We start from the raw sequence: 72,089 nt of genomic DNA, 5'->3' as shown, positions 1-72,089 counted from the left end.
AAAATATGTATTCACCACAGCCATGTCCATTCTTTTCACAAAATCCATTACCATCTGACCTTCTGCATTCCTTTGCTTAACACCATACCTACCCATCACTTCCTCATCCCCTCTGTTCCCTTCACCAACATGCCCATTGAAATCTGCTCCAATCACCAGTTTCTCACCCTTGGTTACAGTCATCACCACTTCATCCAACTCACTCCAGAATTTTTCTTTCTCATCCATCGCACACCCAACTTGTGGAGCATATGCACTAACAACATTCATCATTACACCATCAATTTCCATGGAGACAGCATCTGAAGGTGTAAAATTATTCTCTCTTCATACTTTAACATCCTGAACTTTTCTAATACAATTTTTTAGTAAACACTGTATTACCTTGTGTTCTCTGGCCCAAGAATTAAAACATACATTTAATGCACATCTGTTAGTGGCCATGTGATGGGGTTATTCCTTACAGGAATGTAAATTTTATCTTCTTTAGAGAATGCTAGTAGCATTACTAAGAAATGCACATTATATTGCTGTAAGCCTTTCATCATCTCATCAAGTTACTTCTTTAAATTAACAATTGCAGTCATAGCCCACCTTCTTCCATTCATCAGTAAGACCAACTGTGAACCTTTGACATTTAATCAGAATGTTATTAGCTAATGGAGTTGATTTGTGGGAACACCATGCTTCTGAAAACTCCATTAGTGAAAAGTGGTTCTGTGTAATTAATATTAAGTCATCTCCAAGCATTTTTTTGTAAATTATTAGCTAGGATAGTACTGACACAGGTTTCCCATATTAAAGCTCAATGCACACAGGCACATCAGAAAAAAAGACTAACATTTTTACATTAAAACATACCATACTAAGCATGAGTAACCTCTTTCTAATTGTATCTCCCCAGAACTTGGTTATTGTCTCCATTGTGAGCAATGTCAGTAGATTCCTGGCTACTGAGTCTGGAAACGTGGCAGGCTGGTAAGAGTTTGCCAGTATAATGATGATTAACAAAACATTCATATTTCTTAAATCACCTACATCTTGCAAGATATCAGTAGGATAGAAGAGATTAATTTGCCTGACCTGGTCTGCTCAAATTTTAACAGTAAGGATAACAGCAGTTAGTGGTCATGGCTAAAGATTTGTTCTCAGAGACTCTGAATTCATCTGTGATCAATGATCAAAGCTGGTTTCATTTTTTTCTGAAGACAAGAGTTGAATGTCCTGCCATGCACACAGTGTTAAGAGGCTTCTGAGGACACATGCGGTAGTCTTGCATATTTACTTACATTTCAGTATTAGCTTCTTTCATGTTTTAGACATTTTTTACACTTGGATTGTTTTCTTTTTTTTTTTTTTTACTTTGTACAGTGGGACTTGCATTTACATAACTGCTGCACTTGACTTTCTGACCTGTGTATGTGTTCCAGACTTCCTCAGCAGCCAATAATGACCTTTTGCTTATAAATACATATATATATGTGTGTATGTGTATATATATATATATATATATATATATATATATATATATATATATATATATATACATATATGTGTGTGTGTGTGTGTGTGTGGATTTACTACAGTAGTCAAATTCACACACTTTTGCACATGGTTTGTGGAATAACCGCAGAGCAACCAAATTTAAAACATTTTATTTCCTCTTCTGTGGAGACCAACCATAGCCCACCACACCCCTTACTAATTATGCATACTAACTCTGAGATTAAACACACTCCATAAGAAAACGGCATATTACCCAATCCCAGGGATTGTCTATCTCAAACACCTGTTGAGCAAAGAATGTCGATAAAACAGAGGTTGACCACAAGGAGTGATGCTTAATTTTAGAACTCCTATATAAATAATTAAAAAGGACTTTGTAATAGACAGAACATACAACAGCCGCAACCAGATTTGCAAAGATTTTTCCCAATATGCCTACAGCGGAAATATTGTTGTTTAACACTGTTTATAACCTCCCTTCCCCACATCTTGGAGGAATGTGTTTATCTGTTCCCTGTCACTTAAAAAGGCATTTCTGAGGTTGCTGCACATTGGATAAAAGCCTATTCTCTGATGCAGAGATGATGACTGGAAAGCTGTGTTTCATTTTCCTATCAGTGCAAGTTACAGTATTTTTTAAATCTAGCATCTGTCTTACTACTTAGCTATTGCATGGTCAATTGACATCATCAGTTATTCACCTGTTATATTACACACCTTTTATTGCAAAAAGGATGGTAGAACCATCCTTTACTGACCTGTAACTGAGTAGTGACCATTGAATTGTAAACATCATCTCTGATGTAAGACAGTACTTTTGAACATGGCTGCTTATTCAAGGATTTCACTTTTCCAAGCCTGCATCACCCTCTGAGTTTGGGGTGCAAGGTCTCTGGAGGTGCGGCTGTATTACTTATCCTACAAATCTGAATTTTCACTGAAAATTAGAATTGATCTTAATGTTTTGTTCTCATCATTTTTCTAATTACCTGTTAACAATGTAAGAAATGATGCCCATTTTTTTTAAATCTTTGTACTTTATGAATTCAATCAATTCACTACACAGTATTTGTTGTACAATTACCTTACGACATAGTTCCACTCTGTGATGTCCACCTTTGCCAGTAACTAAAGGGGCAACCCACAGATTAGACTAATGAGAGGAGTTCTATGAAAGTAACTTAATAATATTTATTTGATTAGTGTAATCTTACTAGTCCATATCTTCTGGATCTGATGTCGTCCTTCTCTTTCTGCTTCACATATGGGTCTCTGATCCAAACCTCAGATCCAGCTCGGCCACCTCCCACAGACTTGAACTTCCAGGTTCAAACTCCTCTCCTGCTCATAATTCACTACACCTAGCTCAACCTCCTCAGATCTATTTTGCTGCCGGTGCAACCAGATGTGATTTCCAGGCTCAATTAAGCATTATCCTTCTATCTTATTACTTTTGATATATTGCTTAGTATTTTTCTTCTCGGTGATCTTTAGTGACTCTTTCCTCCTCCTCTGTGTAGTTTTTGTAGTGCATTAGGGTTTCTCTCTCAAGAAAAAGTCTGTTTTGTAGCTTAGCTCTTGGCAGTTATTGGTTTATTGTGTTGTAGTGCGAGTCTTGTTGGTTCTGTCAGGATGGAGAAGCCTACCAGCTTTAAGAGGCTCTCTCAGTGCGAGCGGAAGATTTTGCACTCAGATGCCCATGACCATTGTGTCTATTGCCTAGGGCCAGTTCACCTCAATGCTCCTTGCCACATCTGTAAAGGTTTTAACCCTAGGACCTTGCAGGAGAGAAGAAACAAACTTATTTTGAAAGGCCTTTTGCTGGCTACTGCTGTTTCTCCAGGGGCTCAACCCCTCCCGCCAAACTTTCACTCTGCTCCGAAGCTAAGAAAAAGCATCCTAAGGAGCAGAGAGCTTCCTTGGAGCTGCCTGCCAAGGCCCCAAAGTTATCAGATCTGACTTTGTCGATTCCGAGGCCTCTGTTGGCTCTGTCAGATCCGATCAACCTAACTGTGCTGGGTGAGCCCTCCACTTCCACAGTGCCCTTGGATCCTAAGTCTATGGATCCGGGTAGCCCATATCAGGTCCATTGGTCTCTGGATCCACAGTCTTCGGGGAGATTTGTCACATCAGTATCTCCTACATTGCCAACAAAGATTTCCAAATGCCCAGACATCGGTAGCTGCTTCTAGGTCTTCTTGAAGCCTTTACCTGGTTGTGGACAGGATGGTTAGGTCCATTATCAAGGCCTAGAGTCAGATGGGGATTCTTCCTGTGTTGCCCCCTCTCTAATCCAAGCCTGCCCAGCCTTTTCTCCTTCTCTGATCCAACTATCTGTTTCAGAGCCCCAGGACAATAGTTTTCTGAGGGATTTGGGGTCAGATCAGAGGATATTTGCTTTCGCTACTCTGACAGTTGCCTTGACTGCCCCTGCTCCAAGGTGCTTGGATCAGAGTACATCCCGGATCTGGGATGTCATGGCCAGATCCAAGGGGGAAGGGTTGGCTCCAATGACCTTGAATCAGTCTCTCTCTCTCTGAGCTTTGGCCCTTGACAATGCTGGTCTGGTTCTGTTTGAGAGTTAGGGTTCTGGTGGGCTGCCTCCATCTTCCTTGGCACCTTCAGTTCCGGGGGAGCTTGGCACCATTCCTCCTGGGACCCTTGGCTTTTCAGGCATTGGAAAAGGTGTTCTCTGTTAGAAGTCTACTGGACCCTGTGACTGCTGCTACACCCTATGTTCCTCCTCTGGATCATGGTCTTGGATCTTCCTCTCTTGCCCAGGGTCAGCCTGTTTTGAAGGACTTCAAGCCTGCCCCACCTGAGGTACTCCCTTCCTCTTCCGAATCCTCCCCTTAATATCTCATGGAGGAGATTCCACAGAAGAGGACGTGCAAAAGGAGGCACATGGACTCCGCTATGGAGTCCCTCACCAAAGATACAGATTACGATGAAGGAGAGGGGTCCCCCAAGATGCCATCGGACAATGTCCCCTTTGCAGACATATTAGAGATTTTGAAGGTAAAAGATGGCTGGACTTCCAAAACCCCCTCTTTGGAGGAATCTGTATTCCTGGAGGCCTTTGGGATGGTACTGTCTACATCTTGGGTAGTTCCCCCAGCGGACGCTGTAGTTTACCTAGTCTCCATTCGGGCATGGAAGCTGCCGGACATGATAGAACCAGTCCTAAATGCCCAGATATACTCTCAGCCCCTGAGGACTGCACTTTCAGGAGTAAGGGAATTCCTGTTGACACTATGGTGGTGGAAACTGCTACCAAGAAGGAGCTCGCCCAGCAGAGTTCCACTGTCCATCCTCTGAACAGGGAGTCCAGAGTGATGGACAGGTTCAAGAAGAGCACTTTTTTGCTGGGAGCACTCTATTACTTGGCACATTTTACTCGCCTTCAGAGAGACTTGATCAAGGAACTCTCTGATTCTCTGGCGGAGTCTATGCTCAAGACAGAGTTTGATAAAATTGTCCCTAAGCTAGTCATTCTTACTTCTGTAGCAATCTCCTCCAAGAGGCTTATTTCACACTCAGCAGAGGGTTTTTCTAGAGCAGCTGGCACTGGCATCGTGATGCGCCGTCATGACTGGATGTGGCTTTGCGATTTCACAGAGCCCTTTAAGGTGTTTTTTGTCAACGCCCTCTTTGTTTCATTGCTGTTCGGACCATCTCTTAAGGATACCCTGACCCACTGTGAGCAAGAAGGCATGACCTTGTCTGCCATAGGGATTAAGTTTTCTGTCCACCAACGAACTTACTCTAGGAATCGGAGGGGTGCTAAGAAAACTTGGTTTCATAAGTCGCAAGGTTCCTTGCCTGACCAAAGTGGAGAGTCCTCCTCCAGAGGCAAAGGAGGAGGATATAGTGGTAGATGCCACCCTATAGGCAGAGGGGGCCTGCAGAATCAGAGCACTAGGGAATATTTTCCTGACAAGCCCTTTCAGCACTCCTGAAGCACTGTCCAATTGTTCCACTCTGGAGGCAGTCAGGGATCTTTTTCTGTACACTCAAGTGTCTGGGCCCAAATCACGTCAAATGCTTGGTTGTGAAAAGTCATATCAGGAGGCTACTACATTCCCTTTTCCCTTCCTCCTCCAAATGCATGAAAACCTCTCCCTGACATTCCACCCAGTCAGAGGGAGTTGGCAGTGGCTGAAACCGCCGCATTACTGCAAAAAAGAGTAATCCAAGAGGTCTTGACCGATCAGAAAGGGTCCAGAACTTACTCCCATTTCTTTTTGGTGCCAAAGAAAACAGGGGACCTATGGTCCATCTAGGACCTAAGCAGTGTCAATTTGTTCATGAAGAAGACCAAATTTGGGATGGTGACGGTACATTCCATACTCCTATTGCTGAGGAAGGAGATTGGATCTGCTCTGTAGACTTCAGTGATGCGTGATATCACATATAAATAGATAGGTGCTCCAAAAATCATCTGGACTTTCATTTGGGAGACAATCATTTGCAATTTTGATCCCTGCCCTTTGGTATCACCACAGCCCCCTGGGTACTCACCAAGTGCATGACAGAGGTTACAGTTCTTCTACGACTGCAAGGCTTTCAGGTATTCTGGTATCTGGATGATTGGCTCTTGACTGCCCCCACCCAGTGTCAACTGTTCCAGGCCAGGGATTTTCTCTACCAGCTGTCTCATTTTCTAGGCATCACTGTCAATGTGGACAAGTCACAACCAGTGCCAGTTCAGAACTTAGAGTTCATCGGGGTACATTTGAACACTTCTACTAAAATAGCTGCCTTGCCCCAATATCGCGGCAATACTTTGAAGTCCCAAGTTCAGGCTGTTCTGCTTTCTCTGTGTCATACAGCCAGACTGAGTCTGAGTTTTTAGCTCAGTGGCAGCTGTCATTCTTATGGTTCCACTGGCAAGGTACTATATGCACATTCTGCAATGGACACTGCCTGTTCAGTGGTCCATTCAATGTTATCCCCTATCTGCTCATATCAGGTTGACCAACATCTGCAGATCCCATCTAAGGTGGTGGATTCAGACAGATCTGACTATCTTTAGACCATTCATTCTCCTCTTTCCCTCAGCCACTGTGACCATGGATGCTTCCTATCTAGGGTGGGGGGGGGGCATTTCCAGGGGAAGATGGTCCAACGCATGTGGACCCAGACAGAGACTAGTCTGCATGACATCTTAGAGATGAGAGAGTTCTTCTGTTGTTGCAAGCCTTTCAGGATGTCCTCCCTCCAGGGACTATTGCGATTCACACTGACCACATGTCTTTTGTCTGGTACATCAACAAGCAAGGAGGAACCAGTTCATACCCTCTCTGTAGAGAGGCCATAAGGGTCTGGGAATGGGCGATCTCTTCAAACAGCTTTCTTGCAACACATGTACTAGGGAAATCCAGTGCGTTAGCAGACAGGCTCAGCAGGTTTATTCTGATGCCTCATGAGTTGTCCCTCAAACAATCAGTAGTGAAAGAGATATTTGACCGTGTGGTCTCCCCTGCTGTGACCTCTTTGCATCCTCTTACAACAAGAAATACAGGAGTTATTTCATTCTGATTCCCCTTCAGGGGCTCTCTGAGGGATGCTCTGGTCCACATTTGGCTCCCAAGACTCCTCTTTGACTATCCTCCTCTTCCTTTGATCCCAAGGTTTCTTCAGATAGCCAAATGGTTGAAGAACTCAGTAATCCTCATTGTCCCCTTCTGGCCCCACCAGGTGTGGTTCCCCTTCCTCTGATTTCATCTCAAACATCCTTCATGGATGCTGGAACCCAAACCGGACCTCCTTTCTCACCCAACATTAGGATGACCCTGATCTCTCATGTTCTCAAGCTGACCTCATGGTTTCTCCAGTTTCTTTAATTGCTAGAGGGCCCAGGTTTTCCTCTCCGGTCAAAGTTATTCTTTTGGCTTCTTAGAAACAATCTCTATAAAGAAGGTATACAAGAGTAAGTGGAAGAGGTTCTCCATTTGGGTGATCAACAATAATGTTGATCCTTTTTCAGCTCTGATTCCTTCTTTTTTGTCGTTTTTGGAATCTTTATATAAGCAAGGTTCTAGTTTTGCTACCATTAAACTTCAGTTAGCAGCCATTTCCAATTTTCATTCAGGATTGTATTCAGGATCTCTTACATCTACTAGGTTATGCAACGCCTTCATGAAAGGGGTTTTTCTTTTGTGGCCTCCTATTAAAGATCCTATGCCTCTGTTGGATTTCACTCTGGTTTTGCAAGCCTTAACCCAGAGGCCCTATGAGCCAGCTAAGGATTGTGACTTGAAGTTTTTGCCTTGGAAATCTGTTTTTCTTGTTGCAGTTACATCAGCAAAAATGGTTTCTGAGTTGCAAGCACTTTCTTCCAAGCATCCTTGCATCATTTTCCACTAGGGTGTCTCTCCACAATAATCCTTCTTTCATGCCGAAGGTGGATACATCTTCCAATATCAACCAATATATTCAATTACCGGTGTTCTTTCTTAATTATTCCTAATACAGGAGAATACCTTCTGCATTCCTTGGATGTTCACAGGCAGCTTAGGTTCTACCTCCGTAGGACTAAGCACTTCAGGAAGTCGGAGCAGTTATTTGTTTCCTTGTCCTCTAATTGTAGGGGTCAAGCTGTTTCCAAAGTAACATTTGCAAAGTGGATTACTAACTGTATTGCCTTCATTTATGAAAAGAATGGTCGGCAGTTGTCAGATCCTCCAAAAGCTCACTCGACAAAATCTATTGCTGTATCGGTTGCTTTTTTTCTTCTAGGATTCCCATTGATGACATTTGTGCTGCAGCCACTTAGTCTAACTCTCATACCTTTGTGTCCCACTATAAATTGGATGTTGTGTCCAGGAGCAGGATGTCCGGTATAGCCTTCATTGAGGCCACCCAAGAAATTATGTAGCTGGGGACTCTGACCTGTAGATGAGGCAGAATGAGGACAACATCAGATTTATTAGTTATGTGCTTACCATAACTTGGTATATTGTGTTGTCCTCTTCTCATTCTGCTTCACCTTCCTGCCCAACCATCCCCCTGCTATTGGATATGTTTCTAGAGTACCTAGATAGCCTTATTTGGAACCCTGGTTCCAGGTTGAGCTCCTGATTATCTTTCTGTTTTCCTTGGCTTTAGGGGCAGCAAACTCAATCTGAGGAGGGTGGGCTAGCTGTAGAGGATTATGGGTAGGGGAGGAGTTTGAACCTGGAAGTTTGTCTGTGGGAGGTGGCCAAGCCGGATCCGAAGTTCAGATCTGAGACCCATATGTGAAGCAGAATGAGAAGAGGACAACACAGATACCAAGTTATGGTAAGTACATAACTAATAATTTCTAGTCTATTTCAATATGTTTCCTATAATATCTTTAGCCTATTCAAATCTTACTAGTCTGTATCTTTTGGTTTCTACTTTATTTGAAGTCATTTTGTGCAATATGCAGGAACTCTGATGCTTAGAAATCTCCCAAGCATCCTCAATGCAAAGTGCTCCTGATACATATTAAAGCCAAGTATGTTTTAACTTAAGAGAATGTGCAGCCTAGGTTCAAAAAAGTGCAACCGAAGTACTACTTTTGATATGAAGACTACAGATTTTTTGTATTATTCTAATGATGGAACTTACTGTATTCACTAATATCTTGTGCTGTCCCTTTCCTGACCATGACAAAGGCACTTCCTGCTTCAGTTCAAAAATTTGTTAACTTTGTAGACTCTGATCACTTGGGGGGGGGGGGGCTCAAGTAACAGCTGTTTTGGATGGGGCTTGCAGATCTGGGAGGGTAGGAGGGGGCTACTTGACCTTGGTGTTTAATTTTTTGTTGTGAGGGATTGGCAGGTTGTAGGGAAATGGTCCTACAGGTTTTCCATTCTTGTATGGTTATGCATTGTAGGGTTTTAGGGAGCTGGTGCATACCATACACCATGGTTTATTCTTCCTGTGCCACTGAACATTGAGAGTGTTTAGAATCATTGTTTCAAGTATCACTGGAAAACAAAAGTATTTTTGTTGTTTGAGGGGAATGTTCTGTTTGGAAAGTCTTCTGTCATTGCAGAAATCTAGCTAGGGTTTTGACTGTGTATCTAACACATACCACCTTGATGATTGCAAAGCTATACTTTCATTTGCTGTTGGAAGCCAAGATATAGGTACTGAGTGCCACAGCATGGAGATTTCTTTGAACTATTCCCTAAATCTGCTGTTCTTTAGAAATGTACTGATGTATCTTCAATACTATTCATCTCTGTGAGGACAGACACCTTCTTGTGTGAATTCTTCCACTGTTGCTTAATATATTCTACCTTCTGAAGTAGAATCAGTTGGTACCCGTGTGGTAACTTTTGCTACCTTGCCTAAGTGCCTAACTTCCAGCTCCAGTCTGAATTATAGCGTAATATATGTGTACTGCTGCTAAAAAAATTGGTACTTACGTATTATCACAACCAGATTATTGCTGTTGCGAATTTCACTTCGTTGAATACAGACGACCGCATCAAACACTGCAAAGTGTTGTGCAAACTCATTATTGCTGGCAAAAAATCTCTGGACTACCTTCAGGCACATATAAAGATGAAACAATCATCTTCCTTTTTTGCATGCATTACAGATGCACGCTTGAATTGTCAGGGATGCTGTCTTAACTGATGAATGGAATATTTGAACCGTGAGGAATGAAGCCCTCACAGAAGGAAAACACAGACACAGGAACGATGTTTTGGGTAAAGTAATACTTTGTTGAAAGTGTGTGAACAGAATGGAAAACAACCATTGCAATGCGGAAGTTGAGGAATACTACTGCTGGTAAAATTTCAGGGTGGATGATGTTGATACCTGTTTATGGGTTCCTGATTAAACCGTACTAAGAGCAGTACGGAAAACATGTTACTGGCTGATGATGCCCTTCTTCCTGTCGTTACTGCCATGTTTGGACCTGAGACTATGTGTAAAAATTGTTAAAACTAAAAAAAAGTTATGCGTAACTCCTCTGTCTCTGCCTTTCTATGTGGGGGGGAAACTGGTGAGCAATTGCAGTGAGTAAGACAGCAGCCATGACAGCTGAAACGTGTATGCACTTTACTGCGAGCTACATGACATGCTGGCGGTAAAGTGCATACCTAAACAGCGATATTAACTTACTCATTTTTTGGGTGATAACCCTGCCTAAATAAACTGTCAGTGTGAAAGAAAACCCATAGTCTGATATTGTCATGCCATGAACAGTTACATTTCCACATTGGGAAACAACCGTTATTATCGCAAAAATCTGGTTGCGATAATACGTAAGTACCAAAAAATTTAACAAGTACAGTATGCTCAGTCTACCTCAGCCATCTTCTCATCATAAGGCAGTAAATATTATTAAATGGATTGCAATGATTTTTTAGTAGGACTAGCTGAGGACATTATGACATTTTCTGGCAGTTTAGTACATACCTCTCTGTTTCTGAACTCAGAAATCATAGCATTAGACTTTAATAATCATAACTGAATGAAAAGAAGGGAACTGTCTTTTTTAAAATAGAAAGTCATCAGATAGCAAACCCTGTATAACTAATGATGATGAATCTTTTTATTAGTTTAATTCACCTATTGTTTAGTTTGTGTTCTTAAACAAGTCAACTTTATGAAAAGAATTAACAAAGCTAGAAAGAGCAAGGCTAAATCTGAGGGCAAACGCATAATGCTACACCTAAATCATACAGTAGAAGTGGTATGGTTTAGGGTAGAAGATTAAGGTTATGAGATGCCAGTGAGTTTTCTTCCTATAGCCCTAGCTTAATTCTCTCAATTTCTGTTTAACTGTGTGACTATAAACAAATAAATTAACCAAAGAATAGTCCTAGGTAACCCCTGAAAAAGGAAAAACAAAGGCAGTTGTGCTTAGAAGGTTTTACTTGAGAAATAAACAAATTTAATAAATTCTGAATTCTAAGTAGCTGAGGGGTCCTTAAATATATGTTCCTCCCACAGCACTTCTGTTTCTTATCTTCACCTCAGACTGACCAGTTTATACCACCCCCTTGGACTGTGGCCACCAGCATGGGATCAGAGCTGCTGGACAATAAGTTCCACCATTAATAGAGAATGAGAGGAGATCAAAGCATCTGTTCTCACAGCAGGAATGTTATACCCTACTGCATATTCCCTGAGGAGCAGGATGTACAATAATACAGTGTGTCTACAGGAGTGCTCTCACGCATGATATACTATGCTTAGAATGCATGTATATGTGCATGGAGAAGCAGTGAGCACCTGAGGTATGTGTGGTCTGTGCCACTCCCTAGCCCTACTAGACTGTAGTACAGAGCTAAAGAACCAAATACCTACCAAGGTAGGTGAGCAGTCTGTTGGCTGTTGAAGATTACTCCCTTTCTGGCCTTCCATCTTTCCAGATTGTTAATCACTTCCAGGTTTCTGCATTGCAGGTGGACACTCTGCCCCTTTTGTAACAGGGTGACTTGAAAATGGATAAAATGTTGAAACAGGGGAGTAATAAAAATGAAGGAAATAAACAAGAGCACTGGATAACAATGTGACTTAGGAAGAAACTGTACAAATATATTGCTGTACATATTATGTAAAAGTGAAATATATACCCCACTCCTACTTGGAGTGATTTTATTGTAATGGCTTTTTTCAGAAATATAACAAGTACTTTATTATAATGTTGTTTTATGGCTGATGTACTTCTCATGTTTTGGTGCATGCCAAAATTCTGCTTTTTTTTTAATACTAAACTGTATTTTTAATACTATGTTTCTTCATCTGCATTACTGTATTATGATATTGCTAATAAATTACAATGTCTTTATGGAGTTTTTCTCCTCAGGACTCCATTGAAAATGGGCTCTTCACGGCCCAATGGACCATCCTGGTAAACAAATTGCAAATAAATAAAAATAAACAATAAAACATTGCTGCCTGATAACAGTACTTTCAGTGGTTTTAGTATCTCTTGGTAGTGCTTTATATTTTGAAACATACAATTATAGCAGTAGTCCTAGTAACGGGCAGTTTTTAGAGTAGATCTTCATACATTTTGTCAGTATCCTGCTCATCTTTTCATTTGCGCATACCCAGAAGCAGCAAACAAAGCTGCAATAAAAAGTGTACTGCTGGAAGTAAAAGCAGGGCAGCTAATTTACAATACCTCTTAATACATACATTGTGAAACAAAAGCTTGTTTTTATTATACTTCATTTCAGTTTTCTCTTTCTGTAATTAATTTCCATTATTTTTTGGAAACCCACTTTATGATTGCACTACTGCTTGACAAATAAAATTTCCATGAGACTCAGCTCCCTAGCAAAGCTGGCATTTCCATTGTACAGCATTGTCAGGGAACCATACATGTACTAAGTGCTTCTCTGGGTGCTTGCTCCTCCCCCCGCAGTACAACAGTAGATTTAATTGTATTAGTTTTGGGGGCTGGGAGGGGGAGCAACCCCCACATCATGAAGTGCAGGGGGAGCTTGTCCCTTAAAAAAACACTGAAAACAGTGGTTTTGTGAAGTTTTTTTACATTAGGTTGACTTTCTGGGGGTTGAGGCTCAGGGAATAGCCATTCATCCAGACATAGTGGAAAGCCAGTTTATTAACATAATTACGTATACTCTCTGAATTGTGTTGTTTGTTAATTAATGAACTTGTCTGCATCTTATAATTAAAGGCATCTGGAAAAGCTCATCCCTTTTCTATTTCAGGTGCTAGATTAAAATTTAAACTAGGTATTGTAAATAACAACTGAATGTTTGAGACAGCAGTGATGATTGTTATATTTCACTCCTGAGAATGACTGCTGCTGTACTTTGTACAAACTGTAAGGATCATGTTAAGATCGTGTTGTAGGACTCCAGGATTGACTTACTATGGAAACAGTGGAGTTAATTTGAAGGGTATACTATACTGAAGCAGAGATGCTGATTTGTAAGATGTGAATCACATTTAGAAGTACTTTATTTAGAAGTACTTTATTTAGAAGTGATTTTTGCCTCAAACTGTATTTTGTAACAAATACTGCATTGCTGAAAACTTGGAAGCTTGATAACAAAGCATTTGAACTACATTTGCATCCAGGGAAATGTACTTAAACTATATTGTAATTGCACTTATCTTACCATTTAAATCAGTTTTGTGTGTTGTTTGCTCTTTATCTGAAGTTAATGCTATTAATTTAAGGCATTTTTATAGTCCATGTTGTGTTTTGGTTTCTGTGCTGGGCCTAGGTGTTTTCTGAATTTGTCCTCTCACCCTCCCTATTCCTGTTGTGTGTTTATACTTGGAGGCTTTTGATCAGCCTGCACTACTGTATAACTGGCCTTGGAAGCTCCTCTCATAGGTTCATAGGTTGATACCAGGCTATCTGCCCTAGGGCATTTATAAGCCTATCCAGAGTGTGTTTGGCTTTCGCCACTCTTTTAGATTAGTTGACTGTGCCTCTGTATAGTAGGTCACAGAAGGTAGTCCTTTTAAGGTTAGTTTACTGTACCTCTGTCAAGCAGGGACACAGAAGAGATCCCAGGGGTAAACTTATGATCTCCCATCCACTCGTCAAGATTTCTCTTGAAGAGGGTCAGTGAGGGGCTCTGCCTAACATGGATTGGGATTTTGTTCCAGAGTGAGGGGAGCATCTGGGATATTAATTTGTCCCTCCAGCATGTCCTATTTATTTCTGTGCTTAGGTTCAAGTCCCTGGAGCGTGTAGCTCTAAGGGATTTGGATTTCCTGAGTTGAAGCATGTCCATTAATTCTGGGTTGGACATGGCTTTATACGTCAGACACAGATCGCCTCTGAGTAGGCGGTATGCAACTGAGTAGAGCTGGAGTTTCTTTAGCCGAACTGCGTAGGGCATTTGTTTGAGCCCCTTGATCCTCTTGGTGAGATACTTTTGGGGTCTTTCCAGTTGCTGAGGGTAAAGTACATCCCAAACGGGGCATTGTACTCAATTATGGGCCTGATAAGTGATGAGTAGAGGGGCACAATGACCTCTCTTGATCTAGATGTGAACCCTTTCGTGATAAGGGGGGCTATATAGAAGGTCTTTCTAACCAGTTTGGCAACGTGATTGTCAAAGGAGAGCTTGCTATCTACTTGGGTCCCCAAGTCCCTAATTACTTCTTCCATACTTAATGAATTACCACCTATGTGGTAATTTGTGGGCACTTTGTTTTTCCCAAAAAAATAAAAAAAAAAATCAGTTTACTAACTCTATCACTAGACCTAATAAAATCAGTCCTCCAGGATCTACTCTGGACTGGATCCTAGCTATCCACCCTAACAACATCTTAGACTCAGGCATCCTTCCTGACTCTATTAGTGACCACCTGCCTGCTTTCATCCACTGAGCAACCCATTCCTCCCCTCACCAGCACCAGTACATACATACACATAACCTTACAAACTTCAACCCTATAACCTTATTTAACATCCTCAAATAAACTAACTGGAACAGTCTAAAACCTCTTCCTCTAGACAACGTTGTTGATTACTTTAACTCAACTTTCCTAAATGCACTCAATTCCCAAGCCCCACCGTGAACTATAAGAGCTAAACCCAACTCCACCCCATGGTTAACTAAGGAAACCAAAAAACTTATGCAACAGAGATAAATGCTGGAAACTTTCTCAGCACAATAAACATCCTGAAACCCTTCTTAAATATAAGCAACTCTGCAACCTTACTAAAAGACATATCAGAAGCAAACAATCCCACTATATGAAACTCCAAGCCAACCACACCAAAAACCGCAAACAATTCTGGAACTCCATTAACTCACTCCTCAACCCAGGCACCAAAAACAACCCTTGCCCTCACACTACTAAGTCTGATCCAGAAATTGCCACTCTATTTAACTCCTTCTTTACTAACTCTATAGCTGAACTAAGTCCTTCCCGAATAACCCACCCACACAGGTTAGTCACTCTGCCGCAGCCTCTACACCCAACTCTCCCCCTATTTTCAAATTTAAACCTATTTCTACCTCCTACATAAAAAAACTTCTCAGCAAACTAAAACCATTCTCCAATGCCCCAGATAACATTCCATCTAACTTCTTAAAAGTTGCTGCAGATGGCATCGCCCTCCCCATTAGCATCCTATGAACATATCCATACAGGAATCTTATGTCCCCAAGCTGTGGCATGCTGCCTTTATACATCCTCTCCACAAAGGTGGTAAAAATAATAATACCTCAAACTTTCTCCCCATAGCCATCCTCTCCCCAATATCAAAAATATTGGAAAAATGCATTCACACTGAACTAGTGCATTTCCTAACCAAAAACCACCTTATCTCTCAAACCCAACATGGTTTCCGTCCTGGCCATAGCACTGTAACTGCTCTTCTCTCATTCCTAGATATAGTCAACCACGCCCGCGACTCTGGAAAAATAGTCTCTACAGTTCTATTAGATCTCTCCAAGGCTTTCGATACGATCTTCCATACTCATTTCCTAAGCCACCTTGCTAACCTTAACCTCTCACAATATCCTATCCTAGTTCTTAAGTTACCTATCTGACAGATCTCAAGCTGTAAAATGGAGGAAATGCACCTCAGACTTCCTTCCCACCCCTACTGGAGTTCCCCAAGGATCCATTCTTGGCCCGATGCTGTTTAACATCTTTAGCAATGATTTCCACTCTGCCATCCCAAATACTAAAATCGTACAATACGCAGATGACTCCACTTTAATCTGCTGTGCCACCAACCTCCCTGAACTTCAATCATACACTCAAACTGCCTTCTCCACCACTGGGAATGGGATGCTGCAAAACCACCTATCTCTAAATGCTAACAAATCAAAAATACTACTTTTCCCTCCCTCAAAATCCTCCCCTCTTGATAAAAATTCTTTCCAAATTAGAAATTCAATCATAGAAATTGTTCCCTGTGCCAAACTACTTGGGGTTACTATAGATGAACACCTAAAATTTGACATCCATATTCAACTAAACATCAAGAAAACACATCAAAAACTTGCGCTGCTGTACAGAAACATCCACTATCTCTCTCCCTCTACTAGACAAATCTTCGCCACTACCAACCTTCTTCCCTCTCTAATGTATGGTACTCCTCTACTAACTAACTTATCTGCATCCATCTCTTCCAAAATGGAAAGTTGTTATAATAAAATTTCAAAATTTGCCATAAAAGCCAAATACTCCTCCCACCATTGCATTGCCCTCCACTTACTAAACTGGCTAGAACTTCCCAACCATCTAGACTACCTCCAACTTACTACTGCCCATAGGCTATTATTTAACCCTACTAAATGTTCTGCACTATCTAACATCCTGGAAACCATACACCCCTAACAGGCCACTTAGATCTGCTCACCTAAACCTAATCACTGTCTACAAACCAAACCGCCCTGCAGGACAGCACCTCCTGTCCTTTTCCTTAGCCAAAAAATGGAATTCTCTCCCTCCTTCATTACGAACCACAGAAAACTTTGACAACTTCAAAACCCTAGTCCATTCCTACTTTTTCTCTAATTGGAAGTGCAATTGCACTTTCCCCACCTAGCCTTCTTCTCTCTCTACTCTAAATTGTATTTCCATACTACACCTATTCCTAACAACTTAGCTCCCCTGGAAATTACTCATTCTGCAGTGTTATCCTGTGTACATAATGTAAATATTGTAAATAGTTTGCTTTCCCTTTTCTCCCCTCCCTAACATTTGTACTTGTTCTGCCATACTTCCATAACAAGACTCATAGTCTATGTAACCATTCATGTCAACATATGACTCACATGCTATGTAACCGATGTACCACATCATGTCTCTGATTTATAATGTATCTGTATCCTTGAATCTTAATTTTAATTTGTTGTATCTTAATGTATCTGTATCTTTGAATCTTAATTTAATATGTTGTATCTCAGTGTTTACTTTGTAATGTGGAGCTTTTTTCCCCGGGCCTCCACTGAAAACGGGCTCTTGAGCCCAGTGGACCTCCCCGGTCATCAAACTGAAATAAATAAAATAAATAATACATGGTCAAGACGTATGAACAACATTCTGAAATGTCAGACTGTTTGCACTGAGATCATGGTACAGGTGGGATTGGAGAATTTGCCCTTTTTTCCACTGTAGTGCAATCCCGGAATTGATATATATAATTAGCGGGGTGTGGGATGCAGGCATAGTAGTTCTGTAGTTTTTAGTGTTCCACAACGTTGATCATCTGGGTTTGCCTGTATGCAGTTCGACATGACTGGAAGCTGATATTGTAAAGTAGGTCTGCAGCATTACCATTAAAGAAGCAAAAACTATGTTTCCTCTGTACAGTAAGTTCATAAGGTGGCATCTACAGTACAGTGCATATTCCTCAACTGTCCATGTTTTCACAGATTGTCCAGAATTTTGCCTAAAATTTCTGGTCTGTTCCTTATAAAATGTGTGGTCTTCTGGCAAATCACTGGGGATGGAAGCCACTAAATAATGGCACACATTTGAATTTCAGGCTTAATATCCTTCAGAAAATGCATGGTAACACAAATCCTGTTATTCTAGCAACTTTCTAAGTTTATAAGAAAAATATTTAAAACATGTCCCTATTTTTGGGCCTTTGTCCTTCCATTATGTTAGGCTTTGTCCAGACATCTTGCTCTAAAAAGTTGAGTGGTATGGTCATCCTTTCGAGGTAAAGTCATCGACAGAAGAAAGCTGTGAAAGGAAGGCTAACAAATACAGTGCAGAGCATATATCATCTGAATTCATTAATGCTTGTGGAATTCAGGTATGCTTGGAAAGGTAGGCTGTTGGAAAAAGTATGATGTTAGGGAACCGCAACTTGAAACTTATACAGTAATCAGAATAGCAAGCATACTAGGTGAACCAAGTCTTTATTGTTGTCATTTTATATGGTTCTATGTACATAACACACTGCTGCTGCTATTTCAACCATAACCCCACAAATAGTCTGTAATATACTGCTGGTGGTTTTGCTGTCCTGCCTCCAGACGGGAAAATTATGTACAGGATCCCTGCATTGTATGCACAACATACTTACTCATTTATTCTTAAGTTAGCTGCTTTATCCACTTCAGGGTAATGGGGAGCTAGAAACTATTGCAGTAACTTAATGGGCATAAGGAAGGCAAATTAATCCTGGATAAAATGTTAGTCTGTTTAAATTGCACACCTATAGGCAATTTGGAAGGTTGTGTGTTTGCCTTTGGCATGTATATGAGATATGAGAGGAAGCTACAATGCCCGCTGAATGCCAACACAGCTGCAGGGATGACAGACAGACTTGCATAGAACCCTAGTTGTTGAAATCACTGCATTATCCACTTGCATCACATACTATATTTTAAAAATCTTCTTCATGAAGTAAGTGTACATATAGAAGTGTAAAGTTTTCGGTCCCAGATTTCTACATCAGTCTTTTACATAGGAGCAGAGGGCCTGCATTATTTAATTTCATGGCTTACACTATTTTGGCTTCTTGTTATGATAGCAAATTTAATAAGTCACCCCCTCTACCTTCCTGTTCTACTTTATTTATATGAAATATTAAGAAACATATCTGTGTCTTTTCAGACTCCTGATTCCTGTTTTTCTTTGCACTCTTAGTGTATGCATTTGCACATAAGTGTTTATGTTCAACAATGCATTCGTAAGTTTCATATTTGTCAGGCTTTTTGGTCAGTTTCTAACCTGCAGTGAATTTCAAGTCTTTACCTCACAAGGCACAGTAGTCACACTTCACTCTGATCTAAGGTTAAAGATGATGTCTTGAGACCCTTTGTTTGGTACTGAGTTGTGAATCCAATAAACATTCTAGAAAGATAAAGTGCAGCTTCTGTTCTTTGATTAAGATTTTACATATAATCAAGAGATGATTGTGGTGGATCTATTGTTCAGAACTAGATATGTATTCACATCAAACGTAGGAAGTATTCCAAATAATATGTATGCATTTTCCAAAAGTTACATTAAGTTTCAGCTTTTCAGAAGTAGAAATTACAAATACATTAGCTTTGCTTTAAGTACTGACACTGAACATGTTAAATTCTCTTGCTACCCAAGTGCTTTGCATGAAGTGACAAAGTACGCAATTACTACTACTTTTTCCTAGTTTGGTCTTATTGCCCAGTTCCAACATAAATATTCAGGATTACCTTAGTTTATAGGTCTGAGGGAATTGTGGGATGAAAATTTTGTTTTGTCAGTACATCCGCAATCCGATACACCTCTAGCTCTGATTTTGTATATAGCAATGTTCATGCTTCAAAGGGCTTCAGAGACCCACCCTGCAAACCATTGACCTCCTCTGGAACACACCTCTGGCGGAAATATCCTGTCATGGGATAGTTCTGAAGGTAAAGAAGGGAAGGTGTTCATCAGGAAAAGCTCAGCAATGGCTTGTTTCTGAAGATTGCTGTTTTTAAAGGTACTGGGTTCAGAAATTGTAGCTTATGGGAAGCACATACTTGATGACTTTGACATGAATATGGTGAGCTACTATGAAATTGAAACTAAAAAGGCAGAAAAAGTTATGGTGTGATCATTCTGCCAGTGTTTGGAGAGCATGTCTTGGCATTTGAATAATCTTCAGTATGTTACATAGAAACATGGCTTGGCTGCTGAAATATTGCTCTTTGAGTGCTGCAGATCTGACAGTAACTTTGTTTTTCTTTGCCTCCATGTTTTGCAGTGAAGGTAAACTTAGGGTTACCACCTGTCCCACTTTGCGAGGGACAGTCCCTCTTTGGGCAGTTGTGTCCTGCAAAGAAATAGAAAAAATGGCAAATGTCCTGAGATTTTAAGACAAACATATTTCATATATTTATGTAATAGTTGCATAAAACAGTTGTTCTGTATCTGAAACACCTACATGTTGTAAGAAACAGAATAAGCAACTAGAATCCTACAAGAATAAGCTTTTATTTAGCCAAAAAAGTGAAGTTCTGTCCTTTGTACTGGCTTTGCCCTGCAAAATCTAACGTTTGTACCAAAAATTTCCTCCTTTGGACATTTGAAAAGGTGGCAACCCTAGGTAAACTTTGTAACATGACATTTGTGACAGATTTGATTCCAACAAGTATGGACTCTTCTATGTGTAATCATGGACATAAGGTAGAGGAGATGACAGGTTGTGAGGGTGGCCTAATGGTTAAGGTGTTTGCCTTACAAACACAAGGTGCAGGGCTTGAGTCTCACAAGGGACAATTGGCTAGGCTTAAAATGGCTCGCAAAGGCAGTTAGCCTAGTGCTAAAAATATATATATTTATGAAAAAACTATTATCATGATAGTGTGCTAATTACAGTGGAACTAAATGTTTGATACTGAAGGCAGTTTTCCACTTAAATGCAATGCGTTATATTCTGCTTATCTCATCAATATAAGGAAAACAAAGTGAAGGTAGTTTAAGGAATAGTTAAACCATGTGCCACTGACTGAACTATTAAACTTTTCCCCGTGTGTTTCTTTTATTTATTGATTTATTTATATTTGTTTACCTGGGCAGTACACTGATCACTATTGACCAATTGCAGGCTCACCCTGGGTGAAATGCCAAACATTTCACAAGCAAAAAATATAGAAATGTAAGCAATAACAGAATATAGTCCAACAAAAGTAGAATAAAATGTCCAGGTACCACAGTCATAAACCAAATAATCCACTTTAATGCAATAAAATCACAGGAGCAACCACCATTAGCGCTTTCGTCTTAGCCACAAGACTTCTTCAGATACTCCTTCCATATGTTACAGATCTTTTATATACAACATAATTAAACGTTGATTGACAATTTAAAAAATTAATTGGCAATTTAAAGAAACAATGTCAAGTGACACTTCATATTCATCCTAAACAATATCAGAAAACCATTGTATTAAACATCGTCCCGTTTTGAATTTTTGCCTTTTTTAAAATATATATATATAATAACTCCTTAACTATAACAAATGTAAAACCTTTTCTTAAAAAAGAATATTAAAAATACTGCAATAATACCATATCAAAAGGCAGAATTATGTTGTATAACAAAATACAACAAAAAACAAAATACTACAAAAAACATAACAAATTATGTTGTATATAAAAGATCTGTAACATATGGAAGGAGTATCTGAAGAAGTCTTGTGGCTAAGACGAAAGCGCTAATGGTGGTTGCTCCTGTGATTTTATTGCATTTAAGTGGATTATTTGGTTTATGACTGTGGTACCTGGACAATTTATTCTACTTTTGTTGGACTAGTTTTGCTTTCCTGTTTCTGGTTGGGCTTAGTATTCTGAGCTCCAGGTACTGGCATAAGCTATAAACACTAATTGGCGATATTTAGGCACTTCTTTCATTCTATTTTTGTGATCGTTTGTATGTGAGGATATCTTATGGCGTTTGAGATTAGGTCCAGCAATTCTACACTTATTGAGGACGACCTCGGTGTGCTGGATGACACACAACGTACCCAAATGGACTATGTGCAGTGAGGGAAGAAATTACAGCCTTGAAGGGTGATCTAACTAAGCTGATTGAATTGCTTAGTCAAAAGGAGCCGAACGGCAGTGTCGTGTATACAAACTTGGTTTCCCCTGTATCTGGTAGATTGAACTTAGTGCTGGTGACGTCATCACCGCAAATGGTCCCTGTTGGCCCTAGAGTGGAAATGGCTGTGCACTCGGTGTGGGCTTTGAGGGAAGGAAATAAACATAACACTAAAGGAATGGCGTCCACGAAGGTCATCACTACATCGACTGAGATTAATAAAGAACATGCACCAACCAAGTGCATTAAAGGTACTGTAGCTAATGTTCTTGAAGCGAGTGACATTCCTGTTAGAACGGAGAGCATAAGGAATTCAGTTGGGGACATAGCATCCTTGGGTGACATTATTTCTAAAAACCATAATTTTGTCCCTACGAGTGACTTAAATACAAACGTACAAGTTACAGACAACAACGGACAGTTTCCTACATTAAAAGATATGATACTCAGCTTTGAGAAAAAACTTTTTAAGTTAAAGTGTGTCCAGATGGACAATGGTTATTTGCAATGTTGTTGTGATTTAAATATTGTTCCGCAAGGACTTAGAATTTTAAATATCCTTTTGGTATAAATTATACACAGGATACTATTAATGAATTTCACTCTTTTTTTGATGACTTTGGTATTAATTTGCTTAAAAAGATTATGAAGTACAATGAAGTTACAATAGAAGCATTAAAGAAAGAGGTGGAACAATTGAATAATAACATCATAAAAGATCTTTTATATATGGAATACGATAGTTTATATAAAAAAGTACTGGTTAGGGTTAACAAAAGGGTTGACAATATTTTTTTAAAAAAAACAGAAAAAGTTGATAAGAGACAAACAGCAGTATGCAAGTAAAAGGGCATATCCAGGGCCTAGAGTTAAAGAACAACATATGTATAACAAAATGGGTATAGTTCATTTGGAGAGTGATGGGTTGAATTTTCAGCATAATAGAGAAGACAGGACTAGGAATGAAGTTCACAGAGGGTTGGATGAACTTGATTCCTTTTCAGACCAACAAAAAAACTTGTATGTTCCAAGAAAGTCAGAGAGATTGGCCAACAAGAACAGGTACAACCTGGATTTGGGCCAGCATCGCCCACAAACACCATACCAGAACAACAAGGGTTGGAAAAGGGTTTGAATGAGAGTGTAATAACTTATGAGGCTGATACAGATGGTATAGTGGCTGAGTATAATGGGTTCAAAATATACAATTATATTGGTATAACTTTGAAAAAAGCACATTTTGTGTTGTTGTCTAAAGGGTTTAAATTCATGTCTTCGAGTGAAGGAGACATTGCCCATGCTTTAGTTGACCTGAAATTATATTTAAGGAAGCTTAATTTAGCTATGTTCTATAAAAATAAAGATAACGAAGCAATAGATTGTTTAAGTGAATTAGGTCCTACCAGGGGTAGTACTATAAATCCCCCTCTTCATCCAGTTCTCATGACTTTTGAAAAACAAGTTACTGATGAATTATATGTGGCATATGGTGTTCATAAGAAAAACAGAGGGCAAAATAATTTAAGCATGGAAGAAAGAGCTCTGCTTAATGAATTAAAAACTGATAGTTCATTACGTATTATGAAACCAGATAAGGGAGGGGGTGTCATTTTGTACAGTATGGAAGAATATAATAATGTTATTACAAACATCTTGATGGATACCAAGACATATTCTCCTGTTTCTAAAAATGAGATCAACATAGCTTGTGGACGGATTGATTCATTGCTGGAAGAGTATGTGTTAGAAAATAGGATAAGTGGGAAGACATTATACTTTTTCATGTATAGCCACTGAGGAAAGCTACAAGCTGAAACCGGTCTGGTTCAAACAATAAAACATTTTTGTTTCTATTTCTGCTTCCATCCCTGGTGCTGGCCTTTTTGTTTGTTGAATACTCAAGCTACTGTGGCTCGTGCACCTGCCGTACTTGCTAGCACATTTTGTTTTGGAGTGATCTACTATAAATTTCCATGCAATTTATTTATGTTATAACTTGTGGAGCTTTTATTAAAAGGATAGGAGTGAGTTGTCTCTGTAGAATCTCTCTTCTGTTAGAATAAAAAAAGAAGCATGCTGGAGAAATAGTATTTTTCACCTTAAACATTATGTACATTCCTTTGGATTGTTATAGTGTGTTGTATTTTGTAATTAAACATTACATGTTGGACATAAGTCTGATTATTCACTTCACATATTTGAGATGCAATAATAAGATGGACAGAATATATTTGTTTTATTGTATTACAGAGGTCATAAATGATAGCTGGCAGTGGCAAAGTTAGGAAGAACACAGGTAATAGACAGCAGCATGCAACAACTGCATTTTCTGACAAAGTCATAGTTGGTTTATATATTGACTACATTTTCCTCAGCGACTTGAATAGTTATTGTGCCCCTGATTGAGTGGCATTAGGAACAGCCTTTATTCATTGTGGTATCCATTCATGTATGCATCAAGGCTGACCAATGGCAAAGCCATAGGTTCATAGGTTCATAGGCTGGTACTAGGCTATCTGCCTGAAGGCATTTATAAGCCTAGCCAGAATGTGTTGGCTTTCATTGCCCCCTTAGATTAGTTCCCTGCACCTCTGTCCAGCAGAGCCACTGAAGTGATCCCCAAGGTAAACTTTCTGTTTCCCATCCACTCGTCAAGGTTTCTTTTGAAGAGTGTTAGCGAGGAGCTCTGCCTAATGTAGATTGGGATCTTGTTCCAGAACATGGGAAGTCTCTGGGACAGGAATCTATCCCTCCAGCACGTCCTATTTATTGTTGTGGTGAGGTTTAGATCCCTAGAGCATGTGGCTTGAGGGGATAAGGTTTTCTTTAGGTGGAGCATGTCCATCAATTCTGGGTTGGACATGGCCTTGTATGTCAGGCAGAGATCACCTCTGAGTAGGTGGTATGCAACCAAGTACAACTGGAGTTTCTTCAGTCGAGCTACTTAGGGCATCTGTTTGAGGCTAGTAATCCTCTTGGTGAGGTACTTCTGTGGTCTTTCCAGCTGTTGCAGGTGTCTTGTAAGGTACATCCCAAATGGGGTGTTGTACTCTATGATGGCTCTGATGAGTGATGAGTAGAGGGGCACAATGACCTCTTTTGATCTAGATGCGAACCCTTTTGTGATTAGGTGGGCCACATAGAAGGATTTTCTAACCACTTTGGCAATGTGATTATCAAAGGTGAGATTACTATCTACTTGGGTCCCCAGATCCCTTATTACGTCTTCCGTATTTAGGGGACTACCACCTATGTGGTAGTTTGTGGGTACTTTGTTTTTTCCAAAGGGGATGACTATGCACCTTTTGGCATTTAGCTTGAGGCCATGATTTTGACACCAGGTATCCATCTCAGTGAGACCCTTTTGGAGGATGTCTTTGTCAGCTGGAGAGTCAGTTATAGCCCCTAGTTTGCAGTCATCTGCGAACTTGGTCAGCCATAGTCTTCCTGTGCTTGCCTGTACCTCTGAAAAGTATATGCTGAACAGGAGGGGTCCTAGGACTGAGCCCTGGGGAACACCACTTGTAACCGGTTTAGAGTTGGACCTAGCTTCTGCAACTCTCACCATGTGGGTTCTGTTTGTGAGCCAGTTGGCAACCCATCTTGTGACGTAGGGGTTTATGTTCAGGTTGGTGAGCTTGTCTATAATACCAGAATGGGGAATGGTGTTGAAGGCCTTAGCGAGGTCTAGGTAGGCTGTGTGTACCACCTTTCCCTCGTCTATAGCCTTGGTAAATGTCTCAAAGAAGTCCACCAGGTTTAGGAGGCATGATCTGCACTTAACACAGCCAAACTGGGTAGGGTCCAGTGTTTGGAGGTTCCCAATGTCTCTGTTAATAAGTTCCATGATTATGTGCTCCATAGCCTTGCAGACCAAGCTAGTCAGGCTTAGACGGTGATAGTTCCCGGGGTCTGTTGTGGCTCCACCTTTGTGGAGCTGAATAACCGTTGCTGTGCGCCACTCTGTGGGCACGTAGCCTGTGGAGAGGCTGAGTTTGAACAGTGTGTTTAGCTGAGGGGTTAGTTCGTGTCTGAGCTCTTTTTTTTCATTTTTTCCATATTTTCTAATCATTTTGCTTTCCAATCTTCTCATCATAGTGCATGTGCAAAACTGTATGCTAGGGCCTCACAGTTTACTTCTTTTTAATACTTTTATAACTTCATTTCTGGCTTGTACCTGTAGCAAGGTTTTCAGACATATTTGCTGACAACAGCAACACTTCTACACTGCCTTCAGTAAGCCTCCTGCATGCACTGCCTCTTTTAATCAGCTCCATACTCTAAGATGACTTAATACTAGTTTATAAAAAACTGTCATAGTAGCCTGACTTTCTGATGTACTAGTTAAATTGCTATATTCAGTGTTAACAGCCCTGATCTTGAATAAATGTGGGTTTCTAAAGGGGTAGGATGTTCAAAATTAGACTGATCTGTAGTGACACCCAAGCATTTTCTTCACATTGTACCTGTCATTTTTCAGGAGGGCAGTGTGACCTTATGCATGTATGAATGCAACATCCCTACATACACCACCATGTTCCACTTCTAAAGAGAACAGACAAAGAAACCCTTGATTCTAGCTCCATGTAACACTGTTCCACCTAGGTGTTACCATGTGATCTGCACTGTTCCACCTAGGTGTTATCATGTGCTCTGGGGTCCTACTTGCCAGCCTTTAACTTTAAGAAACAAAATGTTGACTTTAAATTTTGTAGCAGTTGGCAGGAGAGGAGAGTAACGTCTTATTTGTATAACAACAGACCTACTGATGCAAGTCAACATATGGTTTGTAGCAAGAAATCTGTAACTGATTTTCTCGCTGATATCCTGTTTCAGTGAAAATACATAATCTGCACCAAAGTTGTGTTGTATCAGCATTGTTAATGGGTGCAGAAGCAAAGATCTTGCATGAAGTAGTTGGGGTCTTGGACCTCACATCACCGAGAGCTGACTTTTTTGTTTCTTAAAGTCTATCTTTAAAGAACTAGGATATTGATGAAGTAGAAGTTGATTTAGTTAGTCATATCTGAAGTAATATTTATACAAATATTGAGAGAGGAGTTATTGGTATAGGAATCTCCAGAGTTATCTAAAAGAAAAAAAATACAGCAGAGCAACAATAACATCACAGATATAGTCATAGAAACGTCGAGCTCTGTCTTCTGGTAGGGATCAGTGATATTTCTCCTTAGGCTGCTTTCTTGCCCATAACCCATCCTCTGTGTGTAATTCATAAAGTGCCTGGACTTAGGTCTGAGCTCTCAATGACAAAAATGCAGACGAACTGCACATAATTAATCTACTGACATGTTAATCACTTGCAATCCCTTGCAAAACTAGAGAATGGGCTTGTGAAATTTTAGTTACCTGAGTACCCTTTACTCGTTGGTGATGCGTTTCCTCCCTGCTGATAAAATACACTAGGTAATAAACAGTGTGAGGTCGGAATAAAAGCAGGTATAGGGTCAATAAGTATTACTAGCTGCATATTTAACACAACAATATCATTCCATATTAGATGTGCGATATGATGCAGTTCCATCCAGAAACTTTACAGTATAGGGTAGTCAAAGAATGTTACACTATATACCCAGAGACTGAGGAGACCAACCAGGAAGCATCTCATTTAGCTTCTGTGGTGCCAGGAAGCCCCATTAGGAAATTCCTAGGTAAAACAATTCCAGTGCAATGAGGCTGTTCGAAAAGCTGATGTCAGTGAAGTAATTGGTGCAGAAGCTTAAATGATACCTATTCTACATGTGGCAGGGCATATCTAGTAAAATGTAGAAAATAGATTAACTAAACTTTACAGTTCTTATAAAGCAAATATTTGTAATGCTCAGTCCAGTTTTGTTTTGTTGGTCACATAGCCGGCCTTAGGTGTAGACCAACTAGGCAGCGGCCTAGGGTGCTGCTCTAGCAGGGGTACTTTTCAGTAATCTGGATGGTGTAGGTAGACCAGAATGGGGGCACATGGTGGTGTTGGGGGCACTGAGGAGACCTTTTGCCTAGGGCATCAGCTGAACAAAGACACCAAAAAAGCAAAGGCTCCCAATGGTCAATGAAGGCTGAAAGAAATAACACCGTCTTTAGAGTACACAAATTTTATTCCACGCTTTCGTCTAAACTGACTTCTTCAGAATACAAGTAAACCAATGTTCTAATCCTTTATATATACAAATAGCCTAATTAACCAATTAAAAAAAACAATTAGAACAATTGAACATTTAAAAAGACATTTAAAAAAAACAATCCCAACACATTAAAAAAGTAGCACATAAGAACGATCCTGTTTGAAAATAGACAACTTCTATCAGAGTTTCCTCATTTTTAATTTTCTATATTTTAAAAAACACTTGATATTAATGGCCTCATTTAGTCCAGGTCTTCTGTCTGCTTCCAATTTCACCTGCCACAATGTTTCCCTCTGTTCTAAATAGTTTTTAAAGTCACCACCCCTTGGATCTGATTCTACTACCTCCAATATTGAAAATAGAAATTTTTTATATTTTTTGGACTCTATGGAATGTTTAAATAATGCGTTTTTTGTATCCTTAGTCTTTATACTATAAATATGCTCCCTCATGTGTTCCACCATGAGGTCACGCGTGGTCATCCCTACATAAAATGCTTCACACCCACTACACAAACTGATGTACACTACCCCTTTTGTTTTACAAGTTAGATGTCCTGGCACCTTAAAGGTGTGTTGGATGTGATTTAGCATGATGTATGGACCCTCTGAAATATATCTACAAAATTATACTGCCCACATTTATGCATTCCAACACTTTGGTAAAATACAAAATACCTGGAGAACGTCTAGTGTGACCCTTCTGCAGCAATTTCTTAATGTTGTAATTGTTTCTATAAACAAAGTTAGGTTTGAGCCCTAAAACTTTAATCAAATCACTGTTACCCACTAAAATTTTCAGTTTTTCTGTATTATATTTCTAATAGTGGGATAATCCACTGTCATATCCAAGGTGCAGACTGCACCATGTTTCAGATTATTTTCAGTATAATTGGCTCTATTACTTACAAAGGGCACTCTAAGAATAGGGGGATATAAAAGATGTATTTTCTTTAAAATGTCTTTACAACACATAAAGGTACTCACTGTCATATCCTGTTTTCAAAAACATATTAGTTATCATACCAAACTCATCTAACAAATCTGAATCGTTGGTAATCATGCAACTGGCACGTATATATTGCCCCTTGGGTATATTTTTCTTAACAAAAAATGGGTGATTACTCCTATTATGCAAATACCCATTTGTGAAAGTTTCTTTTCTGTGTATTCTACTATCAAACAACTTTGTCCCTTATTTCCATTTCAAGGAAACATCAAGAAAGTTGACATTGTGACCACACTCTTCTTGAACAAATCTCAAAAACTTGGACTTGACATTAATATCAAACATAAAATGTTCAATGTCATTTTTACTCCCCTCAAAAATAAAAAAAACAAATCTGGTGTAATAATATATTTTGTATTTTTGTCTCAATTCAGTGAGAGTGGTGGTTTCCTAGGATGCCATTACGATGTTAGCATAGGCTGGTGCTGCTGAGGAACCCATAGCCACCCCTTTTCGTTGCTTGTAAATAGCCCCACTGTACAGAAAAAAATTATCTAACACCATTTCTATCAAACTATACAAAAAGTTCACTTTTGATTTCTCTAAAGAGGTGTTATCAGATAAAAACTGTCTCACAGCCTCCACACCTTCTAAATGGGGAATACTAGTAAATAGTGACACTATATCAACTGTAAGAATCAAGTGTCTATTACTGTCAAACTTAAAACCCAAAAGAAACTGTCTCAATTTGTCTAAAAAGTCCCAGGAATCTTTTAAGTGAGAAGGTAAATTCTGTACTAAAGGGTTTAGAACAGACTATATTACCAACGCTATACCCTCTGTTGTTGAATGAGGGGAAGACACAATTGGTCTGAATGGAGGTTTCACTAAACTCCTATGAACTTTTGGGATACCAAATAGTACCCCAATCTTTGGTTTTTCAATTAAACAAAAGTTGTACATTTTAATATCCATTTCTTGATTCATTAAAGCATTGCATAAAAAAGAATGAATAGACTGACAACTTCTCAAGATCTCCCTAACGTTCACTTGAACATATTCGTCAGCATTGTTTAATAATTCCAACATACCGTTTTTATACTGTTCAGTACTCATAATAACTATGTTACCACCTTTATCACTTTTCATGAACCTAAATTATTTTTACTTCTTAGTTCACTCAAAGCCTTTCATTCTAAATTAGATAAATTGTCATACCATTTTCTATTTCTATCATTCAAATGCCATTTTAGATCTTGTAGATACACTTCTTCAAACACATTAATAGTTTGGTGTAAATTAGGGGTAAAACAAGAAGGCTTAACAAAAGTATTGATGCCCTGTCTTATGTTTTTAAACAAGTACTCTAAATTCAATTTATGTGTGTTCTGTTTAAAGTCTGCTACAGATTTACTATATTCCGCTCTTCTAGCTGGTACAAAATTAAAACTATATTTCGGTACCTGAATTTGTTCATCAAATAGAGTAATGTCTGACAGGTTAATTATGTTAAAGTTCTCCACATTGTGTCTTACTGTTCGTCATTTGAGGAACCCAAAGTTGTCTGCCCCCTGGTCCTCATGGACCTCAATCTCATTGTCTTATTGTCTTTATTCGATAAGAAAGCTTTTGGTCATGCTCTGTTTACATTAGCTACAAAATTGGTGGAATTTACAGCAGATGCATTGTTAACTAATGTTTCTCCATCTACGACTTCCTCACTTTTTACTTCCAAAGGAACCCGTTAATTTCTTTCCATTCTAAAAAACCTGGTCATCATAATGGAAGGCTTTGATTGTCTATTGGCCTTAGAATTCTGTATGTATGGTCGTGACCTGTTTAATGTAGACTGCCTGTTATTCCGGACATTATTGTTGTTATAAAAAGCTGACAAATTTCTTTTTTTCTTGTGGTATGTAGGAGCAAAAGATTTGAAGGCTGTATTATTCTCATAAGCGGTGACATCCCTTAACAACTTATTATGCTTATGAACAATTACCTCATTCTTATTTTGTTCCACCTCTTTCAGAACTTCTTAATAGGTTCTGTCATGTTCAAAGTCTATAGCTAGGGCACTCACTTCTGCATCTGCCCTTAAAATATCATCCTTCAGAGCCATCAACTTTTTGTTGTTATTGTCCATTAACAATTTTAACAATTGCAGACATGCATTGTTAAAAAAACTAGGCAGCTTACCAAAAAAGGGTCAGTGGAAGAGATTCCGTTAGGGCATTTAAAGAATCTTAGACCCTTAGGTACTATCGTTAGTTCTATTCACCTTTCAAAATACCAGTTTTCAAGATCAAGGGACCTGTATTTTTTTAACATTTTACAAAGTTTTTTCACATTTGTTGTGATATTCTTCAGTCTTCACCTTAGTGGTTTTGTAATCCGCTCTAATGAACGGATCATACCTGTTGCCAAGGACTGAACGAATGTTATTATACTGCAACTGTCCCTTTTAATTTACGTTTGGAGTTCTTATGTCCATTGGTTGATCTCTGGTATTTAAGTCTACCACCATTACTTGTTCCTCATCAGAACATCCTCATAGAACAAAGGCTGGTCCTGGTTGGTCAGTAGGAAAGACTACATTGTCTAGAACTGACTTAATGTACTGACTGTTGAATACAGAGCTACACAAATTTCTCCAGATTATAAGTCTCAATAAGTTGTTCTATTTTAAAGATTCAGCATATAAGTAATTTTGGTAGAATTTAAACCTTTATAGCTCCATTTTGAATAAGTGAAAATGTGATAATATGGAGAAAAAACTGCTGTATGATGTTAGGAAACAATAGTGAAAGGGAAGAAGGGCTGGTAGCAACTAATGGGGAAGCAATGGATAAAACTGAAAAGGCTCAAGGAAATAGGTGGAGTCATTGTAATAAAGGTTTGCCGGCTATGCATATCAGAATCTTATAGAACCTGTATATAATGTCTGCTTGCCTGCATCATAAGTAGAAGCTATACAATATAATATAGACTATAGAAGGACGTCATTTATAGCGGAGTACGTATCAGGAAGGTATATGCCACCATGCTTGGCAGATCTAGTGTGATGTTGGAATCCTACTTTAGACATAAAAGAATGGCACCAAAACCAAAGGAAAAGTTTGGCCCCCTATTAAATAATGTCAGACAGTGAACCTATAAAGAATTTGAGATGTCTAGTGCGATGTGAAGTTGTTTTCTTTTTTCATATATACTAGAACTAAGGATAGATCACTATTTTCAGGATAACCCATTTTTCAGTCAAAACATGGTAATAAGGTGCCAGCAATGTCCTGGACAGTTTTGGATAGCATACATTTAACTGGAAGTACCACCTTATAGTTAATAGCAAGGGCAGTCATGTCAGATCACATTGTCAAGCAGTTATAGCTGTTTCAAAGAAGAGTCTGGACCAGTGAGATGGACAAGAAAATCATTACAAAATAGATTATTGAGCATATCGAAGAAGGATCACCTCGATGAATTTTTCAGCAGCACAATAGGTAACATGCTCACCTTTGGTACTGAAAGATCAGAAGGCTGTGGGTTATATTTCCTTCCTAGGTGATCCGATTTATTTATTTTTATTAAACTAAGGCCCATCTGCCTTAGCCTGTGGTAGCTCAGGTTGGTGTAAAAATACTGCAGCACTTATTGAAAAGAGTAGATGTCTTATATATATATTCATTACACATCCCCTAAGTGCTGATGTCAGGTATCACCCAAGGGATGTTCCTTCACTCTGAACCTTAAATGTTTTACCTCATATTTTCTGTCCATGAAACTTTACAGACATTAAACTGTAAGTAACTTAATTAAATTACAGAAGTATTGTAAACACTCTGTGCAGCAGTACTCGCTAAGTGCTTTATTGACTTTCAGAGTCAGTAGACACTTTCTTTGGTAGTACATGGATAAAACTCCATGCACTACAAAGAGTTATGACAGGGTTTCACTCTCGAGTCAAATTTCTTAGCATCCATGTCTTGAATACATAATAACGTATTATAACAGACCTGATCATAACTCTGTATCATCGGAAGGTATAGTATTGTTCTATATTTTTTTGGATGACTTGCTAGTTCATTCTTAAGGAGACGTATGTTTTTCCTGTTGCTAGCCAGGTCAGTGTATTTTTGGGATGTGTATATGAATAATTTTTACTCAGGACTAAATTTGTTTTGCAAAGCTAGATATTAATAGCTTTATCCATAAGTACTGCATCTGGAGTTAGGGTTTTTCAGATAGGAGCCTTTCTTAGTTTTGTTCAATTTCTAGGTATACATGCTAGGAAGATATCTGATATGCACAGAGGTAATGTTTGGAAGAACGACATATTCAACATTTACAAATATATGTCCTGCACAGCATGTCTTTACATTATAGCTACTGCACCAGAGAGTCAGGTGTGCAGGAATATAGGCCCACTACCATTCTGTGTAAATTTCCACAGATCAGGAAGCCCTAAAACAAGCAAGATATACATCTTCCCATACTGAATGGGCACTGCCCCAACAAATGTCTATGCATGTGCAACTGGTAATATACTATAGCATCCTTGTATGCACACCTTCCAATAAGAACATATGACATTCTATGCCTATTTATCATAATGGCTTCTGCCATTATTGCATAGCTAACAGATGTTTAGTCTGCCCTGTAAGTACCTGTAAGGCTGGTAATCTGACACAGATATGATAGTAATGATTTTTTTCTCTCTGTTTCTATTTCTTTCTCATTATCTTCCTTTTCTGTGCTAATTTCATGTTTGTTGTTTGATTTCTCTCCATTTGTGTTACTATTGTATGCAGCTTCTGCCACAGCTGTGGGGTGGTGGCAGTCGTCCCTGGAGGTGGGTGTGGTAACACCCCCTGATGACACCTTCTGCAGGTCACATTTTGTTATCTTTCAGGAGATGGAGGAGTAGAGTGTGGTATTTGTGCACCAGCACCTTGACATTCACATTTGCTGCCTGGAATTGATTCCCATAAAACTAGCAGAGTTGTCCTGCTGCCTGGCACTGCCTAGCATGCCATCTGAGAGAGGACTTATTGGGAAGGGCAGTCACAGAGATGACTGACCTCTTCCAGGGTCCGCCTAAGGTAAAACAAAAGGGAGCTGGGATCTCATTCTGTCCCTGGTCATGGTGTTTCCCTTCCTTGTGTGTGCACCATTCTTTCTCCTCTGTTTGTTATCCAGTATTATCCATCACTACTAGTCTTCTCTCTGTCAGTATGTGTGTTTATGCATTATTGGCCCCTCCTTGGTGTCACCACCTCTCCAGTTAGACTTTGTGTTTTGTTTGCTTGTTTGTTCATGTGGCCCTGCTTCTATCCCTATATCCTCTTTGCCTTCCCAATATCTCCAAACATCCTTCCCCATTTTCCTTTCTTGCAAAAAAAGGGCACCTGCCTCTCCCAAAATGTATCCATGCCCCTGCCTATCCTACACACTTTGCTTCTTTGTACTTTTCTGTCCATTTCATCTTCAGTATAGCTGGCCCTAGAATCTACTCCCAGTCTTATATTCTGTGCTTGCCTTACTGGTTACTGACAGAAGAAACTGGGAAGGCCCTCCATTTAGACTGTAAGTGTACTTTGAAATTGCCTTAAAGTTTGTGTTCCTCACTGCTGGCTTGTCTGCCTTTGAATCACCTCCCAATTATTTGTAGCTAGTTGTTAGATTTGTTTCTGGTACTTTTTCATTTGTGGCTAACTAAAAGTGTGTTTTTTACATTAAGAAGACTGGGACTGCAATTCTAATGGGACTAGAAAGGAAGCCTGGTCTGCCCAAGTTGAAAAACACACAAGGAGGCTTAAAGTGAGAATTACTTGTTGTAGTTGATTATTTTATTTGTTTCCAATACCTTTTCACTGTTGTCTAACTAAAGTATGTTTTACATTAAGAAGAGCAGGACTGCAATTCTAGTAGGAATAGTAAGGTAGCCTGGTCTGTCTGAGTTGAAAAATGCACAGGGAGGCTTGAAGTGAGATTCTTTCATCAGTCAGAGGGCTTTTTAGGGACTTAGTTAGATATTAATCTGGACATGACAGCTACTTTTGCTGTGCTTTTATGTTAAGAAGTTCCAGGATCATCCATCTTGTGGCAGAAGATGCTTACCTTGTCTCTGTGAGTTGAGAGGCACTCCAGGGAGGTCAAAGTGCAGTTGTTTATTGGCCAGAAGGCATGGAAGTTAGTTATCAGCTTTTTTTCTGTCTGCTATAAATTAGGCCTATTTTTATGGATCTCTTCACTGCTCAGTGGCAGCTACAGTATATAGTAGCAAACCTATAAAGCTAGTACTTAGAATTTTAAGCCGTACAACAGAAAGGCTTTGCATGGATCTAAGCTTAAGGCCACTAGTTAGAGCATCTGACAGCACAATGATGATAGCGCTATCTAACATCTTGCTTTCACTCTAAACACCACTGAGGTGACCCCTGAAAAACTAAGACTCTAAATCATACAGCCCGACCCTAATGCCTGTCTTATAGGATCATAGGAAGTTACTAGGCTACTGGCCCTGAGGCCCTTATAAGCTTAGCCATGGGTTTAGCTCATATTTAGACAAGTCAGCACCCAAAGCCCCGGTCCAGCAGGGGCACAGGTCAAATCCCAAGGGTGTATTTTCTGTTTCCCATCCATTTATCCAGATTACGCTTAAAAAGGGATATTGAGGTACTCTGCATGACGTGGAAAGGGAGTCTCTGTGACATAAATCTGTCCCACCAACAAGTCCTGTTGATATCATAGGCCAGGTTGAGGCCGCACATGCGGGTTACTCGAGTGGAGCTTGACTTGCAGATATGTAGCCATCCCATCAAGACGGTGTCTGAGATGCTTTGTATGCCAGACAGAGGTCACCTGTGAAGAGTCTGTATGAAACTGAGTAGAGGGACAGGGTTTTTAGCCTATCTGTGTAGGGTAGATGTTTGAGGCCCTGGATTCTCCTGATGAGGAACCTCTGTGGTCTCTCCAAATGTTGCAAGTGCTTTGCAAGTTACATGCCAAAGGGGGCATTGTACTCAATAGATGGCCTTGTAAGGGAATAATACAGGGATGTTATGACCTCCTTGTCCCTGGATGAGATACCCTTACTTATGAGGTGGGCCATGTAGAAAGCTTTCCGTTCAACAGAAGCAACATGTGGTCAGAAGTCAGGTTGCTATCAACCTGGGTGCCCAAATCCCTTACGACTGATTGCGTGCTTAGGACATTGTTATTAATGTGATAATATGTGGGTACATCGCTCTCCCCAAAGGGGATAATGATGCATTTTTTGGTATTCAGCTTGAGGCCAAGTTTCTGGCACCAGTCATTTGTTTGGGTGAGACCCTCTTGGAGGGCGTCCACATCACTTGAGGAAATTGATGACAGCACCCAACTTGCAGTCATCTGCAAACTTGGTCAGCCATAGCCCACTAGTTTTGGCCTGCACCTCAGAGAAGTATATCCCAAATAACAGAGGCCTCAGGACTGATCCCTGGGGTACGCAGCTCATTATGGGTCTACTGCTTGAGGTGGCTTTCCCTATTTTGATTAGGTGGGTTCTATCAGTGAGCCAGTTTGCTGCCCATCTGGTAAGATATGGATTGATGCCTAGTTGAGAGAGTTTATGTATTATGCTTGAGTGGGGAATAGTGTTGAAAGCTTTGGCAAGGTCAAGGTAGGCAGTATGCACTGTCTTCCCTTCATCCATGGCTTTGGTGACTGTCTCAAAGAAATTGACCAGATTTAACAGACACAACCTCTCCTTGACAAAGCCAAACTCTGTGGGATCAAGTGTTTTTAGGTTGCCAATGTCCCTGTTAATGAGGTCCATGATATTCTGTTCCATGGCCTTGCAAATCAGGCTAGTTAGGCTGCATTGCTTACTGTACTTATTTCCTTGTTTCACTTGAAAGAAAGTTACTGTTTGTCATTTTTGCATTTAAGTTACCTGTAACACATTGCATTTAAGTTACCTGGCACTTGCTCACTAAAGCAATTATGTAAGTCAGCACTAAGAAAATTAAAAGCACTACACCCTCACAAACTCCCTTGAGTACCTTGTTCCCCATTGGCCCTTTTTTTCAATTATAAAGGAATTCCCAATACTATTCTAGCATGTCCAAAGGTCAGTTGTCAATCTCCTCTCCGGTCCAGCTGGTGAATCTGGGAATCTTGAGGCAATGTTACAACTGCCTCATATACACAGACAACCCTCTCCTCCTCCCAACAAATTCCAACACATGTGAGAGATGCAACCATATAGCCAAACTGGAGGCTAAGCTCTCTCAACTCAGTACTGGCGTAACCAGTCAGGAGGAGAAGGAAACCACACTCACTACAATTCCAGTCTCACATAAACCTACCACGACAGCAAACCAAACACATAAACACACAAAACATACTCGGAGGCTCTAAATAAAAATCTGCCTAAGCAGCAGAGACCTCCAAAGCAGACACCCAAGCAACCGCTACCCCAAAACAAAACACGTGCAACACATAGCTCACAAAGCCAGTGTGCCGAACAGTCACAGCCCTTAAGGCTAAACAACACACCTGATACACTTGTAATAGATGACTCTATCGTCAGGCACACTGACGTCCCGCTCACCAGGCTGAACAAGGAGAAGGTCACAGTGAGCTGCCTGTCGGGCGCTAGGATCCGCCACATAACACAAGCACTCAGGTCACTCCAAGGCAAGTACAAATATGACTCAGTCGTCATTGTCCATGCTGGTGTGAATGACCTGAGACGTACCTCCCTGGACTACATGAAAAGAGACATAGAGGAGCTCTCTGAGCATGTAGCCCAGGCCGGTATGACCCTGACCTTGAGTAGCATCTTACCTCACCAAGAATGATGCCACAATATGAAGACAAGATGATCAATTTCAACAATTGGCTTAAGTATTGGTGTTATTCAAAGGGGATCCAATGCCTGTCAGCCTGGGATGACATGCTCGACAAGCCACGATGCTTCACTAGGGACGGTTTGCACCTGTCACCACTGGGCTTTCGGATATTGGCAAAGGCTCTTGCTACCCCCATAGTACCTTTTTAGGCAAGGCTCAAAGACAAACCCACCTCCATAGGTATCACAAGGGATAAGAAACTAAGAGTAATGCTACTCAACGCCAGAAGTCTAAACCTCAAGATGCATGCACTCAAAACTCTCCTTAGCATGGAGAACATCGATATCTGTGCAGTAACAGAAACCTGGTTCAAGGCTCCGAGAGCACCCCAGCACTACCAGGTTATACCTCATACCATGCTTTTGGCCCCAAAACTTGGACCGAACCACAAAAGGAGGGGGAGTATCAATATTCGTCAAAGATACCCACACCTCCAGGTTGGTGGCACAGCACGAAGCATCAGAGACTATCCATGTGCAACTAACAGTGGGTAAAACTGCCTTCCAGTTTATAGCCTGCTACAGACCACCCTCCCAAATCCAGGAACCCCACTCGGCCTTCCTGAGAACACTGGAAAATATGAAGGTCTCTCCAAACACCATTATATTGGGCGACTTCAACTACCCAAACATAGACTGGGAGCATTACTCTAGCTCCAACACCCTAGCCCAAAGGTTCCTAGAATTTATAAACTCAAATGCTATGGAACAACTTGTTACCACTCCCACAAGAGGGGAAAACATACTGGACCTGATCATCACCAACATGGGGACTTTGTGCTCCAGACCAGAAGTGTATCCCTCACTGGTAAGATCAGACCATAAACTAATCTCACTGGATATTCACATCCCGACCCCACCCCCTGCCTAGAAAACCACAGTGAAAAACTTCTCTAAAGCAAATTTCACACTCCTCAAAACTGAGGTGGAATCCTTCAAAGCCCCTGGGCCTGTGGAAAGTATGGCTTAGACCGCAGAATCCTTTATAAACGCATTCTATGAACACCTTCAGGAATGCATGGATCATGCAATCCCAAATAAAACCAAGACCCAATCCTCCAAAGGCAGACGTCCTGTCTGGTGGACCCCAGCCATAAACAAACTATACAACAGAAGGAGGAAGCTACTACATGATAGAGCAAAATCCCAAAAAGGAAGGCATCTCTGATCAGTATTAGCAAAAAACTATGGGCACTCATAAAATCGTCTAAGGCCAGCTTTGAGAGAAAAATTGCACAGGACACTAAGGATAATCACAAGGCTTTCTTTAGTTATGCTAGGAACCTGGGTGGGAATTCCCAGATATGCTCAGAATTAGTCCAAAATGACAAAAAATACACCGAACCCACAGACATTGCTAACATCCTAGCTGACAGGTTCAGAGCAAACTCCCCCCCCCACTAAAAGGGCAAATATCTCTCCCAGCAGAGTGCTGCCCCCCTGACATCTCAGATGCTCAGGTAAGAGCCGCCCTCTCCAAAGCAAAAAACACAGCATCAATGGGACCAGACGGTGTCCCGGGCTGCATCCTACATGAACTCCAAGAAGAGCTAAACCCAAACATAAAACTACTGTTCAATCTCAGCCTTACTACAGGATATGTACCCAAAGAGTGGCGTACAGCAACAGGGGTCCCTCTCCACAAAGGTGGTGCCTCAACGGATCCTGGAAACTATCGCCCCATAAGCCTGACTAGCTTGGTCTGCAAAGCTATGGAAAGGATCATCATGGACCTCATAAATAAAGATATTGGGGACCTACAGACACTGGATCCTACCCAGTTTGGCTTTGTTAAGGGCAGATCCTGCCTCTTAAACCTGGTCGATTTCTTTGAAACCGTCACCAAGGCCATTGACGAGGGGAAGGTGGTCCACACAGCCTACCTGGACCTCGCAAAAGCCTTCGATACAATACCCCACTGGGGTATTATAGCTAAGCTCACCAGCTTAAATATAAACCCCTATGTCACTAGATGGGTTGCAAACTGGCTCAAGGACAGAACCCACATGGTTAGAATTGCTGGAGCCATGTCAGACTCCAAACCAGTTACAAGTGGCATCCCACAAGGCTCAGTCCTGGGACCTCTCTTGTTCGGTATACATTTCTCGGAGGTACAGGCCAACACGGAAGGACTGTGGCTGACCAAGTTCACAGATGACTGCAAACTGGGCGCCATAATCAACTCTCCAGCCGACACAAGCATCCTCCAAAAGGGCCTCATAGAAGCAGACAACTGGTGCCAGAGCCATGACCTCAAGCTAAACGCCAAAAAGTGTATAGTCATCCCCTTTGGCAAAAACAAAGTGCCCACAAATTACCACATAGGTGGTAATCCATTAAGTACAGAAGAAGTAATTAGGGACCTGGGGACCCAAGTTGATAGCAATCTCTCATTTGACAACCACGTGGCCAAAGTGGTTAGAAAAACATTTTATATAGCGCACCTAATCATGAAGGGATTCACATCTAGATCAAGAGAGGTCATTGTGCCTCTTTACTCATCCCTCATCAGGCCCATAATTGAGTATAATGCCCCTTTTGGGGTGTACCTTACCAGACACCTGCAGCAACTGGAAAGATCCCAAAAGTACCTCACCAAGAGGATCAAAGGGCTCAAACAGATGCCATATGCTGCCCGGTTAAAGAAACTTCAGCTCTACTCAGTGGCATACCGCCTGCTCAGAGGAGATCTGTGCCTGACGTATAAAGCAATGTCCAACCCAGAATTAATGGACATGCTGCACCTCAGAAAATCCAAATCCCATCGAGCCACACGCTCAAGAGACTTGAACCTCAGCACTGAAATAAATAGGACATGCTGGAGGGACAGATTCATAACCCAGAGGCTCCCTTCACTCTGGAATAAAATCCCAGTCCAGGTTAGGCAGAGTCCCTCATTGACTCTTTTCAACAGGAATCTTGATGAGTGGATGGGAGATCGTAGATTTACCCCGGGTATCACTTCTGTGTCACTGTTAGACAGAGGCACAGTATACTAACCTCGAAAAAGGGCATAGCAAAATTAATTTAAAATGGGTGGCGAAAGCCAAACACACTTTGGCTAGGCTTATAAATGCCCTAGGGCAGATAGCCTAGTATGAACCTATGAACCTATGAACCTATGATGGGTCTATAATTTCTCAGATCGGTGGATGCTCCACCTTTGTATAAAGGGATGACAGTGGCTGTCCTTCACTTGACTGGGACAAAGCCAGTACTCAGGCTTTGGTTGAATAGGGTGCCTAATGGTGCTACAAGTTCATGCCTAAGTTCATGTAGGATGTAGCCTGGGATGTTATCAAGTCCCATGGAGGCTGTATTTTTTGCCTTTGAGAGGGCAGTGATGACCTGTTCCCTAGAGATAAGGGGAGGGGGGCAGGTACTGGGGATGTCCTGATTTACTGATGGGGGAACAGAGGGGTGAAGTTATCTTTGAATCTGTCAGCCAGTAGGTTGGCTATGTCTACAGCATTTGTGTATGTGGTGTCCTTGACCACCAGTTCTGAACAGACCTGGGTGCTTCTTTTGAGATTGCGGACATATGTGAAGAAGGTCTTATGATTGTCTCTAGTGTGTGTGGCCAATTTGGACTCGAAGTTGTCTTTAGAGGATTTCACTAGTGCTCTTATTTCAAGCTAAGGAGAGATTGCTTCCAATTGGGCAGCTGCTCATTCTTGGTCCTGGACAGCAATTTTTTTTCCTTTTGTTATATAGTTTATTTATTGCAGATGTCCACCAGATAGGTTTATTCTTCCTTGAGGAGGAGGATTTTGACCTTTCAGGTATTCCTGATTCCATGCATCTGTATAAGTGCTTGTATAGTACTTTGGTGTAAATTTTGACATTGGTGTCAGTTCCTACAGAGGGGAAGGAGGCTGTGAAGCTGTTTATACCATCCCTCAGGAGATTGTCATCAGCTGTGGAGACATTTTTTTTGTTTGACCCTAGCTAGAGGGGGGGTCAGGGGAGATGCTGGCTTTGAAAGTGACCACCTTATGGTCACATCTTACCAGCGAGGATGATACTGTAGGGGTACTGCAGTGGTTACTCATGTTGGTAATACCAAGTCTGAGATATTATCACCTCTTGTAGGGGGTATCGACTAGCTGTTCCAAGGCATTTGCATTGATAAAATTGAGGAATCTCTGGGCATTTGTGTTCTAGCATGAGTAGTTTTTCCAGTCTATTGTTGGGTAGTTAAAGTCGTCCAGGATCAGGGTAAAGGGTTGAATCTTGATAGATTTGAAGATGTCCAGATAGATGGAGTGGGCATCTTGAATCAAATTTGGGGGTCTGTAGCTAGCTATGATTTGAATAGAGGTTTTGTCACTGGTTAGCTGAACCTGGAGTGTCTCCTGTGCATCATACTGTTTGAGCAGTCTGGAGGTTTGTGTGTGTGTCTTTAATATATATTGAAACTCCACCTCTTTTGGCTTTGCTGCCCACAGTTTGGGGTCTGAATGTATGATAGGATGAGTAACCAAGTAAGGCTGGGATGCTGTCTGCAGCAGGTTTCTGTGACTGCAGAGATGTCAGCATCTTCCAGGGTTAAGAATGCTTGCAATGAGTGCAGTTTCATGTTTAGACTCCTAGTGTTTAGTAGCATGACCTTTAATTTGCATTTTGTTGAAATTTTTATTTTGGTTGTATTAACCTCATGACTTTTCTTAAAAAAGGCACTATGGGGGAGGAAAGGGCCTTTGCCAGAAGCCTGAAACCCAAGTGAGACAGATGCAGGCCATCTCTAGCAAAGCATTGTGGTCTGTCGATCATATTTTTCCAGGCTGTAAAGTACCGGATCCCCCTGGAATGACACCAGAAACTAAGCCAGTTGTTAAAATCAATAATTTTCTGTTTGTATTGAGGCATCATTCTGGGTGACAGTGGAATGGTGCTTAAGGCTAAGGACATACCTGCCTGTGACACACATTCAGTGAGCTCAGTCATGTCTCTCTTCATATAGTCCAGGGAGGTACATCTCAAGTCGTCCACCCCAACATGGAATATAACAGAGTCATAGCAGTACCTGTAGTTGAGAGGCTTGAGTGTGTGTGTGTGATATGGCCGATTCGGGCACCTGACAGACAACTAATTGTGATGTTCTCCTTATCCAGCCTGGTGAGAGGCACATCTGTGAGTCTCACAATGGAGTCTTCTGTGACTAGTAGGTTGGGTTAGGCCTTAGTGGTTGCGAGACACAGGTGTTTTGACTATGAGTGGTATGTGGTGTGGAGGGTTGTGGAGTTCGCGTTTGTTTTTGCCTCTAAGGCCTCCTTTATTTGGATTTGTTTTTGTTGAGATCCTCCACATATGTGGGTGTGTGTTGTGTAGTTCTGGGTGGTGGTTCAGGTATATTGATTGTGTCATCAGCCTTCTCAATACCAGATATACTGGCTTGTGAGCGAAAAGGCATAGACTCTAGGATCTTAATGTAATTGTATCTCTCACAATTTGTGTTCCTATGTGGCAGTAGTAGATGGTTGTCTGTGTACATGAGGCAGTTGCTACACTGTCTCAGGATGCCCATATCAACCATGTTGGCAGTTGAGACTGTAGGAAACTGTTCATCCATATTTGTCGGAATCTGAGGGAAAGAGGCCAGGGCAGGGAGAGCTGAGGTAGGCCTAAACCCAAGTGCTTAAACCAAAACTAAGAGACTTAGAATAACACAATTTAAACAGGCTTAAAACAAGCAGTAATACATGCAGCAGAAAACATGCAATTAAACACTTTTGAGAATATTTTTTAGTAAAGTGTAAAGGGAGAAAGGAGGAACAAAAGCTAATACAAGGTTAAGAAACTAAGGGGGTTGGCCTTCCCAAATGTTCTTTCTGTATTGGGTAGCTAATGGGACTGGACTGGGAGGAGTGTCCCAGACCAAATTTACAGTAGGGACGGGCAACAGCAAAGCCACCAAGTTTAACAACAAGACAGCGATAGGGAGGGAGAGTGGAAAACTATGCTACTGCTACTAGCTACACTATTTTGGGCAGAAAACACTACAGAAAAGTTTTATCACATAAAAGCAGCAGTGAGACACTAAACGAAAGTTTTAAACAGAAAAAGGAGCAAGGAGAGTCTAGAGAATGCTTTTGACTGCAAACAAATCAGTTATATGATGCACTCCTTGGCAGGCAGGAAAATCAGAACAACAAACAGATGCTTACTAAATGGAGAAATTTTCCAGTTAATACCTTTCACGTAGTGAAACTAGCTAAAAAAGCTTTACAAACAGTGAGGCAGTAACAAAAGTGATTTAACAGGCCCAGTAAGGCAGACAATTGCAGTATAACAATGCAGATTGGTTTATAGCAATAAACTACAGTAAAAAGTAGGCAGCAGACAATAAAAAGTAGGCAACAGACAATAAAAAGTGCAACAAATAGTAAGAATAAGCAATAAGTAGTAAAAGTAAGCAAGAAAACAGGATACTTATTGCTATGTATCACAGATCAGAGTTGTGGTCAGTGCCCCTCCTCTGTTCAGCTCAGTCTGAATAAGCAGAAACCCTCTCAAAGGTCGGGCTTAAGTAGAGGAAGGTTCAAACCTGAAACAACTTAAAAAAATGCTTAAAAGAACCGATAAGGTTCTTACTCCAAGCCCTAGACCAACCAACCTTTATCAGCCAGTGGCCAGTAAACATGATACTCTCACTAAAGTGAAGAATGGCCTCTGCTTATCCAAGATGGCCTGGAAAATGTGCACAGAACAAACAGCCATTGCAAACAAACAACCAGGCCCAGAGACAGCAATCCTGAAACTGGACTATGCTACAGCTATTAGCTACATTATTTTAGGAGGTAAACACTACAGAAATGTTTATCATAGCAGAAAAACAGCAGTGAGATGGTAAATGAAAGTGTTAAGCAGAAAAAGGAGCAAGGAGACTCTAGAGGATGTTTTTAACTGCAAACAAATCAGTTACATGATGCACTCCTTGGTGGGAAAATCAGAACAACAAACAGATGCTTAAATGGAGGAAATTTCCAACTAATACCTTTCCCATAGTGAAACTAGCTGAAAAAGCTTTACAAACAGCGAGGAAATAACAAAAGTGATTTAACAGGCCCAGTAAGGCAGACAGTTGCAGTACAACAATGCAGATTAGTTTATAGCAATAAAATATAGTAAAAAGTAGGCAGCAGACAATAAAAAGTACAACAAATGGTAAGAATAAGCAATAACTAGCAAAATATGAAAGAAAACAGGATACTTATTATTATATATCACAGATTAGAGTTGTGATCAGTCCCACAACTCTAGTCTGATAACACTGATTTGCAATTTCCTAATGTCTCTTTGGCCAGCTTGGTGGACATGAGTATCCTGAAACAATGTAGCAATTGCCTCATAAACTTGGACAACTTTTAATCCTTAAAGAAACTAAAACAGGATGCATAACTTCCTTGGAGGCAGAATTCACACTTACAAACAAAACTGTCAAGAACACACATGCACACTACATATTTCACATATACTGCTCATCACACACATAGACCTTCTTATGCTGTGGTACTTAAAAGAAACCTCTCCAAACCTTAAAGACCTTCTAAGCCATCAAACTGCAACACCTACCCTTAGCAAACACTGAAGCACTGGACAAAAGCAACACCTAAAACCTCACACATAAGCCTACACACAATTAAAAAAAGGCCTATGCCTAATGATTCCCCAAGAACAAAGCCCATAAGGCAAGCAGTTTACCTAGTACTCTTGTTATAAGGGATTCTATCGTATGACACACAGATTCTCCTCTCACTAGACTGAACAAGGAGAATGTAATGGTTAGTTGCCCATCTGAAGCTAACATCCGCAATATCATGCACACCTTCAAGTCACTGTACAACAGCTACCAATATGATTCTGTCATAGTCCATGTGGGTACAAATGACCTGAGGCATACCTCACTGGACTATTTGAAAAGAGACATTCTGGATATCTCTGAATATGTGTCAAAGACACATACATGCCTTGCCTTGCTCGGTGCCCCTGGTATTCCACTGCCCCTTCTGGTAAGGATTTCCCCAGACTCAGAGAGGCAACTGTCTCTGCCATTTTGGCCTCAGACCTTCATTTAAACAGCACATGACCAGGTGATTCATGTTACATTCTACAATCAAGTTTTCTACTGTGATATGTTGCCTGTCTACACCACCATTTAGCTCTTACCATATTATATATTGTGTGCGGGGGTATGTGTGTATCACATCAAAATGACATTTATAACATGAACTAGCCACTGTGACACAGTCTTTATGAGTGAACTGAAATAAGTTGCACTAAACTATTTACAACAACCATGGTAAGAGCTGTACAAATGAAAATCATGTGTCAGAATAGGAAAGGTGGTGCTGAGAAAGCAGGTAACTCATTTGACTCGAGGAACTATCAAGTCTAGCAACAGTTTTATGAGATGAGAAAAGAACAAGAAAAGCATAGTTAAATAGGCAGACTTTACAAGCAAAGATGGTTAAGGCTGCTGTACAATACACAGAGGAATGAAATAAAGAACCTTGTATCGGTAACTGTCAAAGGCAGTATGTCATACTATCAGGTTGCTGTGTGAGCTGTGGTGGTAGGTCATAGAAAGTATATTTATGGGTATGGCTGACAGCAGACATCAGACATATATAATCTACATCATTCACTACTGAAAGTAAAGACTAGAACTGAAAAATAAGACACATGAAATGTTACTCGTCTGTCGGTTCTGGCTGCACTCAAGACCCTACCACTCCACTATTTTGTATTGTTAAGAGTGAAGACCATTCTTGTTCCTACTTCCCTGTCCTATATAGAGCCAGGGAAACTATGAAACAGCATGTGCTGAGCAGGATCAAGAAAACCATCAAATAAACTTCTTATTGATAGGAGAAGGGTATTCAGGATCTGTCATAAATGCTGCTGTCAGCAGAGGACAGGGAGGCTTGGAATTAATAGTCTTTTCATTGAAAGGTGTTTGATTTGCATTAACTTAATAAATCAGATAGCAGTACTACTTAAACAAAGGTCCCTCCCGTAAATTCACCTTCACTTAATTTTTGTTTCAGAAGACTGTCAATGATGTCACTGATCATTCACTTATGACTGACCCAGACATCCCTGAGTGTTTCTCTAAAGAGCTGGCAAGAAATCATTATCAGCTGAGTAGCAGGTAAAGTCAATCACTTCTCGGTAGATGAGCTATTCTTCTGCTGATACTGAGGAGATCTAAACAGCTAGAATGAATTACTGTAACAAAATGGTTCCAGTATGGTAGCTGTTTGAACAAAAAGTCACTACTGTACAATTACTAGATCACTGAGTTTGTCTCTTGAATTTGGTAATGTTAACTATTTTGACTCCATAAATGCAGATATCCTGAGGTTATCTTAAAGAAAAAAAATGCATTTTTAGAGCAACCTAGGAAGGTAGCTTTATCATTACTCATAATCTGCTCATCTTCGTATATTTCTGCCTTATATCAATGTATGCATCTGGGTCACGTCAGTTAATTCTATGTATTTTTCATATTATCATCATCAAAGTCATCTTCTTCCTCTATGAGCCTTATTCTTAGCAGTATAAACTCAGAAGTGGGGGCCCAGTGTAACTGAACATAACACAGGTTGTCTCCTGTTCAGGCTGTAATCTGGATGGCTAAGTAGTCCTTTTCAGGCTTGTCGATACAGATGTATAATGACATCACTGTAGTGCCTGTATGATACTTCAGGTGGCCACAGCACATTTGTTGTCCCAGTCTCCTGTTATGTTGCGTTGTCATTGTCTCAAATCCTTGCCACACTCCACCTACCAAAAAGAATGAAAGTTAGCATTTTGGTACTAGAATTTTAATTCCCTGACTGATGATGTGATGGTCTGAGGTTGTTCTAGAGTCTGGTGTACCATCATTTAAGACTTGCCTGTGCTGTAGTGGGCTTCCAATGATCCAAAAAGTAGGCCTTCCTTGGGGATTTCTAATTCAGCTCTTACTAGACCTAGATGCAGCTGCACTACACTTGCTTCATGGTACAGTGACTGCATTTCTGTGTGATTTTTTTTATGTATGCCTTTTATTAATATTCTGAGTTCCAGCTGGTCTGACTGTGGCAAAGTCCATGTTCACAGAAGGCTTGGAAAGAAAAGTTCCACAGTTCATAATACAGCATAAATTAAACAGTTCCTAGAGAAAGGCAACCATTGATTAGACTTGAAGTATGCTTCACAAGAATGGGTATACATGAGGTACCTTAACTAAGGAGAGGGAAGGGAGATGCTGGTGATGTATGTTTTTTCAAGCATATAATGCCAAACTGTACACAGGCTTTATTGAAGGATAGTATATGGGGTGGATGTTATAATTAGGGTTGCCATATTAAGAAGAGGCAGAAAATGAGCAAAAGTGACAGCATTTTCCCCTCTCTTTTGCCCCACCCATTTTGAAGATTGAATGTACACTGCGTTACGCTACTAGATCTGAAAAATCAATGTTGCCATATTCTTTACATGAGGGAATCCTCTGCATCCGGTCAGTATACAGGAGCTTTTTAAGTACTGTTAGTACGTGCAACATCACGCGAAAATGGTTTAGGAGTGTGTTAGCCATAAAAGCGACATCCGCACATACAGTCCTCAGAACTTCTCTGACACAGTCCAAACACCATCTTTGATTGTTGGATCTGTTCGCCTGAGTCATTTGCTGCTGGTCCAGTTTTCAGATAAGTCCCCTGTTATTTTGTTTTTTTCTTTCTCTTGCTACTGCTTTCTGTTGCGAGGGTTTCATGTCATCCAGGAAAGGCAAGTGCCAATGTAGGAGACAGATTCCACACAAGGATAGTCACAACTTATATCTCTTTTGGGGCCTACCCACAACTGTACATCTTGCTGTATTTGCCTGGCCTTTGGCAGGTACCGTATTGGACACCATCAAGGCACGTCCTTAGAGGCCATGCAGATGTCCACATTGGATGGTCAGGGGGAACCAAGGCTTATTACTTCGGAAGGCCCTAGGGGTATCCCTCAGATACTAGTTAGGAAGGATATTCCAACTATTATTATTGAGTGCAGGCTTGCGTCGGGTCCCTCTACTTTTCATCAGGCTGATGTGTGGTTAAAAAAGAAACAGAAAACCAAGCACATTTCTACACCTAAGACTCTGCAATCCAATTGGGAATCTTTTTCTCAAGGCTTGCTTAATGCACTCATAGCTCTTAAGCCTCCTTCAAGCTGATCCTATTTCTCCTTTAACTTCTTCCCCACTCAAGAAAGTTAGAGTATGGGAGTCATCTGAGGATGTAGGTTCTTCTGAGGATGAATCCTTGGCCTACTCCACTCAAACTTCATCCCCCCTTGAACAGGGTCTATATTAGAACCGCAAAAGCCCGTTTAAGCGAATACATAAACATTGACACATATTGCGCGAACCGCGAGTACACTGAACGCCCAAAACCATAAAATTCAAAATCTCAAACCGGCATAGTTGGCCAACCCCACCTCTCGCTACATACTACCCACCCAAACAAAATAAATAATCCACACACGTACACTTAACAAAACCCTACTTTTAACCCTACACTAAACCTTACATGCATTACTATCTATGCACTTACCTTAACCCGCACCCTAACGCTATGGTCCGTAACTATCGCACACATACCTTACGGAGCTATACACAGCAGAAGAGCCAACTATGCCGATTCGAGATTTTGAATTTTGCAGTTTCAGGTGTTCAGTGTACTCACAGTTCGCACAATATGTGTCATCGTTTACGTATTCGCTTAAACGGGCTTTCGCAGTTCTAATATAGACCCCTTGAATATCCTTCCCCTGAGAAAGAGTCTAATGGAGCAGATTCTCCAGTGGAAGAGATCATATTGGGGATACCTTAGCTAAAAATTAGGGAATTCTTTAAATGGGACTGCTGTCAGGTTTCTGATGTGCAGAAAAAATGATATGATCTTTTACAAATGGATTCTCTTTCCGCTTCTGCTTAACCAGCCTTTTTGGGTGCATTTTCTTCAGCATCTAAGGCCTCAGACTGTCAGGCCCCTGCCCCTAAAAGGCCTGATCGGTTTTATAAAATGCCAGAAGAGTGCAAATTTCTGTACAAATGTCCTTCAGCAGATCCTGTGGTGGTTTCCATTACTTCTAACAAAACTTCCAGACTGTTGCCATCCACCAAGCTTCTCCTTTCTGATAAGGAGAGCAAGACTATGAAAAGAATAGTGAAAAAAAGTTTATATTTCTGCCACCTTAGCTTTCCGTGCTATAAATTACTAAACCCTTATGACCAAATATGCTTTGGATGTTCTTTCTCAAGTCTGTCAAGCAGTTTCTCACCTCCCAGACTCTGATGTTAAAACTCGGCTGATGTATTTTTTAGGAGCTTCTTCTTGGGTAGCTTGCCAATCTCTTAAATGCAGTTATGCAGCAGAAGCATCTTCAAGGGCAGCTGCATCTGAATCTGTTCTTAGGAGGTGTTCCTGGTTTGACACTTCAAACACTTCCAGATGATATCAAAGAAAAATTAATGGATGCTCCTTTAGACAATAGTACTTTGTTTGGGGCTGCAGCTGCACATTTTTTTAAGTCTTTGCAGGAGAAAGGTAAGGAACTGTAGGACTTGAAACATATCTTTGTTTTGTAACCTCACTGCAAAAATCGATCACCAAACCTTTGTTTTGCCTGTTCCCAAATTTCAGAGGAGTTATCCCTCAAAGACTTCTTTTCTTAGAAAACAAGCTTGCCTGCCCACTTCTGAAAACAAAAGGGGAGGTAGGAGAGCTACTCAGTCTAAGCCCTCTCACCCAGTTCCTGCCCAGAAGCAGCCCTTTCCAGACAAACCAGGTAGTCTGTGGCTACCATACTCATCTCAGTATTTTTCCTCTTTCTCTGTCTTTCCCTGTCTCTTCCAGTTAGGGAAACTATTACTCAAGACTTGTGGGCTCTTTCTATTATCAAACAAGGGTACTTCATGGTCTGGAAACCTCTTCCTCCATTCATAGGCATTTCACAACCACCTCAAGACTAACTGCATCTATTTCCACAGGTGCTTCAGGAGTTGCTACATCAGGGAACAATTCGAGAAGTTCCTTTGCCCCTCAGGGGAAGAGGGTTTTACTCCAGGATAATGCTCTTCGTGTTTCACTCTTGCAGTCATCACACTTGGGTTATCATGCCAGGGGTAGCCCTTAGTCAGCCCAAATACCAGAGGCTTAGTATTTCTGCATCAGTTGCTGTCACTCCAGGACTGATGTCAGGTTGTCAGTGGTATAAAATCAGGCAGCCCACGCCATTACATCAGTCTTTCTTGCCGAGGAGCCCGAAGCAGAAGCAGTTCACACGAGTGCCAGTCAGCCGCTACCTGAGTTTTCATTTCCGAATTGAAGTTGAAGTCTTCTAAAGCTAAGTACCCTGTTGGGGATCTTTTTTTCTTGCTCTAACCAATGTCAGAAAAAGTTAACAATTGTCTCGCCTGTGGCAAGCAAATACCACACCGAGACTTCCATTCTTACTTTGTCACTTGTTTAGGCCCAGATCACGACATCCCTTGCTTTCGCTTTTGTGCTTTGTTCATCGCCAGAACTATACATCATCAGGCCCTTATTGTCATTAAATATTTTCTCTCTCAGTCCTCGTATTCTGATATGGCTTCGGTAAGCCATCCGACTACTGATCTTCTGAAGAAACGTAAGGATGCAGACAGAGACAGACCACACAGGTCCAAAACTGCTGATAATGCTTCCGTTAAGCTAGTCATCAGTTCTCTGGTCTTCAGTGAGGCGCTTTCATAGCCCCTGATGCCAGCTTCTGTGGATTCTCAGGCACTACCGAGACCCGAGACTGCCACGAGACTCTTCTTCGACTAAGGATCCTATGGATGTCTCTACCTTGGATGGGTCCATAGCCACTGAGCATGCACCGGCTTCCAAGGAAGTTCTTCGCACTACCGATACTCTTCTTCGACTAAGGATCCTGCGGATGTCTCTACCTTGGATGGGTCCATAGCCACTGAGCATGCATCGGCTTCCGATGACCCAAGCTCAGGCACCTGCTTTCATGCCTTAGTCTCAAATGCTTAAAATGGTGGATGACCTTATTATGCTTATTAGGAGAAACCAGGCTACCCCTTCCAAAAGAAAAAGAGACTTGTCCCAGTAGTTTTATCTGAACAAGAGTCCGATGACTCTGAGATTTCTGAATATGAAGACATGCAACCCCTCTCTGCTTATGAGGATTCTGATGCAGAGGAATCCATTCCTTCTGCCTCTCATCTCGAGGATTTTTCATTTGGTGAAACCCTACATACTTTAAGGGAGCATTTCCAATGGGAATGTCAGGAGTATCCTCAGTCAAAAAAGAGACTCAGGGAATTCTTAGATTTACCGCAGCACATACCTTTAGCCATTCCTCCTGTCCTGGATGTTGTGGATGATGTTTTTGTGGAATCCAGTTTGACTGCTGACACCCTTCCTCCCGCTCCCAGGTACTACATTGTCCCTGACTCTCACAAATTCCTTTTCAAAAATCCTACTGCTGACCCAGAGGTCATCTCCCAAGGATCTAAGGAATTAAAGCAACCTCAGCTAAGAATACCACCCCCTCAGACAGGGATTCCCAAGCTTTAGACAGATGGGGCAAAAAAAGTATACACCTCTGCAACTCTTGCTATTAGAGCACTAAATTGTCAGTTCCACATGCTGAAATATTAGCAGCATACCATGGAACTCCTCAAACAAAAAATATCTTCCTTTCCTGCTTGTGCAGAAAATAAAGAATTACAAGAGCTTATGCATTCTGCAAGCCAAGTTACTAAGCACACCTTTGCAATGTGGCTTTGATGCCCTAGAAGCATCTTGCAGGGCAGCAGTCACTGGTTCTGTCCTTAGAAGGCATGCTTGGTTGAAGGAACAGACCTTGCCAGACCATGTCAAATCAGAATTATTGGACGCACCATTGAACAAAGATGTTTTGTTTGGCACCAAGGAGAATAGGTCTTAAAAAAGATGGAAGAAAAAGCTAAATCTATGCAGACAGTTAAAGACTTTTTACAGGTCCAGCCTCCAAGGTTCAGTAGGCATTGCCTCTCTAAGCACTGGTCCTTTCTGGCCCCCTCCAGGCCAGATCAGCCAAGACCCAAGGAAAGCAGACCCCCCCAGACAGCAGTTCCAGGGAATGCATAGATCTAAGCAATGGAGTTCCTCCTCTTCAGAAACAGGGAGTGCTAAGTCACCCCCTTATGATAAGAACTCACAATGACTTTACACCTCCACCCCTTACCTCTGCCCACCTGCTTGTGCCCCTAGGAGGAAAACTCTCCTTCCATGCAAACAACTGGGCCTCTATTACCAATGACTGATGGGTCCTCAACATAGTATCCCAGGGATACAAATTTTATTTCCACACTCTGCCAACCCGAAAAGAGTTCCCAGATCTTCCTCGAAACCAGTGGGCAGAGGCCAAAAAGCAAGTCCATTCCCTGCTCTCCATGAGGCAATACAGCATGTTCCTGCAGACCAGATAGGCCAAGGTTTCTATTTCAGACTCTTCCTGGTACCCAGAAAAGAGGGCACCTGGCACCCAATCCTCAATCTATCCATTCTAAACACCTTTCTGGTGATACCAAAATTGAAAATGCTCACCCTCCAGCAGCTTCTTTCTATGCTTTCCAAGGATGCTTGGTTAGCCACCCTAGATGTAAAAGAGACCTACCTACACATCCCAATCAGGGAATCTTGCAGGAAATATCTACGTTTCAGGGCAGGATCTATGCACTTTCAGTTCTCTGCACTTCCTTTTCGCTTATCCACTGCTCCCAGAGTTTTCACAAAATGCCTGGCTTCAGCCATTGCTTTTTGCAGACAAAATAAATATTTAAATTTACCGGTATTTAAATTTATCCCTACTTACATGATTGCCTGATTCAGGCAGACAGTCAGGAAAAGATGTTAAACACCTGACTTTTGTAAAGGACCTACTAACCTCCCAGGGGTATATTATCAACAAAAAAAAATCAAAACTATCCCCACACAAAAAATTGTATTCCTGGGAACATGCCTGGACACAGCATCCCAGATGGCATTCCTTACTCCAGAAAAACAAGCCTACCTGACAGGCTGCTTCTCTCAACTGGCCACCAGAACCCAGTTATCCTCAAGGAAAATCCTGCAAGCTCTAGGGTTCATGGCCTCCTGCATTCTACTCATTCCATATGCCAGACTGCATATGAAAACTACAATGGTACCTAAAAAGCTTTTGGTGTCAACACTCTCAAGACCTGGAAACTATCATACCTATGATACCCTGTCTAAGGAAAGATTTTTTTTAGTGGGCAGCAACATGCAACCACAACAAGGGACTTCCCTTCCCACAACCCCATGCTGCCCAGACCCTCACCACAGACACATCAGACTATGCCTGGAGTGCACACCTGGACGGCAGGTGTTTTCAGGGCCATTGGATCCCAAATCAAATACATCTGCACATCAACCAAAAAGAGATGCTAACTGTTCAGCATGCTCTGACAGCTTTCAGACCCCTACTCTCCCCAGGGCCTCTAGTGATCAAAACAGACAACTCCACAGTGATGTGGTATATCAACAAGCAGTGAGGGACTCACTCTTATCCTCCCTGCAGGCTCACCATGCCCCTTTGGCACACGGCCTCAGCCATGCAAATACACCTGCTAGCACAATTCCTGCCAGGCTCCCTAAACTCTCTGGCAGACAACTTAAGCAGAAACCTCCTAGACCCACACAAGTGGCAGCTAGACTACAGAACCTTCAACCTTGTAACCCAGAAATGGGGCACCCCAAAGGTGGACCTCTTTGCCTCCCACTCCAATCATCAGCTCAGCAAATTCTGCACCAGGGAACCTCACAGCAAGGCCTGGAAAGTGGATGCTCTATCCTTCCAATGGGTAAACCTCTCGATCTATGCATTTCCCCTCTACCACTTATTTCAAGGGTACTGCTCAAAATAAGGGAGGAAAAACCAAGGGCAATCTTGATTGCCTCTGACTGGCCACGCCAGCACTGGTACCCACTGCTGTGCAGCCTGTCACCCCTGCCACCATGGCACCTACCTCAGATCCCAACACTCCTAACACAGAAGAATTCATGGATCCACAATTGCAGACCCTGAACCTGGCAGCCTGGCTTAATCCCTGACCTCTCCTCCAGCTGCTAGCCTAAGCAAACAAGTCCTTGATGTTATACATGAGGCTAGACACCCCAGTACTAGAAAATCTTATGCTGACAAGTGGAAAAGGTTTTGCACCTGGATCCAGGCTAAGGGAGCCAAAACAGCACAGTCCTCTCTACCTCTCATCCTGGATTACCTAGCAGACCTACTACACAGGGGTCTATCCTTTTCTTCTATTAAAATTCCTCTTTTCTCACATCCTCTCATCAAACAGTTCCTAACAGGGGCTAACAACTTAAGGCCACCCAGAAGAGCTCCTACTCCAGCTTGGGACCTAAACTTTGTGTTGGAAAAGCTCACCCTACCCCCCTTTGAGACTGCAGCTTCAGCAGAGTTAAAATTCCTCTCTTGGAAAACAGCCGTGCTTCCGGCCATCACTTCAGCTAGAAGAATTTCAGAGCTACAAGCACTCATGGCTGTAGAGCCCTTTATCATTTTTCATGCTGAGAGGGTCTCCCTCAGGACTAACCCATCCTTTGTGCCTAAAGTGGTGTCCAGTGTGGCTCTCAACCAATCCTTTCATTTGCCCACCTTTTTCCCCTAACCCACAAAACAAGAGGGAAAGGATTCTGCACTCTGTAGATGTGCACAGACAGCTCAGATTCTATCTGGATAGGACTAAATCTTTTAGAAAAACTGACCAATTGCTAGTCAGCTTTACAGCAGGGGCAGAGGGCAAGGCCATATCCAAACAAGCAATCTCCAAATGGATAGCACACTGCATCCATTTCTGCTACAAACAGCATGGGAAACCCCCCAAAGGGGGTCAGGACGCATTCCACCAGGGCAACCTCCACCTCTGCAGCTTTTCTCAGAGGTGTCCCCACCAGGGACATCCTGGAGGCTGCAACATGGACTTCTGTTCATACCTTCACCAAGCATTACCACCTGCCTATCTTCCCCAAATCCAGGGCAGGCTTTGCACTGCAGTCTTGCAGGGAATCCTATCCATCCCCCTGCATCCACCCTTTTCTTCAGCTTTGGGAATCAACCCAAGTGTGATGACTGCAACAGTGAAACATGAAGAACATAGTAAAGTTGTGTACACTTACCATAAATGTAGATGTTCAAGTGTATTCACTGTTGCAGTCCTGGTTTCCCACCCTCCATCCCCCTTGTCTCTCTCTCTCTTCCTCTCTCCTTACAGGGAATATTTGGTATTTACTTTCTACTGGTGATGTTTTTCCACTATAACCTAGCTCCCTATTTGGGGACTCCTGACAGTTGGGTCAAGAAAAACTGATGTATTGGCATCGGCTGCCTGATTTTACACCACTGACGACCTGACGTCAGTCCTGGAGCAACAGCAACTGATGCAAAAATACAAAGCCTCTGGTATTCGGGCCGACTGAGGGCTACTCCTGGCAGGATAACCCAAGTGTGATGACTGCAGCAGTGAATACACTCGAACATCTACATTTATGGTAAGTGTACATGTACACAGCCGTACTTTTGTCATACCCAGAAAAGACAGCCCATGGAGACCCATTCTGGATCTCTCTCACCTCAATACTTTTCTGAAAGTTCTTTCTTTCCATATGATGTCCTTGCAAACCTTGTTTCCTCTTTTTCTTCCTCAGGTTTACATGGCCTTTCTGGACATCAAGGATGCTTATATTCACATTGCCATTCATCCCCTTTACAGAAAATTTCTGTGTTTCTCTATTGCTTCCTTGCACTTTGTTCTAAACTTTGTCCTTTGGTCTTTCTGTTGCATCAAGGGTATTCACAAAGTGCCTTGCTCCTGTCATTGCTTACTGCAGACTTCAGGACATCCAGGTTTACCCTTGCCTGGATGATCTTTTTCTAATGCCTTGTCCAGAGACCCTGGAACAAAATCTACAGTTTACTGTTTCTCTTCTGCAAAGTTTGGGGTTCACAGTAAATTTCAAAATGCCCTTTCTTCCCCCCCTCGCAGGACCACATCTTCCTGGGGGGCAGGTTGCAGACAGATATCATGCTGGCATCTCTGCCTCCTCCAAAAGTTCAGTCTTTCATTTCCTACTTCCGCAGTCTTTCTCCTTCTTCTCTCTCTTACAACCAGGGAGTTTCTCAAGTTCCCAGGTTTCATGGCATCCACCATTCCCATGCTGCCTGTATCCAAACTTCACATGAGGAAGTTTCAGTGGTACCTGAAATCAGTTTGGATGCAGCATGCACATCCACTGGATTTAGTTGTTCCTCTTCTCCCCTGTCTAAAAAGGGAACTCCTTTGGTGGAGTCAGCGGATTTCCCTGAACCCAGGCATCTCTTTGCATCCTCCTCTTCCCACTCAAGAGTTGTTTACAGGTGTCTCCAACCTAGGATGGAGGGCAACCTTTGCTTCCATGAAGGTACAGGGCCTTTGGTCTCCTCCTCAAAAGGAGGACCATGTCAACATCAACTAGATGAGAGCCCTCATATTAGCTCTTTAGGCTTTCCATCCTCTTTTGTGTCCATGACCTCTAAAACTGTTTACACACAACACCACAGTTCTCTAGTATGTAAACAAACAGGGGGGGACAAAGTCGTACCTTCTGTGCAGTTTAGCTCTCGTGTCTTGGGAACTGGCAGTTTAAAACTAGGTGACTCTTCAGGCAGTTTATATATCCTCCAGTCAGAATTCTGTGGCAGACAATCCCATGACTGGATGATTCACAGGGATGTGTTTCTGGGTATTGTCCACCTGTGGGTTACTCCTCAAGTAGATCTATTTGCCTCCCCTCTGAACAGACTTCCTCTTTTTTGTGCCAGAGTCCCATGTCCTCTGGTTTGGAAGGTGAACACCTTATCAGTTTCATGGAGGGGGATGTTTCTTTATGCATTCCTCCCTTTCTTCCCATTCAGAAAGCCCTGTTCAGGATTCAGCAGGACAAACCAAAAATCTTGTTAGTGACTCCCTTTTGGTCAAGATAGCATTGGTTCCCTGTTTTTCTGCATTTAGCCAAGGGCAATCATCACAAGTTATCTCACAGGGTGGGCCTTCTCACACAAGACAAAGGATCTCTTATCCATCCACATCTGTCAACTCTGTATCTGACTGTGTGGGTGATAGGCTTCTGATTCCTTTCAGACACATTTTTTCTGAGGATGTGCTTATGGTACTGCAGGAGGCCAGAAAATCCAATACTAGGAAATCCTGTTTAAACAGAAGAGGTTTTCTATTTGGTGTCGCTCACACAACCTGGGTCCACTGTCTTTGGATTTTCCATTGGTTCTTTCATACTTGGGTGAGTTGCTCAATGATGGTTTGGCTTACTCCTTGGTGAAAGTCCATTTGTCAGCCATTTCTGCCTATCTGCCTTTGGCTCCCCCTTTGGCTTTTAGGTTAGAGGTTAAACTCTTAAATGTGTCCTTCACATTAGACCTCTCAAGAAAGCTGTTCCTCCCCCTTGGGATTTGAACTTTGTTTTGGAGAAGCTGATTGGGGGTCCATTCGAGCCTGCAGCTACAGCTTCCTTGCAACGCTGTACCTGGAAAACTGTTCTGTTACTAGCTTTGACCTCTGCCAGAAGGGAATCTGAGCTTCAAGCTTTAATGGCTTCCCCACCTTTTCTTATTTTTCGTAAGTACAGAGTCTGTTTGCATACTAACCCTTCCTTTATGCCCACAGTTGTAAATTAGTTGTCTCTTAACCAATCTACTCATTTGTCCACCTTTTCTCATTCTTCACAATCCTCTACTGATAGGATTTTACACAACTTGGATGTGCATGGACAACTCTGATTTTATTTGGATAAAACTAAGGCTGTCAGGAAATCTGATCAGCTTTTTGTTTCTTTTCATCCCAAGGCTCTAGGACTGTCTGTTTCAGCTTTCTGTTTTTTCCAACCTGTGCTTTAGGTGTGCCTGTGAAATAGCATGGTGTGCTTAATGGGAATCTACATCTCTTTGCATTTTATCTGTTTAGACCCCTCTGTTCACACCAATAATCTTATATTTAGTTTACCTATTTTTTTATTTTTTATTAAACGAATACAGTAGAGGAGAGAGAAAAGCAATCCTTTTGAGATGCTTTGTCTTTTCCTTCTACTACAGCCTCAGTGCTGTATGCCTGTGCTTCATCCACAAGGCTTTAAGCCATTTTCGCAGAACCAGAACTCCTTGTATAAAATCTACTATGATCTCTTCTCCCTTTAAGCATTTAACCTGATACACTTTTTATGTGATATGTAAAAATACTTGTACCTTAAATGTCTTTGATGTTATGTTGTCCTAGCTCACCTTCATTCTTACTGGTTGGGGTTCGGAACTGATCCTCGGTTCGACTCGGTCACATACTAAAGCTCGAGGTCTTCCACTGGCTTGTGGTTGTATCCCTATCCCCTCATGCTGCAGTGAAGCTCCCCGGATCTCATTTACCACTAAACAGATCAGAGGCTTCCATTTTGGCTCTGACTAAGTTCTACATTTTATTACCTTATTGTTAGGAAATAATTCTGTTTTTACTTATATTTAGTTAGTTTTAGTTTTCTTCTAGTTATTAGCTAGTTCGTTGCTGTTTATTGCTTAAGGCCGTCATTTTTCTCATTTGGCCTTGTTTTTTCCCTATCCCGTTTAATTTCTGTATCTGTTATAAAACAATAAAAATAAATAAAAAAATAATAAAAAACGAAGTTTGAAAGGCGTCAGCCTGTTTAATTTAGATGGCTGCAGTGGGCCTTTTTAGTTAAATGCATCTTGTTGTTGTTGTGAATTGTTTTAGTTTCTCCTTTCCTCTGTTGAAGAAAGAGCGTCAGTCCATTTAAGTTAGAGGATTTATGCTGCCCGTTTTACTTAGAGAGCAACTTATTGTTCTTCTTTTACTGGATTTTGTTAAAAAAAAGTTTTTTCTGTAGTTATAGTGTGTGTTTGTGTGTGTTTGTGTGTGTGTGTGTGTGTGTGTGTGTGTGTGTGTGTGTGTGCTCTTAGTTTTATGCATGTCTAAGGAGCATAAAGAAACCAGGCCTTTGGGTTTTAAAAAATGTACTAGATGCAACCAGAAGATGTCTATTTCTGACTCTCATACCATTTGTGTTTACTGCTTGGGAGCAGTACATCTTCAAGAGTCTTGCTCAGTCTGTCACTCTTTTAGCTCTAGAGGGCTTTTAGAGCGTAAAAATAAACTGATTGTGAGAGGTCTGTTGAAATACCCCTTCTAAGAAGGTCAGGGTACTTCAAGATCAGTGAAATGTCCTTCATCCAAATCGGACAAATCCACAAAAAGATCTTCTCCCTATTCAGGACAATCGGAGCCTGCTAAAAAGTTGAGTAAAATTGCATCTCTGGCTAAAACTACTTCAGAACCGACAAAAACTGCTTCAATGGCTCCACCTTTATCAGTGCCAATGGAGTTTGAACTCAGGAGCCGGTTCCCAGAATTGGAGCCAGTTACTCCTGTATTGAGATCACCTATTTTACAATCAGTAAGATCTCCTACCCTCTAAGTCCTCCAGGAATTTTTTGGACGATGATGTGGATAAGCTGGTGTATAGGCTTCTGAAGACTCCGGCACTGGCTAAACTCCTCTCTGCCCCAACACCAAGGGATTCTGAGCCAACCATAACCATTCCACCAACTTCTGTTCCTCCTCCAAGCCAACCCCAATCCTTGGAGCCGGAATGCTTGGAACCGACTGATGTTGATCCATCGGTGCCGAGAACCATCTTTGTCTCTTTGGAACTGACATCTGCTCCAACATCCACGGTTCCATCCGAGGAGTCTAGGAGCCAATGCTGTCTGGTCGGGTCTGCGGTGGGTGTTCGCATCGTACAGTTAACCGATCCAACCTTGTCTCTCGGGGCTTTGGCACAGATGAGCTTGGTTCCTACATTGGCTTTGGAGCTGACCCCCTTGGTTCTGGGGATTTCTTCTGGCTCCTCAGAGCTGGCAGTATCTTCAGATCTGGGGACTGAGCTTTTGAGCTGATGAAGAAGGTGTTGTCTCCTCAGAGAGCCCCACTCAAGGGTTCCAACATTCCTCCACCTAAGGCTCTGGCATCTGTCCCTGTACCACACCATCCACAGACCAGTGGAGACCCTAGGCCTCAGGGTACCCTATTGACTGAACCCCTCCCTTCTGAAACCTCTCCAGAATATGCTTCTGAAGAGGTCCCTCGAAAGAGACTTTTCAAGAGGAAGCATTTGGACTCCCCTGATGAGTCAATCACCTCAGACATAGACCTCAATGAGTCGGAGGGGTCCCAATGGTCGGCCTCGGAGGATGTCTCCTTTGCAGGCATCCTAGAAATCCTTAAACAGAGAGGTGGCTGGAAGTCCATCAACCCTTCTGATGAGGAGTCTGTTTACCTGAAGGCCTTTGGGTCTCACCCATCAGCCACTTGGGTGTTTCCGCCTTTCGACAAACTTATGGAACTAGATAGTCGAAAGGCATGTGAGTCTCCAGATGCAGTGGAGCCTGTCCCTAGGAGGCCAAATAAGTTTATCACAGCCCCCTCAGATAAAAACTTCTTGACCAAGGGTGTCCCTGTAGATGCTATGGTGGTGGCAGCTGCCACCAAAAAGGAACTTTCTGAAAAGTCTTTTATTGTCCATCCACTGAACAAGGAGTCCTGTACAATGGACAGGTACGGGAAGCGTAAGTTTACTTCATTGACTTTGCACTCAGATCGCTGAACTATCTGATGCATTTTACAAGGCTACAATGAGATTTACTAAAAGAGCTGGGAGATGCTCTACAAGGTGCAGTAGCTGCAGGGGTGTCAGACAAAGTTTCCTATCAGCTCTCCACCTTAAATTCTGTGGTCAACTCCTCCATTCCTCCATAAGGCTAATTTCTTATTCAGCAGATGGAGAGAGCAGAGCAGTGGGTTCAGGAATTTCCCTAAGGAGACATTCCTGGATGTGCTTGTGCAACTTTTCAGAACCTTTTAAATCTTCCTTTATCAATGCCCCATTCGACGGCTCGTCCTTGTTCGGGCCAAAAGTTAAGGAGATGCTAATCAGATATGAACAGGAAGGAAACACTCTCTCTGCTGTTGGAGTCCGCTTTTCAGTACCTTTTACACCTTATCTAAAAGGCCAGAAGGGGGGGAAGATGTGGTTCCATAAATCCCAGACAGTTTTTTAGGACACACATGGTGACTCTTCCCCCAGGGACAGAGGGGGAAGTACAAATGGAAGACGCTGTCCTTGCAGCAGAGGGTGTCCACAAAACCAGGGCAACAGAGATTCCTTCCGTGGTCGACCCTTTCAGCTCTCCTGAAAGGAGGCCCATCTGTCCATCTCTGGAGGCAGTCGGGGGGGGGGGGTCGCTTATCCTTGTACCTAAAAGCCTGGCTGAAAATAACAAAAGACAAATGGGTGCAAGGTATCATATCCACAGGATACTCCATACCATTTTCTGTTCCCGTCCCAAAAATAAAGAAAGCCCCGGATGTTCCACCCAGTCAGAAGGATCAAGCAACTCTAGAAATTCAAAAGTTGCTAGACAAAAGAGTCATCCAAAGAGTCCCCACAGACCAAATAGGATCAGGAACTTACTCAAGGTTCTTTTTACTGCCAAAAAGAACAGGGGACTGGAGACCGATTTTGGATCTCAGCAGATTAAACGAATCAGTAAAAAAGACCAAGTTCTGGATGGTAACACTGTAGTCCATTCTTCCCTTCTTGGGAAAAGACAATTGGGTGTGCTCCATAGACCTCCAGGTTGTGTACTACCACATAAAGATGGACAGGCCATCCAGGAGTCATCTGCACTTCTGACTGGGAGCCAGTCATTACCAGTTTTGAGTGCTGCCCTTTGGCCTCACTACACCCCCCAGAGTGTTCACCAAGTGCATGGCAGTAGTCACGGCTCATCTGAGACGTCTAGGATTCCAAGTGTTTCCCCATCTAGATGACTGGCCCCTAACTCCCACCACCAAGCATCTACTACTGGAATCAAGAGACACCACTCTGTCTCTCTGCTCTCACCTGGGAATCACAATAAATTACAAAAAATCTGCCTTGTTGCCATCACAACATATCATGTTTCTAGGAGCAGACCTAGACACAATGAACATGAAGGCAAAACTTCCTACAGAAAGAGTCCTAGTTCTGAGACACCAAGTCTCCAACCTCCTCTCTAAAACAAAAGTACAGGCAAAAACAGTCTTGAAAGTCTTGGGAACCATGGCAGCAGCAATAACTTTAGTTCCACTTGCACGCATGCACATGAGAATTCTACTGTGGCTACTTTTCACCTGGGGGTCGTTACAGGATCTAACCATATCTCACCAAATTCTGATAACATAGTCCTGCAAAAAGGACCTTCACTGGTGGCTTCACACCAGTCATGTGACATCAAGTAAGCCATTTCTTCAACCTCAACAGGTAGCCACAGTGACCATGGATGCCTCCCAGATAGGGTGGGGGTGACATTATCTAGGCAGGACAGTTCAAAGCACGTGGCAGGATCACGAGGCCCATTTGCACATCAATATTCTAGAGATGAGAGCAGTGCTTTTGACATTGCAGGCACTCCAGGACTCTCTTCCATTGGGAACAATTGCAATACAGACAGACAATGTGTCAATTGTCTGGTATATAAACAAACAAGGTGGAACAAGGACTTACCCCCCCCTATTTTGAGAGGCCCTCAGATTATGGCAGTGGGCGATTTCCTCTCAATGCTTTCTTATTAGCAATGCACATCCCTGGGAGGTCCAGCGTGATAGTGGACAAACTCAGCAGAGCAATTCTTATGCCTCATGAGTGGTCCATAAAACAGGAAGTAGCGGAGAGGATCTTCCGCAAATAGGGCCAGCCTTGCGATCTTTTTGCCACTCCCATGAATGCAAATGCAGCAGCTTTTTTGCCCTGATCGCCCTTCCGGGGGAGTATCCAAGGGATGCACTTGTGCATGATTGGCCCTTGGGGCTCCTTTATGCTTTTCCTCCCTTTCCAATGATACCCAAAGTTCTCCAGAAAGCCAACTCATTGGGAAGAAAGTTGATTCTCATTGCTCCATATTGGCCTCATCAGATTTGGCTCCCCTTCCTATGGCCTCACCTTCAGGAGGAGCCACGAGTTCTGGACCCAGTTCCAGATCTTTTGACTTATATGTCCGGAATGCTCCACCCTTGTCTTTAAACCCTCAAATTGATAGTTTGGCTGTCCGATTCTGAATATAGCCAGGCTTCTTAACCTCCCTCATTCTGTCAAGCATATCTTGATCTCTTCTCATAAAGCATGAACAAGAAAATTATACTTCAGCAAATGGAAAAGGTTTTCTTCCTGGGCATTGACAAGATACATTGATCCTTTCTATGCTCCAATAACTTCTATCCTTGAATTTCTGGCAAATCTGTTTAATAAAGGCGCAGCTGCAGCTACCATTCGTGTACAATTAGCAGCAATATCTAATTGCCATAGCGATTTTTGCCCCTAACTTGATGTCACACAAACTATGCAAAGCCTTCCTGAAGGGTATTCATTTGTTAAGGCCACCCATAAAAACACCCCTACCACCATGAGATCTAAACCTGCTTCTCTCCTGCTTAATCCTTTCTCCATTTGAACCTGCGTCATCATGTGATCTAAAAATGTTAACATGGAAAACAAGTATGTTGGTGGCAATCATTTCTGCCAGAAGAGTTTCAGAACTGCAAGCTTAATCAATTAAGCCACCATATATGATTTTTCATAAAGATAGGGTTTCTCTTTGAACAAACCCATCCTTCCTGTCAAAAGTATGTTCAGATTCTAATCTAAATCAGTCCATAGAGTTACCAGTTTTCTTCCCAAACCATTGCAACAAGGCAGAATATGAGCTTCATCAATTTGATGTACATAATCAATTATATTTCTACATGCATAGAACAAAGGATTACAGAAAATCTGATAAGTTGTTTGTGTCATTCTCAGAAGCAAAAAAAAAGGTGCCCCTATATCTAAGGTCACTCTTTCAAAATGACTCTCAGATTGTGTCACTTTTATACATAAATCTAATAACATGATTCTCTCCTTTTAAAATCAAAGGTCGTTCTACAAGAGCCATGGCAACATCTTCTGCCTTTAGAGCTAGACTACCACTTGATAGCATCTGTGCTGCTGCGACTTGGGCAACAACTCATGCCTTTATAACTCATTACAAAGTAGATTTGGCCTCCAGGAACAGGGCTTCCTTTGGGTCCACTGTCCTGAAAAATATAATCCCAAGAGCCACCCAAGAATTATGATGCTAGGGATGCTATCGCAACCAGTAAGAATGAAGGCGAGATAGGACAACATAACATAAAGAATTTATGTTACTCACCATAATGTTCCATGTTTGTTGTCCATTTTGCCTTCATTCTTACATCCCACTCTTCTATCCCCCTACCAATGACTCCAGCAGAACAAAGAGGGCAAAGAGGTTCTTTCCTGGCAAGTGTGTCTCTGACCTTCTTCATTGTGTTCTTGTGATGTATTTGATAGTACCTTAGGTACTTACGGTTATCAGCAAACAAGATCTGGGGAACTTCACTACAGCATGAGGGGATAGGGATACAGCCACGAGCAAGTGGAAGACCTCGAGCTTTAGTATGCGTCTGAGTCGGAAATTAAGATCAGTTCCGAAACCCCAACCAGTAAGAATGAAGGAGAGATGGACAACAAACATGGAACATTAAGGTGAGTACATCACTTCTTTTTTAGTTTGTTTGATGAGCTGAATACCTTTGTATTTGCAGTGGAAAAAAATCGTTACATGCTTTATTTTTAGAATCTGTAAAAAATGAAAAAAGAAAAAAAAAATAGTATGTCCACTTCTTTTGGAGTGCTTTCTGCCTCCTTATTCAACTTTTGTCCACAAGTCCATTTTTTTATTGAGTCTTTTAATGGATTTACTGCCCTCCCTTTTCTTCTGTTGCTCATATTGTATCCTGGCATAGCCTTTCTGCCTGGCTTAGTTGTTTATTTGCAAATACATCTTGACTCTTTTCTGATTGCCTCTCCCTCTTTCTTCTTGTCTTGTATTTTATTCATGAACAACAAGAATGATTTCAACTGCCATCTCCCCACTAAAATTTTCCCCTTTAGTTACCTCTCACTCAGTCTCTCCTGACCTTCCTTGAGGTGCCTGACTGTATCTGCAGTTTGACCATCATGATTTCTGGATGTAAGAATGTTTTTACCCCTTTATGAAAAAAAAATATTTTAGTATCACCCAATTGTAACAGTTTAAAGTTCAAGTGTTGCTTTTTTGCATATTCTGAAGTGAGAAATTTACTTTTTTTTCCTTCATCCTTGTTCCCAGTGAATAATTATGTTCCACAAACACTCTAATGTCTTCCGAATGTAATACTTTTTCTTTCTCTGCAGGTTGCTTAAAATGTTTTAACTGTAGTATGAACTTTGACTCATGGGGAACATGTAGATGACCCTGCAGTGGTGTTCACTTGATCTACCCTATCCAGTAGTGTATTCTCCACAGGAATTCCAGTCCATTTATGCAGTTGCACTCTGATAAATTTTAAACAGTCTCTCTGTCATCTGCATTATTTGTTATACTTATAAACCATACATTTTCCTTTATTTCTCTGTCTTCTAACTCCAGTAACTTCTCTTTAATATCCTCCTCTACTTTTCCTAGATCTTCCAGTCTTATGCTATATTCATCCTTTCTTTTATAACACTGTGGTATCATCAGATTGCATTGATAGAGCAGTTTTCATTTTATCCATTTTGTCATTATTTTAATATACTCTGTCAACATCTCATTTATCATCATTACCTCCGTATATAGTTTGTCTGTTTTTTCCTCTCATTTCTGCCATTTCATCACTTTCTTTCTTGACCAGTTGTGGATTTTGTTCCTCTCCTTTTTCTTTGCAAATCTCTGCCTCAGGATTATGTTAATCTTTTCTTTGTTTTTTGCTATTATCATTCATCCATTTGCTTCTTTTTTTTCATCATAAATGTAGCTGGTACTCTTCTAATTAACAAAGCACTAAGTTGTTTAAATCACCTCTGTTCTTTTTAACCATCTCTCATTTTTGACAGGTGGGGAGTGTGTGAATATTGAACTTAGCTTGAGCTCATACCTGAAGTCCTTAAGCACATGTGCCTTCATGCATCTTCAGGGACCAGCTACATAGCACACTGCTTGGAAAGTGGTCATATCCTCATCCCTAGGGGGCATCTTCTGGTATATTCAGCCTTTTATAGCTGTCAGTGTTACAGCAAGTCAAGTCACCTCTCCCCAGGATGGTCTAGCCAGTGTCAGCTGCTCACTCTGACCATCTCTGGCCAGGACCTCCACTGTCTGGGTCACTAATTGATTCAAGGTTCTCTGGGCCACAGCTAGAGCTTCATCCCTTCATCTCACTGAGCTGACAGTTCATTAAATCAAGAGATTACTTCAGCTATGACTCATTCTGAAACGCAAGTACTATCAACCCAACCTTCATGTTGTATTGTGATTTTCAAGGGCTGTTTTTGTCAGTCACATTCAGTATTAAGGTATTTTATCATTGAGGAACTCTCATTTGTTTATGCTCAATGTTTGTCTATATATATATATATATATATATATATATATATATATATATATATATATATGGGTCTACCTGATAACACTGACACTCCAAAACACGACAAAACTGAAAGTTCAAAAACACAAAACTTCATATGCCCGACAAACCACAATCCCGACATTCAACAAAAGATATAACTTTCCGAAAAACACACACACAACCCAAGCACACCAAAAACCTTACAAACCTAAACTAAGCCTTACATACACAAATATATATGCTCTAACCTTAACCCAAACCCTAACCCTAAGGTCCGTCACTATTAACTCACTTAATAAACCTAAAGTCCATCACTATTCACTATCACACTACCCACACCCTGACCCTAACGTCCATCCCTATCGCACACTTACCTTAACATGTCTGTGTTCTCAGCGTAGGGATTCTGAATTGTCGGTCTTCTCTGTTGTCAATCTTCCAGTGCCGGTTATCTCGCTATCTGTCATTTGCAGTTTTGGTTAATTCAGGTAGACCTATATATATATATATATATATATATATATATATATATATAATTTTTTTAACATATAGAGATTATCCATATTGCCTTTATCATTGTAGTCCGCCATAGTACCATCAAGATAATTATGCATGCCTGGAATTTCTTGGATGCGTTGCCTTCTGCAAGATGGCTGATTTAGGCACCTCCCCAAAAAAGTAAGATTATCATAGTAAAATAATCATTTATGTGTACTAATTGCTAAATACTGCTTGAAGTCTTCTGTAAATAAGCCCGTGCTAAGTGAATTTTTTTTTGTGAATTGCTCACTTTCACTAAGATGTAAAGTTCTCTGATCCTGAATATGAAATACAGCATTGTATGCAATATTGGGTTAATGAATATGAAATCTTAGTAGATGCAAATATCACCAGTATTGCTTTGGTTAAGTAAGTGGACTGTTGTATGACCCACTTAATGAATTCCATGTTCATCTATAGTCATGCACATTTCAGATTCTGCAGATACATGTATTTTAAAAGTAGCAGTCTTGTTACTAGTGGGTACTACTGATTGCGGCTTTTTTATTTGACTCAATAATTTACTTTCATGTTTCATATCCACTGTCTACCAGACTATGCTGGCCAACTGTCATATACATAAACATTTAAATACTGCAGCTTGCCTTCATATATTACAAGATATTATGTTCTCCACATCTCACCTCTGTTCTTGCTGGTTGGGTTCGGAGCCACTCGGCCTTATACTATAGCTTTTTACTGGCTCGAGGCTAGCCCCTATCCCAACATGCCTAGCGGTAGTTACCCAGATCTCATTTGCCACTTGCAGCATCAAGATTGCTCTTACGGGCTCAGGCTAAGTATTTTATTTATTTATTTATTTTTATTTATTTTATTTTACATTTGTTGACTGGGCTGGTCCAGCTGGATATATTTCCATTTTCAGTAGAGGCCCGGGAAGAAAAGCTTCACATATAAACAACAAAACGTTTTACAATGTACAAGAAAAAGTATTACAATTTGAATAATGGGTAAAACTATGAAACACATTACATTAAAACATAATACACCTACAAATCATTTCTACAGTATGAATATAGAAGGCAATTACCAATACATTGTTAGGATACATTCATATCCTCGGTTATTCTAGTTTACTCCAGTCAGTTATTACTTCCAAGGGGGTAAGCAGTAGTAGTAGAAAAAGGAGGAAGTATAAAGATAGGCAAAAATACTACTTTCAAGGATACATACATAACCTAAGTGCTACTTTTTGGCATATTTTCTTCTTCTTCTTGTTTTTTCGATAATGTTTTGGCTTCAGATAGCAAATTTCTCTTAGTTTAGTGTTAGTTTATTTTAGAGTGTGTTTCGTTTTAGGCTAGCACTTTTCTGACCTTTCCGCTGCTGCCTTTGTTGTTGTGGCTGTCATTTTCTTTTAGGTCTAACTCATTCCCTTGAACCCGTTTGATTTAGAGGGTTCGCTGTTCCCTTTCTTTCAGCCCTGTCTTAGTTTAAGGGCCTTTTGTCTCCCCTTTTTCCCTTCTCTTTCCTTATAGGAACAGTTGTTTAAATTATAGGCTCTCCTGGGTTGGGGGAGTCACCGTTTAATTTAGAGGCTCTTCCCCTTCCTTCCTTTCTATTTTTCCTGTTTAAAAAAAAAAAAGTTAAAGGTTTATTTTAGTGTTGTTTCTGCTGTTGGTTTATCTCTTGGTACTGTTGTGGTTACTGCTAGCATGTCCAAAGATCCTAAAGAGTCAAAACCTTTGGGTTTTAAAAAGTGTGACTCATGCTGCCAGAAGATGTCCCTTACAGACAGGCACACAAGCTGTGTCTATTGCTTAGGGGCTGTTCATTTGCAGGACTCCTGTTCCATATGTCATGCTTTTAGTTCTCGGGTCCTGCAGGAGAGAAAAAATAAGTTGATTTTGCGAGGCTTATTAAAGAGCCCCTTTGATGTTGCTACTGAGAGTTCTGAGCCAGTAAAAAAAGCAGGAAAAGTCCCCTAAGCCATCGTCTTCGTCTGCTCTGACTTCAGAGCCATCTAAATCTAAGGACAAACCTGCGAGTTTGTCAGATCCCAGTGTCGGTTCCGACAAAGCTTTTTCCGGTGGCTCCATCAGTGGTTTCAGAGCCAGTCAGGACTCACAAGAGAAACAGGTCTCCCTCTCTGGAGCCAGTGCAGTCTGTTCCACAGTCCCTGCTGTTGCAATCTGTGGCAGGCAGTCATCGGTCTTCCTCTCACTCTTCTCGATTGTCGAGGAGTCTTTCAGATTATGATGTGGAGAGGGCGGTGAAGAGGCTCTTCAAGACGCAGGCATGAGCTAAGTTATTATCGAGCCCAGCCCACAAGGAATTGGCTCCAACAGCCCATCTCTCACCGTTATCAATTCCTCCTCCGAATCCTTTGAGTTTGGAGCTGGAGTGCATGGAAGTCGTTGTGGTGGAACCGTCAGCTCCGATTAACACTGGTTTAGCGGTTCCGACTACCACTCCGATCTCTTTGTTGTCTCAGTTTATCATGGGATCTGGGGGCCGATGCTCTCTCGTCGGCTCCGAGGGGGGAGTGGCATCACACCCTTGTCCGACCCCACTCTCCCTCTTGGGGCTCCGGCGCAGGTGAGCTCTGCTCCTGCATTGGGCTTGGAGCCATCGCCCTCAGTTCGGAGGAGATATCCGGGCTCTTCGGAGCCAGGGACTCTTTCAGGCCGGGACCGTGGTGCCTTTGAGGTGATGAGGAGCGTGCTGTCCTCTGAGACCGCTCCACCCTTGGCTATATTGGCTCCTACTCTTTCAGTGCCTGAGTCTGCCTCTGATCCCCCTCCTAAGTGTAGGGAACCCATGCTCCAGGATGCCCCATTGGGCAACCCCCACCTCTTCCGAAACCTCCCCAGCACCCCTCAGAGGAGGTCCCACAGAAGAGAAGATGCAAGAGGAAGCATTTGGACTGCCCTGAGTCTCTCACTTCAGACACAGACTTGGAGGACTCAGAAGGGTCCCCACGGTCCCCCTCTGAGGATGTCTCTTTTTCAGACATCCTGGAAATCCTTAGACAGAGGGGTGGCTGGAAATCCCTTGCCCATTCTGAGGATGAGTCTGTGTACCTGGATGCATTTGGATCCCGACCCTCAACCTCTTGGGTGTCTCGCCTTTCGACCCTCTGCTGGCCTTAGTGAGTTGGAAGGCGTGGAGCTCCCCAGAGCCTATAGAGTCCGAGGAGGCCCAACAAATTCATAACTCCCCTAGAGGATAGGTCCTTTCTATCTAAGAGTGTGCCTGTTGATGCCATGGTGGTGGCGGCAGCCACTAAGAAAGAATTAGCAGAGACTTCTTGTTCTGTCCATCCACTGAACAATGAGTCTCGTATGATGGACAGGTATGGGAAGCATACGTTTGTTTCAGCGGCCTTTACTCTCAAGTTGCTGAATTATTTGTTCCACTTTACATGCCTTCAAAGGGATCTCCTAAAGGAACTAGGAGATACCCTATAGGATCCTACAGCTAAAGGAGCTGCAAGCAATGTGGCTTCACAGCTTGCGACCTTTACATCTATAGTTGACTCCTCCATGCGGCTGATCTCTTATGCAGCAGATGAAGCAAGTAGGGCAGCAAGCACAGGAGTTGCTTTGCGTAGACACTCCTGGATGCGCCTTTGTCAATTTGCGGAGCCCTTCAAGTCCTCCTTTACCAACCCCCCCTTTGACAGCTCATCTCTGTTTGAGCCTCAGGTAAAAGAGACTCTTACCAGGTGTGAATGGAATGGCAGAACTCTGTCTGCCATGGGAGTATGTTTTTCCACTCCCTCTAGACCTTACCCCAAGGGTCAGAAGAGCAGGAAGATGTGGATCAGAAAATCCCAGGGAGTTTCGCGTGACACATTTGGAGATCTTTCCCCCAGGGGTAGAGGGGGGAATAATAATGGGAGATGCCGATCCCGCAGCGGGGGGGGGGTCCGCAGAATCAGGCCGACAGAGATACCTTCTCTGGCAGGCCTTTCCAGCACTCCTAAAAGGAGGCC

The sequence above is a fragment of the Protopterus annectens genome, chromosome 16.part0 (assembly GCF_019279795.1).
Source record: "Protopterus annectens isolate FY-2018-M chromosome 16.part0, PAN1.0, whole genome shotgun sequence".
Lineage (NCBI taxonomy): Eukaryota > Metazoa > Chordata > Ceratodontiformes > Protopteridae > Protopterus > Protopterus annectens.
Note: the sequence above shows the minus strand (reverse complement) of the source record.